The following is a 66305-nucleotide window of genomic DNA, read 5'->3' as shown; positions in this document are numbered from 1 at the left end:
TCAGCTGCTCTTAATTCATCAAACGTATCAATAAAAAAATTAAAATTAAGTTAAGGAAAATATTTTGATTCAAAAATAAATTCATATTCAAAAACACATCTAATTTGTCGTTCAGACCTATCGATCCTATAATATATAATTAGTAAAATCAGCAAATAATCATAAGATAATACATGTCATCATTTAAGACATATTTCAATTAAATTAAAATATCAATGATAAGGATATTGCACGTAAGCAAAACCGCGCGGACGATGGGTATAGTAATCCAGAGGTATATAGACATCGGTCACGTGTCCGTAATCGTTAAATAGGTTCCGTAAATCCTCGGATCTGTTTTGTGGACAAAATAATTTATTCAGTTTACTCTATATATCAACAATATATTATATCATAATTATTATCAAAATATAACAAACTTAATGATCTAGTGATATATTGTACAGTATCTCTAACTTGTATTAAATTTTTAATAAATTTTAAATAAATAAATTTTAGTTATTGATAATTAACGGTATATATGATATATACTTATATTACTTAATGAAAGTCCATTAATGACACTAATATTTAACAAAATATATTTTATGTGAAAAATATTAACTACTCTTAAATAAAATGAATTAACATAAAGACTATTATGTTATGAATGTCTTAAATATTGATTTAATAAAATAATGTTAATTATTATTTAGAAATTCAAATTATTTATCAAATTTTATCAATACTTTCATTTAATAAACATTATAAACATTCAATTAATTAAATAACATTCAAAATATTCATAACTTTATGATTAAATAAATCAATTCAAGTAATGTTTGGATCGATGTATTGAATGTCATTAATAGACCATAATTTGAATGCAATTATTATTATAAACCATATTTGACTAATAAATTGAATTGAAATGAAATTAAAATATTAATAATTAATTGATAATAATTATTGTATAAATCATTGGATCAATTGGTGATAATAAAAATAAATAATTAAATATTCAAAACCTGGTCACTTCGGCCACATTGCGGACAAACAGTGACCGGTTCGATGGTCCAAACGAACGCGGCATTTGCGGCCAATTTGTTGCATTCAATTGTTGTGTCTTCAATTGGGTCACTCTTGTGGTCAGTGGTCAGCAAAATGTGTTAACCCGTCGATCACTACCAACGATATGGCGATACAAATGTTGTTTTCAAAACTAATTGATTCACACTTTCAATGAATGAATCAAAAGATTAAATTACACACAAATGCTCTCAAAATTCAATCAATGTTTCCATACATTTGTACATCAATTACGTCCTATATTTCAATACAATTGACAAACAGTTTTAACAATTATTTATATCAATTGATTTGATTATAATTTAAACAAAAGGTTTGTTACAAACAATTTAAATAACATTGAAATTACAATATGTCTGAATTGGATCAGTTAGACAATGACAATCAAATGAGTAATAAAAGTCAAGATATTGTTGTAATTTCTGGTTTGACATATAGTGTAATGTATTTGAATGTATTGTCATTCAAGTGATCATTGATTGGCTGTTAATCTATTGGTCGACACATTAAGCGATTGTTTTTGTCGTAATAATGACGGACTCGGAGGACATGACTTTCAGAAGACAATCAATGGACACAACAAAAGAGTTGGAGTGGATTGAGTTACACGAAAAACTCATTGATATCAATCTTAAGACAAATGAAAACTTTATGACCAAAAGTATCCGCAAATTCAAAGAGAATCCATTTGTTCCGATCGGTATGTCTTAGGTATAGATAAGACAGATGTTTATTGATGACTGATTTGACCATTTGTTAGGTATCTGTGCGACCACTTTCTGCTTAGTATACGGTCTGATATGTCTGAGAAAGGGTGACTCAAAGACTCAACAGAAGATGATGAGGGGTAGGATTATGGCTCAGGGATTCACTGTCACTGCCATTATCTCCGGTCTTATGTATTCATTGGTCCAAAAGACCAAACAAAAAGATAATCAAAATTAAATAACACTAGACTTTGAAATTTTGTTGATTTATATATATATATATAGCTGTATATAACAAACTTATAGATTATATTATTATTATTTAATTAACACAGTTTTCATTAACGTTAATAAATAAATAAATTTTAATAATTGTATGAATTTTAAAAAATACTTTTACATTAATTAATTGAAGCATTTGTCATATTTATTATTATTATTATTATTACTGTAATACAATTTTTTCATCAAAATTGAGTTTAGCGGTAATAATATAACGTAATAAAGTTTAATCGATAATATTGAATAAATATATTATTTTTTTATTTTTAAAATTCATCATTTATTAGTAGTGTTTTGATTTTCAACTAAATAAATTATTTTGTCGGTTTAACGCTTATAACTGGGACTTAGTATGTCCACCGAAGTTGACCAGTGGACGCTATTTCCGAAATTTTATTATAACTATAAATAACTATTTGTTAGGTTAGAAACTATAAAAACTTATAAATAACTATTTCAGTTATTTTGAAAAATATAAGCATTAAATTGTAAAATATTGCTCAAATATATGTAAAAACAAAAAGTAATAGTTATATAAATTATATAAAATGCGTAAACTGTTATCAACTCATATTACTTTTTTAACAATAGAAATAATTAGTTTATTTATATAAATCATTTTTGTAAATATGCTGAAAACAAGTGAATTATATATCAGTTGAAATATTTATAAGAAAATAAATAACTATTTCAATAACTATTTGGCTTTTATGACAACTATATACAACTATTTAATACAGTTTAAATAACTATTTTAACAACTATTTGACGTTTTTTAGCAACTATTATAACAACTATTTAATAGAGTATAAAAAATTATTAATCAATACACTATTTATTAGTTAACAAGTTTGCATATAATTAGGTTTATTATACAAATTTTTAAAAAGATTTGCCATAAACTTGAATCCATATATTTTATGAAAAATTTATTCAATTGATTTAAGAAATTGTTTTTCATAAAACAAATATTTAAAATTTGGAAATAATTAAAACTTTAAGACTTTGACCGGTAGTCATAGCTTACGACAAATTGTTTAATAAATTATCTTCTGTTGTAATGTTGACTGATTTGTTTCATACAACTCTAGGATATGCTTTCTATTTTGGAATATCTTGGGAACGGTACTAATGAGAGGTCACTTTATGCACAGTTATTTTATTTATACTAATTATATTATTCATATTCAAATTGATTATCTCATAACATAAAAAAATACTATTACCGGTAATGAATCAATTGTTTTTTATCAGTTATATTGTATATTATCGAAAAACTAATCTTAAAGAATAATTATATTTAACCCAAAATTATATTTTATAGATAAAATTCGTAATATAAAATAAACGATCAATTTTAACGATTTACTAAAGAAATCAATATATTCTTAAATTTATGATATGAAATGAATTATTATTATTATGTTAATTAGAAATATTTTTTAGTGTATACTTTATTCTCAAGTAAAGTATATTACTATGAATTATCTGAAATTCTTATTATAATGTAATTGTTTTATATGAAAAGTTAGTAATAAATTTTAATTTGTTTATAGTGTGGGGAACGACTGTGTAGGGTAAGTGGCCTGGATTAGTGTCACAACAATGCAAACTAAATTGCAGTTAAAGTTTTAGTTAGCATAAGTAGTTTATTAATAATAGTTTTTTATTTATACAATAGTTTAATTATAATTTTTAGTTTTAGATGTTATGGATAATTAATAAAAAAGCTTACCGGTAGTCTTTATAGATATGTAAATAATAATAAATGTAACTTTATTTAAATACTGAGAAATGTATATCCATTACCTTTTAAGTTGGAATCGTGTATTATTGAATTTTCTATAAAATAATTCAGCCAAATAAATAAAATTGTTAAAGTATTTTTAATAAATACATTAAATTTTTTATATTGCAATTCAATGCTTTTTTAATTTAATCAAAATATGAATCACTGCATACAAAGGCTTTGAAAACTAAAAAATATATGTTTTAACTCAAAAATAAAAATTATTTAAAATATAGAATAATATAACAATAAAGATATTTAAATCTATTGATTGATGAATTGATTATAAAATATGCTAACAAAAAATTTAAAATCAATATAAATATTTATATATATATATAATAGAAAACAATATATGGAATGCAATGCAAAGCTTGTGTTTGATTGATGTGAATGTTTTGTTTGTTTGTTTGTTGGATACACTAATTAAACAATTCATTAATAAATTAACATTTCTTTCTATTAATGAATTTATAATAATATATATAATAAGACATAACAGGATTGCTATGAAATTTTGGATACAATTCAATGTATTATAAACTTAATTAAATACATTGTTTCTTAATTAAATCATGATTTATATTATATAATATTAAACAAATGGATAACCATTTTAAATTGTAACATGTTTGGTACAATTTTTTTAATAATAGTAATAATTGTAAATAATTATAATTATAATAATTGTGGTGTAAATACTAAGATAATATGAAAATGATTTTGTTGTGCGATATGTTAATCATTTACATAACATCATACAAATAATAATCAAATTTGTATTCATCTTTAATTATAAGTACAATCATATAATAGTAATAATCAATTATTATATTTCAACGTTCATTGAGAGTCAGAGTCTCTCTTTCTCTTTATTTAAAACAACTTTTGGTGTCTTTTTTAAATTCACCGGATATTTCAGAATATACTAATAAATAATAATAATAATACTTAACAAAAAAATTATATTAGGTTTCTGTATAAATATAATATAGATTGTTGTGATTAACAAGTCATATGCCTATTAAATTGCACTATCAATTGATAGATAATCCAAAAACAATTATCATTTTATAATAACAACAACTTTGTTATTACAAATAATTTAATTTTCAATTTAAATAACTTTTAAAAATAACTCAATGTATTGCACATATGGTTTAAACCATTTTCAAAAAATATTTGTCAATTACTTTTACATATAATTTATTTTCTTTTTAAAAAAGAAATTAAATAAAAATCAAAGTTTAGAGGAGTTTTTTTTGTAACTAAAACGGATTTACAATAAAAAATACTAACAAATTTAAACTAATTTTGTCTCACTATCAATGGCACTATTACTTTATACACTATTTTTTAGAAGCAATATATTATTAATATATAATTTTTTGATTATAAAATTAATAAAATTATACATTTTTATATGTATATAACTTGTGTTTTAGTAAATCATTGATACATACGACCTTATATTAAGTGACTAAAACTATATAATTTGATATTTAATAAAACATCTTTGCCTTTGGTTTATTGAAAAATTGGTATAAATTTTTTTAATAAGTTTCCTTTCTTTATATTCTTTATAAATTTAATATTAAAAAGATAGATATAGTTATGCTTTTTAGGTTTTCAATAGTGGAATGACTATTCAATCAATAAGGGAATCAAAATGATTGTATAAAAATAGTAAAAATGGTATATATTTTTATATATAATATTTTGTTTCTTTATAGTCAATAATAATAATAATAATAATAATATCTGTAGAATTTATAGAAATATTATTAAAACTTATTTTTTGTTTTTCTTGAATTATTATTATATAATTAACGATATGTTGTAAAACACAATTTTCTGGTGATGTGTTAATGAGATTTGTGCCCTTAATTATCGTAATTCAAAAATATATTCATTAATAGTCATACTGTACTAATATATAGTAATAATAATAATAATAATCGTTTTTAATGAATATAACTGTCAATCCTATAATAGAAGTGCAGTATATATAGTGGACCCTGTATTCCATTATTCCTGTATTTTTGTTTTTAAAAATCAATTTTATCCTAAATTTTCTGCCATTCATTTTGGACCGAAAAAAGCAAACTCTAATTATAACACTATTAATAGCATCACAGCTGAGAGACAAAGATATAGAGTATAACATAGCGTTAACATTATATTATAAATTTTTTCAATTAAAATTATTTAATCTATATTATCATCAATTATTATATCAATAGACTAGAGATCGCAATTTGTTTTGTTATATATATTTATATATATATTGTTTGTGTGGCCGTAACTGATGTGCTAAAGGCACCCATTTTTCCGAATATCGGAATTTATATCATATATTAATTATATGCGGTATTTGCGGCACTTATTCACAATTAAATTAATCAATAAAACAGTTATCTATTAAATTAATTATTATTTATATTCACTGTCTATATAAGCAAAGTACTCAGTCTTGCTTCTTCAGAGCTGACACTTCTTTTAACAGTTCCAGTGATGTGTTCACTACTTCATTGTCGTTATTATTATTACTATTATTATCGTCTTCTTCTTCTTCTTCGTCGTCGTTTTCTTCTTCTTCATCTTCTTCGTTGTTATTGTTGTCGTCGTTATTATCATTTAATTTTTGTTTGGCTAATGCCTTGTTCACAAGCGATGACTTTATAAGACTATTGATAAGACCTCCACTTAAATCGCTATTTGTTTCGCTGACAGTTTTGACCATTTCTTCATTAAGTCGTGCATTTTCCTGTAGTTTTCTGATCATATTTGATGCAAAAAAGTTTGCACTGTTTTGAGTGGATGTGTTCATCTCAACCGGAAGTAATGGAAAGGCCGATTGCCATAGGGGTCGGTTCACTGATAGATTGGTTGAGTTGTTTGTTGGAACACTTGTTGAGCCATTAATCAAGCGATTATTGATATTGCCATTAGTTTTGTTAATACCATCTTTCTTAATGTTAGCATTGGAGTCATTCAATCGCTTTTTAGGTCTAAGCAAATGTCTTTCCTTGACTTTATATTCAAGTGTTGAGTGCGGAACTCCAAACAAAGTTCCTATAAAAATATTAAAACATATATTAAGTTAGTCTATGAGAACAGATAATGATATAATCATTTACCCGCTCTGTGGACACTCATCTCTCCTCTTTGGACAGCCTTAACAGCCTTAGCCAAGTCATCTCTATTATAATTTCTATATCGACCTCTTTTCGGTCGATTTCTTTTCTCTGGTGTCGATGGGTTGCTGTGATCACTAATATTTCCGCTATTTTTGAGGTCTGAAGGCATAAATGTCTCAAATTTGTCGGACTTGTCATCACTGACTAAGGCGTCAGAACTCGAATCTTCAGAGTTGGCAAACGTTGAGAACTTTGCATTTGTGGTTGAATTATACAATCGTTGACTAATACTCTTAGCGATGATGTCCTTCATAGAGATACTCTTACTCTCGAACTCATCATTAATTCGTTCATCACTTTCCGTATGACTAGAAGAGGTATTCAATGCGTTCACGACTTCCGTATCACTACTGTTCCCATTGTTTGGCTGCTCTTCATTTGATTGTTTAACTTCAGTTCCAGTGACAGCAGCAGATGTGGTGCTCTTAGGTTTATAGGACGGAACCTTTAGTATCACATTATTATTACCGGTACCACTGATTTCTTCTTGTTGTTTATCTTGTAATTCACTTTTATCACCATTTAATAGGTTTAATGTTTGGCTCGAATTGGTTCTCGCCGTCTGTACGATCTGGTCTTCAGCTAACTTTTGGATCAATTCAGGTAATAATGGTATATTTGGATTGAATAATGAATTGATGTCATCGCTGTTAGTACCCGACTGACGATTAGCCAAAGCTAACTGATGTATATTTAACAAGAATTGTGTGAACAGTGGCGCCAATGCCTGTCCGCACTCGAGTGTAGACAACATTTGGATGGTCGCTAAGGCCTCACAATTGTACAAATCGGTCAATGAATTGAATCCAACGCCCGGTATATAATTATTTAATGCCTGTCCTATGCCTCCAGAGTTTATATCATTTGTTTTATTTTTATTAATTATATCGTTTGTGTTAGCTCTTTGTGTTATAGCATTCTTGAGGATCTGTTTCAGTGATTCACTGGCAGACATCGCACTGTTATCTATTTCATCCACTGAATGATTGAGCGTTGAATTCATATGATTAGCACTTTTATTACTATTATTATTATTACTCTTATTGTTATTAATAAGCAATGATTTCGATAGCTTTTTGTTTACAGAATTAGATGTATTGTTACTTTTGATGGTTGTTGTGGTGGTAGAGGTTGGACTCACTTTTCGTTTACCATTATTTGACTTTTCAAGAGCTAATTTATATACTTTATTTCGTAGAGTAGATCGAGGAATGCCATAAATAACAGCCGCTCTTCTGGTACCTAATTTACCACTTTGTATATCATTAAGCGCTGCTTCCAATTCCTCCTCGGAATAGGTTCTCTTCCAAGTCGTGTTTGTTGTCAAACGATTTCGTTTACTATTCAAATATATAAATACATAAAATTATAATTAATTAAAATTAAACAAATTGTATAAAATAAAACTGTCAACAATTTAATATATTATTTTTGTTACATTAATATCGTATATTGCATTTAGAGTACATCTTTATAAATAATTATTATCACTTACATGGCTTTGGTGTTGGTGTTGATGGTAGTTGTGGTAGTATTTGTTAATGGTTTCGGTACTTTAATAATTGAATTATTGATATCACGTTTATGAGTGGCTTTCTTGGAATTTAAGTCACCATTGGTTGATCCCTTATGTCTTGAATGAATGCTGAGATCTAATGGTTGGTCGATTGGATGCGATGAATGAGATGACTTACACAAGCACTTGGAGTTTGGTGTCGAAAGGCCGGCACATTGTGAGCATTTGTCTCCATGTTTGGTGTCATCAGATGTCTGATCATCTAATGACTGATCACAGGGCGGGACAACACTATCTGTCGATTCCTGCATTTTATGACAAAAATATTCACGAATTTAAATATTATAACAATTTTTTCGATTAAATTAGTTATTAAAAACGCATTTTCAATAAATTTTTGTAATATTATATTGAAGTAAGGAATCGTTATTTGATTTTTATTGTCGATTACAAACAGAAAACAAACTAATAATAGGAGTGTTTTTTAGTATAAGTTATCCAATATTATAAAGGAGTACTCAAACGATTGATTATTCAAATAAAAATTCTTTAATGAGATATTCATAAGCATTAGATAGCAAAACATATATTAAGTTTGTGACAAAATATACTAAATTATAAATAGTAAAGTTTATAGTTAAATGGTATAGTTATAAAATATGGCATATTATGGGAACGGTATGGTTTGGTAATGATATATATACTGTATATATAAATTACACTATATATCAAATGAATTGAATGATTGGATGCATAACTTTTAATGAGACTTTTAGTGAGAGGGTTAACGTTCAAAAGTAATCATTTTTCACTTACATATTGTGATTGTAATTTGGTTTCACATAAACAACACGTTTCATATGGACTCCAGTCTTGTGGATCTATTTGTTCCAAACCATTGAAAGGAGTCATTAATTTTCTCCATTTTTTGCTTCCCATTAATTCTTGAGCCACTCTTTCCATTCCTGGATATCATTCAAAAAAGTTATAAACAATTTAAGACAACTGTTTCTGTAATTTTGTCGCAATTTGATTGTAATAAATAGTTTAAAGAAATGCATTTATAATATTCATATTAATAATAAATGGCTTTTTAGTGATTCATTAAATGCAATGCTTTTGCAAATTATAAGAATAAAGTCTAAACTTATTTGCATATAATCTCAATAATAGTAATAATAATAAAACATATTTTTAAAAATAATTTTCATAACTAAAATTATTATTATTATTATTAAACTATTAAATTAAATATAATATTAAAAGTTTTAGTAGTCTTTAATATAATAATTGTACGCATTATGTAAATGAAAAGCTATTTTAAATGAAGCAAACAATCAATGAAATGCCTGTCAATGTCTGTATCACTGAATCTAGTGTTTCATTTCCTTCTTCATTACTTTAATAATAATAATAATATAACTTTAATTTTGATTTATTTTGAAACCAGTATTAAACTCAAAGTCATTCACAAATTGCTTTTATAAAAACAACATTCACTCTTAATTTAAGCTATAATTAAAAATTAGTGTCAATTTTGGGCAAATTGAAAGCATAACTGAAATATTTTGGGTTTGCATGTAAGGCATCATTCATTATATATGATATATATTTGGCAAACCCTATGCGTCCGTCCTGTCTCTTACGTCCTGACAAACGCATTAAAATGCAATTTATATTAAATTTTTTTATATAATAGCATTAAATATAAAATGATCACAAATTTGTAGTTTGCATGAAATTACTGCTATAATAAAAAATATTAGTTAAGAGTTGTAGTGAAATGAAGCCCACAATGACTGCAATGACTTCATGACTACAGTGACTGTAATCACGACCTAATTTGAAGGTTTCGTTAGTTAAGAGAGAGTTAAACAAAATTTTTATCCTTCTCTTGTCATATATAAGCATATTATTGTTGTTTTACTTATTTTTCTACTTATATCTCAATACCTGTTAGACTTTGTAACAAAAACGCCCAAACCTTTAGCCAAACTATTTCTCCTCTCATATCAATCACTTGTATATTATTTCGGAAAATTTCGAAACATTTTTATTTATTTTAATTATTAACATTAAAAAATTTTTGGGTAAAAATATTTTGACTATTCAATAAATCACTCATTGAATATATTAATTAAATTTTAAATTTTAAAAATTAGTTTAATAATAAAAATAACATAACATTAATAACATTATAATTTTTGAAAAAAATAAATAAAGTTTGTTAAATAAATTATTTCAATTTGAGTATTTATCGTTAAAAAATATACATATAAATAGTGTTTTTAATAAATGACAAGAAAATTATGAGTATAAAAGATAAGAAAATATTTTGAATGAAATGAAAAGTAATTGAAACGAGAAAAATATAATAAATTATCGATCGTTTAATGCAATAAACGGTCCAAACATAAGCAGTTTGAGGATAGAGGCGACCCTTTTTCATAATATTCACTAAAATGGCCTAATTTTGATATAACAGAGAGTGAAACCCATGAATGCATACAATATATGCAATGTATGCCAATATATGCCAATGCAATGCATTCTCTACACTATCTCTCTCTTAAGGTCTTCTACTTTGAGAAACACTCTGTTATTAATTGATATGAAAAATACTGATATTTTAGGCGTCCAAACATTGCATACAATGGCATACATTATAGACTTTTTTCCTAATAATAATTATTAGATCATCAAATGTTTTTAAAATTAAAATTAATTCAAAACAATAACGTTTAGAATTACATGTGAGAGAGAGAGAGAGAGACTCGCTATTAAAGAATATAAGTTTTATTTTTAATCATAAATATAAAAATATCGTCAAAAAAGTCTTTAATAAGTTTGAATTCTGGTTACAATATAATGAGAGATATGGCAAACATAAGGAAATTATACATTTTCTCAGATAGACATAGACTTAGTTATTATTAAACTCAAAATATATATCAAATTTTTATTTTAAGCAATCAATTCACACACACCTAGACATACATTAATCACTTAATATATAAGTCGGATAATTATGTTGGTTTACAGTCACTGTTATAATAGACATAGCTTTAATAGATAGTATATGACTTACCGCACAGTTGGGCAACATTTTTATGCCACTTGAGTAGTTCACGGCGAATGTGCCGATGGTCACCAACACACCGATTACACCGTTCCGCCATTTTTCATACCAATCCACACAATTACGTCATGACATACTACTATACCAACACATATATACATGAAAATACATTTATTAATATATATATTATATATACTGTATATATATATACATAATAGACACACACTCTCTCTCACACACTCTCACACTCACTCATTCTCACTCACTCTCAGTTATACTAAATATTGCATTCAATACTTGTTTTTCAGTTTAGAGTTATACTACAGAATAGGTATAATACTGTATATGCTATTCATTTAAGGTATATATCTCTCAGTCATTTCAATCGCAGCCAAAAATCCAATCATTCAGACCATTGCGTAATCACTTTGAGCCCAAATCCTTTCGTGTACTCTCTCTCTTTCTTTCTTCTCTCTCTCTCTCTCTCTCTCTCTCTCTCTCTCTCTCTCTCTCTTTCTGTGCATTTCATTAAATCAGTCACTCATTGACTCACTCACCGCTTCTCTAACTTTGATATATTTCATTACAACTAACTGTTAGTCAATCATATCCTGAGGTAATTTCAAATCAAAGTTTGTTTTGTTTTAAATTTCAACACCACTTCAGCGTATTTACAAAAATGAAAGTAATTTTAATTTTATATAAAACTAACGTTATTTTCTGAACTTTACTCCTTTTAAATATTTTTTAAAACCTGAATTTAAAAAAATCACTAATACTTTTAATATAAAAATTTCAATAATTTTGTATTAAAAGTAATGTATTTTTATTAGATTTTTAAAATGAAAACATTGTGGTTTCTAAAATATTTTATTTATATATTTTTCCAAAAAAAACTATTAATAAATTATAACTAAAAATATTAGTAATTTTAGATAAAATTGCTGACAAGTGCTAACATTACAAGAAACTATAGACCCATTTATAAATAATATTGTCATACATTCAGTCATTCATGGCTATACATATGTTGTCCCGAATTTTTCTATTATTACATTTACATTGTGTGTATAAATCATATTAATCAATGTAACAAAAATGTCGAATAATTCAATAAAAATAATAAAATTGTAAATTGCTTAAATACATTTTTTTAATAATAAATTATATTTTTTCATATTTTTTTATTTTTATGTTTAGTAAATTTAATATATTTCTTTAAAATGTATATTAATAATCTATTTTTAATATTAATAAAAATATTAAAAATCAAAAAATGTCAATAAACTGATTAAATACATGAAACTATAATTTCAATCATTTCAATAACAATTAGAAAAAATAAATTATCATTTAAATTAATTAATTATATTTGCAATTATAAAATAATTTAATATAATCCTAAAAAACTATTTATTAAATAGTTAATAACTTTATATACTGTATTATTCTTCAAATTCTTTAAATACAATCAAACAAGTGGTAGTTGTGTAACAAATTGTGTCAATCGATGGCATTACTGTTCGCTTAATTTTTTAACATTTCTATAGTATCTTAAATCAAATCAATAGAAACTATTTAAGTAAATATAATATAATAAAATATAATACAATAGAATACCATAATAATAATTATTATGTTATAAATTATTTATTAAATATATCACGTTTTTAAAGTTTTATATATTTTTATTCTATGAGATTCACGATTAGAAAATTAATCAATTAATCAATTTTATTATTATTATTTTTAAATTTAAAAAGCTTATATTATAATGTGCAATATTATGGTATATAATTTAATATATTATATCTATACATAACAATTATATAATATACATACTGTATTTTGTGTATGTGTATATATTTATGTATGTATGTATGTGTGTGTGTGTGTGTGTGTTAAATAAAAATGTTAAAAATAAATGCATCAATTATTTGGAGTTTTAGATTATATTAATTTTTATTTTATAATGTACTTATTTGATTGAAATAAGTTATAGTATTTTTGCATCAAAATTTTATTTAAGTAATTTATATAAAACGATATATTGATTTATTTTTAAAAGTCAAGTTGTTAAATTAATTTTAATATTTTAATTAGGTAGTCATTTATTTATCAAAACATCAATCATTTTTTATTAACATAAATTATTTTCGCAAATTTAATCTAAATTAAAACAAAATTATGTTATAAAATTTACCATATTTCTATAAATACCTATATACTGTATATATAATATGTATATAAATTAATATTATTAGTTACATTACAAAAAACAATACTAACAACAAATAATAGATATTTTGTTGAATGCATTACCGGTTATTTTATTTAATTTCCGTTTTATTTCAATAAATTGTCTCAATATTACTATAAATTTTATAATACATACTATATGTGAATTACAGTATATATATTGACAAACATTTATGAAATTATTTTTCTCTAAGCATTTATTTGTATAAAAATTAAATATATGATTCATTAGATAGATATATACTAACAATAAAGTTGACAACCCATTGATTATATTTTTTATAATAAGATTATTAATAAGACATAGTATAGTGTATTATTATTTAGCAAATCATTCAATTATTTGACATATTTTTATAATTGTTTTGTCTATTCGTAAAAATAAAAAAATTTCTTAACTCTATGCAATAAATAGTAATTTTGATAATAAAAATATTATCAATATTTCAAATGTATTGTTGAAATAGTTGAACGGAAATAAAATTCATTGGRTAGTATTGTATTTGAATTAAATTAAAATATAGTATAAATAATTTCTATTGAATGTAAAATGTATCGGTAATTGTTTTACAATTTTTTGTTTATTAGTTTTATTAGTATTATATGTAATTATTAATGTTAGATAAAGCATCAAGTTAAAGTTAATATTTTACATTTGAAAAAATTCCTGCGCAATGCAAAAAGCGACATATATTTAGCAAAAAACTGGTAGTTTTGTATTAATAGCAATAGTAAAGTACTGTATTTGACTACCAGTGCCTCAAACACTCAATGCATAGCACACTAACTAAGTTTTGAACACTTGTGGGATGTGTCGGCTCATTCACTGCCTTAATGTTATTATTATTATTATTTGTTGTGTTTATTAAATTTTTTTTTATTGACTTACAGTTATAATATTATTACAAATATAGTTTACAATAAATGATTACTCGATTGAATTGCAAATTAATTTTTTAAATAATAAATTGAGTGGAAATTATTTAAATGACTTTTTAATTGATTATAAATAAGACACGTATTATTGAAATCAAAAACTAGTGCACAACCAGTGCCTGACATCTCAATTGTTATGTCAGTCTTTCATTCAAATAATTCAATAGTTCGTGAATATGTTGACCCGGGATGTGATACCACTGATAGTATGTCTGAAACATGCAATCCTAGGTATAGTTCCCTGAATTTTAGTCCACTGAATGTCCACTATGTGGCCGATGTCTATGAGGCCCAGTCTGAGGAGCAAACCATGCAATTGAATGTCTCATTGAATGAATGCACAATTGAAAACATGAGTGACAGCTCATCCCATTCCCCATCTGACGGAACGATAACGACTGTCCACAACAACAATGACTTAAATAATAAAAAGAGTATCGTCTGTGGCGTTGTCTTAGTGGACGACCGCATATCGGCCACCAATGCTGTCAATTATGAACCGATTCGCAAAAATTCAGTCATTTTAGGATCAATTGTCTTAAATCATTATAACTATACGTGTGAAGACCTACGCAAACGCATTTATAACCAACTGTCCACTGTTTGGGACACAAAAATTAAGTTCAATTTTCTCTCTAAAGAGGGGTATGTTTTTTATTATATATCAATTTATTTATTTTTGTGTTAATATTATCTGTTTTTATTATAAATTATAAATTATCAATAAAACAATATTATATAAATAACTTGTTGTCATAAAATGCATTCATAAATTTAATATCAAAGTCTATACCGTTATTATAACAATAAAGTATTGTTTTTTATTAAAAGTTATCTTCATTATCGTAAAATTATTATTATTTACTCTCTATTGCATACATTATTTGTCTTAATAGTGAATAATTATTATTAATAATATTTTTTATATACACATATAGTAAATAACTTATTATATATTATGCTTATGTCAGGTGTGTGTGTGATTGACACTACTATTTACCGTTAGATAACTACAATATTTAATTATTACTTATAATTTAAAACAAACTAAAAATATTATGAGAAAATATCAAATTATATTAACAACTCTTTATATTATTATTGTATTGTTTTTTTTGTTGAATAAATTTATTTAATTGAATAATTATGTAAAAATATATAATATGATTATCATTATGTCATTGTTTAGTGAATTGTTTAATATTTATTTGTAAATTCATATTATTTTTAAAAGTTTTAAAATATTGATTTACATGTATTTGTAAATGACGACAAATTATTGGGTTTTACCAATTACTTAAAATTTTTGTTATAACATTAATTTTTATCTTTAATTTTAAAATCAATATTTAATTTTATAATACTAAATATTGATATATAATATCGAAAATGAAAACTTAATTTTTTAAAATATATTTATAAAATTTATGTTTTATGACAAATTATATTTTTTTAATTATACTAATATTATAACAAATTATTTATTTTTTTTATTTAAACTTAAATTTTGATAAAATCAGTCACAAAATAGGTTAAATTCTCTATTATAGTACAGTATTACTAACAGTAATGGTTTATGTAAATTTAATTATATAATAAGTATATACAGTATTATTAGTAAGTATTACATATACATTAAAGTATATTAAAAAGTATAACTATATCCATAGTATATAAAGATTGGCAAAACTATAAATTTCTAAAAAGTTTCTAATATGAACTTTTACCTAGTTAATATTGTCAACATTTTTTATGTTAATTTTGTAATCTATACATTAATTTACATATAATATTTTTAGTAATTATTATATATTTAATAATAATAATAATTAATATATGATTAGTATTAAAAATAATAAATTTTGTCATATTTATTGAATATCAAATACGTTTAATTATAAAATAAATATTTAATCACAGCAATTTATATTAATGTTATATTAATATATTGTTTTCCCATTTTTAGTGTAAAGTAGTTATTATTATATAGTATTATTATTTCTTAAGATTTTATAAGAATTTAATGCCGAGAAATTTTTTAGAAAATTCCTTAAGAAAATTTATTTGAAATATACAGTATATTTTGTTTATTTATACTAATATATCAATATATTGTTTTATTTGACACAAGGATCTATTAATGCACAGTTTATATCAGAATAATATAATAACATTTTTTAGAATTGGATTTACATTACTATAAAGTTTTATATATTTATATTATATAATCTAAAAATACATATATAGGCTAATTATCGACCCAAATATATTTATACAATATTTCTAAGAATTTATATATTGTATTTTATTTTTATAATATCTAAAGTACAGGTAATATAAATACTATAGTATATATAATTATTCTTCAATTGACGATTGAAATGCAATTGTTTATTAAAAATGTTTACATTAAAGTTTTTCATTTTACTTATCTTTATTAATAGTAAAAACAATAATATACAATATTACAAATTATGCAATAAACTATTTGTATACAAATAAATTACTATTATTACTTAACGAACGAAATAAATTTTAATTATTAATATTTTTGAAATATAAAATTTTAAATGAGATATATTTTTCAAAAATAATGAAAACTACATTTTGATATAATATAAAATAAAAAATTATACGATAAACAAAAAATAATATAACATAATAATTTTTGAGCCAGGTGCTTGGTAATTTTTACAAAATAAATTTTGATAACTCCCAAGCACATGTTATAAATTGTAATTAAATATTATATTTATATTTAAACTATATAAAATATGAATTCATTAGCTAAACTAAAGTATAATAAATTTATTCTTATAACTATTTATTTTACTATTATAAATTTATACTGTATTTATTTATATATAAATAATACATTTCTAATAATTTTTAGTTTAATTGTAGTATACTATAACATTTATTTTTATGATTATTGTTGCTCATTTAAAAACTAATCATAATTACTAAAAAACATAATATAAAACAAACTTTGATTTTTGTATAATTATTTTATAACAATTATCAAACATGAATTTTTTAGTAAAAATATCTTATTATATATATTGTAGATTTATGGATCATAGTTTTACAAGAAATATAGATTGTAATTCAAAATATGTATCTATTATTTACCATTGATATAAATTATAACATTTGGTTTTTTATATTACAACAAACAAAGTTATGATAACTAAACTAATAACCAAATTATTAATAATTACGAAAAAATGTTGAACGGTTGTGTTTTGTTGACTAAAACTAATAAACCATTGATTTTGTTAAATTTATATATTATTAATATAATGGTTACTCAGTCTATTTTTTTTATAATAACAAAATCTAATCTTAATAATATTCATAAAATATTGTTCAATAAAATTTTTGTCATTTGTATGTATTTGAGAAACTTTTTTTTAATAAATAAAAGCTATGTTATGAATGCTGCACTTAACTTACATTTGAATATGGGTTAATAAAACCATAACCACAACATGTGAACAAATACCTGCAAATTGACTCATCGCATGTAATTCAGTCTATTTTTACATTAAATGATAGCCTTAAGGATATAAAAACAACATTTTTCTAGATATTCAAGTTTTACTTTAGTTAGACATGTGATTAGAAACAGGAACTTAACCCTTAAATATGTTGACATTATGTTTGCTTTTGGGCTGATTTTGATGTAAAATGTCTTAAATATTATAAGATTTGTTATTTTTAATGATTGATTTTATTTTTGTTGAAACAATACAATACAAACAACACTTATAATTATTATTAGCTGTAGTGTAGTATAGAGACGACAAGTGGTTGACTGGAATTTATTATTATTAATATAAAATGTATTTTCACTCAATGTTTAAATATATTTATCAAATCAATTAATGTTAACAATAATTGTTTTTAATCACAAATATTAGTGAAGCTGTAATTCTTATAATTAATACAATTCAAGGACTTATAACATATAACTTATAAGTGTATCAATTTATTAATGTTTTTATGTTAAAATACTGCTAATTATATATTGTTTTTTTATTTAAAAAAAAGATATTTTATGTACAAATTTTTGTGTAACTAAACGTTAGAAAAAATTATTTGAATCACAAAATGTTTGTCATTATTAAATAATATTTAATACTTATATGATTAGATATATACTTGTAATAGAGTATTGGTTTTTTAAACATTAGTTTATTGTTTTAATTTTTCTTTATTGATATATTATAGGTTACAATGGTTTATATAGGGCATTGAATAAACTTATCACAAAATTATTTGCAAAAATTGTAGTTAAAAAGAAACTTATCAAACATAATAAAAATTTTATATTGCTTTTCTAGTAAAATGATAAGTACTATATTTATCTATTTACACTATTATAATTGTAAATTATCATTTATTATTATTTTCTAGAATAATATTAAATATAGTTTAGTTTAATTTAATTGGCATAATAAGAATTATTCATAATAATTAATATCATAAATATTTAACTAGTTCTGTATATTTGACTATTAAGTAAAAATTGATTTATGGATCGATAGTCTATTGATTTAAAACTATATTATAGTATTGTAATAATAATTTAATTTATAATTTGAGATAATATTTATCTAAATCTATTTAACACAAAAATATCCATAATTATTACATCTACAATAACATCTTTAGTAATATTTAATAGATGTACCATGGTGTATTTTAATATAACTTTATTATTTCTAAATCATCTTTTTTAATGATGAAGCGATAAAAATTTAATAACAATTTTACCTTCAATTTAATAGTTTTGCGAGTTATCAATGTTAGCGTTTTTAGAGACAATAATTATTATAATATATTATTCAATAGATAAAAAAAAATTATTATACATTATCTGCATTTTGTCTATAATATACCGTAAAAATGAATTTATTATTATAAAATCTTTTGAAATAAAATAAAGTGCGAATTGCATTATTATAGATCGTTTCAATAAATTGATTGAATTTTTTTTTATAAAAAATCACCGACAAAACATTTTAATTTCAAAAATTAAGGAAAATATGGTAAATATATTATATGGAAAACGAAAAATTAGTACAGAATATTATATTTATCGTTAATAATAATTTACAAGGTCATTTTATAATAAAATACATTTAATTATGTAAAATATTATAATGTTGAAAATTAGTTATTTTAATAATACATATAAATTTCTAATAACTATGATCTATATAAATTGATCTAATTATTTAAATGTAAGTTATTTAAATCACAAATTAGTTATAATTTTTAGTAAATTGTAATAATTAATGATTTATGCGATTTATTACATCATTGGTTTATTTTTATATAATTAATATAATCAATTAAACATTTTAAAATATTTTATTGAAAATAAAACTGCTATATTATATAGTTTTTATGAGTAAAATTGTCTAAACTTTAAACTAGTTTAGACTCTACAACAATTAACAAATATCTATTACCTTGGTATATAAATATATTTATATATATATATTTATTATTATATAACATATTATTTAATATGTAATTAAAATTAAAATTTAATTTTTGAATATAATTTTTAAACTATTAAAATAAATCATATTGTGTTTAATTAATTAAAGCTTTTAACATAATTTGCACAATAAAAATATTAAAGTACAGTAAAAAATACTTTTATTAATTTGCTAAAATTTCGAATTTTTAAATAAGTAATAACTTATTGTAACTTTTTTTTGGCCAAACCTAAAATTTATTAATTATAACGTGTAATGCAATCTTACATTGCGATTACATCGATATTATGTATAAGCCATATGTCAATAGCCGTCAAATAGACATGTTATTTATAATTTAAGATAATTTATATGATGTAATTTTTTCAGATAATTTATTAATAGAAGTACATAAATGTACTAGTTGCAATTCACTATCATAATAAATTTGATGAAATATTTTTCATTTATAATTTAGTTGTATATATATAAAGTGCTTAAATAAATTTATTAGATAATTATAAATATTTATATTACATAAAAAATGTGTAATACTTTTTAGTATATTTAGATGCAATTAAAACTTTCAAATATTATTTTTATCAAATATAATACATAAAAATCAAAATTTATATTTATAAAACTATTTGTTACATTTTAATAACATTATATTAATAATATCTTTTGCACATTTTGTATTTTTTTAGTTAAATTTAGCTATTTTTTATCAAATATTTCTGCTGAACGCTTCGACACATTAAAAATAAATTATTTTTGTCAAAAATTTAAATAAATTTTATTCATCAAACACCTTGAAAATGTGTTCATGAAAAAATAATTAATAAAAATAATATATTGTAAATTTATTATAAAAAATTAATATCTATTGTAGTAGAAAATCTGATCTTACAAAAATTATACAATGTTTGATAATTAAGTAATAAAATTATTGTTTATTAATTATATTATTTTAACCTTGATTTTATTATTTGTTTTACAACTTAGATTCTATACTAAGTTAATAAGATATTGATAATATACATAAATATTTCAATTATCGTCTAAGCAACATTAAATTATATTAACTTAAAAATTTATTTTTTAGACATTTATTTTGTTTTAAAAGTCATTATATTATACTTTAAAAATTATTAAAATATATTACATACAATTCTTTCTATTATTTATTTCAAGAGTCATTATTATATTATTTATTTTGAAAATTAGACAAATATTAACTAATTAGCTAATCATTTATTTTTATTTAATAATTGATTTAACAAATTTGATTTTATTATTTTTTTGTTTTGAATAAAATTACTATAATAACATTTTTTAAAAAATAATTTTTATATAATATATTAAAATGATTAATTTATTTGAAATTACAAAGCAGTGCATAAATAATTATTTTAAATATTTTTTCCACTAAAATATATTATATGAATTCAAGTTTAATTTGAGTCATAGAAATTATGTTAAATAAATTTTTTGTTAATTTGATTTGACTTTATTATAAGTTAAGATATTTTATTCAAATTTAATTTATTTATTTTGAGTTTGAGTCTTATGAATGTGTCTGAAATAAGCTTAATGTCCACTTTAAAATTAATTTAAAAATTTCTAACAGTATATATATAAAAATTATTTTTAGATTTTAATTTTGAGATTAGAATAAATTATTATTTAATTATTAATTATTTGTATTATATCTCAAAGGTGGCCAATATTAGCAAATCAAGAGAATAAAGTGTTTGCATTCAATATAATCACTCAAAACCATGTAATTGCAATTCGCAAAGTTTATGGTAATTATAAATTTACATACATATAGATATGTATAAAAATGATATATATATATCAATAAATTTAGCTGAGATTTGAACACAAATATATATAATAAAATGATTAATGAATTGCAGAAAAGCCACGTTTGGGTATTAGGAATGCAAACGGAGACTGTTTTGGATTCATTTTTGTTGAATATTCGTGGGATTTGCGAAAATTAAGACGTGAAATGAATGACCACTTTAAGAGACTCGGATTAAATAGCAATACAATTGAATACACTTATATAGAGAGGAATGGTTGGCCAGTGGCCCCAATCCAAGAAAGTGATCTCACAGTTTGGGATATCATTATTAATCAAAGCATTTGCATACAAAGCGGTCCATTAAGAATGTCTTCATCGTCTGAAACAATGAGACCGATTGAAAACAATCAACAATTGAATGCTTTGCCATCAGTTAAACCCTCAGTAAACGATGATTTGCTTAGTATTACACAAAAATCATTTGATAATAATATGACACAAATCGATTCAGCCATTGTTCCCGAAAGAAGGAACTGGAATAAGAAATCAACAAAAAAGAAGACTTTAAATATTAGGTATTTTTGTTAATATAATTTTTGCATATTTTTTAACCAAAAAAAATAATTAAATTATTTATAATTTTGTTATTTATAATAGTTTTAAACAAACAACAGTAAAACGAAACGAAAAGTTGTCTCGAGCTAAGTCAGTAAAGGGGGGCAAAGATATCGGTATTATTATGATTAGTTATGCCCGACAAGAGGCTGCACAACACGCACTCATTCTTAAAGATAAATTAATTAAATTGGATTATAATGTTTATTTGGTATTTGTTTTATTACTCTCAAAATTAAATAAATAATTGGTTTAAAAATGATATTTTGTTTGTTTGATAGGATGTGCACGAAATAAAGCACGGAAGTGATTGGCAGGACTCGCTTAATAATGCGGTCAGAAATTGCACTTTTTTTGTACCACTGGTCACACCTATGTATGGAAAAACTCAATGGACTAATAGAGAAGTTTGTATATTATTTTATAATTTTTATTTATTTATATTTTTAATAAATAATAATTACAATAATTTATCAATTTATCTACAATTGTAGGTTAAATTAGCCGATATTTTAGGCAAAACCATAATTCCTATTAATTTTCTTGGTAATTCATCAATTTAATATATTAATAGTTGATTGTGATAATAAATTATAATAATTATATAAATGTTTTAATAGATACCTGGCCACCGGATTGTTTAGCTATTCAATTTGCGACCACTCAGTAAGTTTCATTTTTTTAAATACTGGAAAATTTACTTATAAAATATGTCAATTAAAATAAATAGATACATACCATGGAAGCCAACAATTAGTGATCATGGTTAGTTTATACTGTTTTCAAAAGCAAATAATCATAAAATTAATTTTTTATTAATTACCGTAACATAGAGAGTCCAATATCTAAATCTAATCCCGATATTAAAGTATGGGACGAATTGTACATTAAAAAAGTGTCCGATTTTCTCGATGAAATGATGAATGATATGAAAAATAATAAACAAACAAATTTGTTGGAAAAAAGTTTAGTCAATCAAAGTGCGGAATCACTTCGTGCACTGACAATATCACCGAAAACTATCAATGAAATCGATGGACCAAAACATAACGATATTATTAATAAACCTTTAATTGTGATCAGTGCTCATCCGCAACAAAAGTCAATTGTTTGTAAAATTAAATCATTATTAAGTGATGACTATAACATTTGGTGCTCTATTGATCTCTACGAGACCATCAATGAAGACGATTTAGCCAACAATACGCCGCCGTATACTCCAAACCAATTGCCAACTATTGATGAAACAAAGGAAACTGAGTTCAATGAGGACTATAAGATTGTCGCCCGAAAAATAGTCGATCAGTTTAAAAGCAATAATAATAAACAGAGACCCAAATCAATGCCTAATCATTGCGATAGTATAGTGATTGAACCAAAGAGGCCATTGACCCGATTGGCCTCACAGACGAGTGAAACAAGTCATTTATCTTCACTATCACCCGACACTATTGACAGACTCAGACAATTCAAAGAGCAAACCAATTCCGCACGAGTTGTCATTATTATAGGTTCTGATGACTACTACAAGTCGACCGCATCCAAACAACAGGCCTACTATTGTGAGCACCGACACAAATATATATTAGTTCGCTGTGACAACGGTTCCCAATCAGTCGACTTTCATTTACTTAAAATTATTACCAAAGACCAGTCTCTGGTTAGATATCACACATAAATACTTAATACGAATTGTTTTAAAACATTTCAAATTCAAATTAGTTTGTAGATAATCCACGTTTCGATGAGTTACTTAAATCTAGAGTAAAGAGAACAGTAGATCCGTCCACCAAAGCACCAGACGATGAATTACATGAATCAAAACTAAAATATTTGGTAGAATTTATGAAAACAAATTTGCCAGTTCTTGAAACGTGTGTATATGTCGTGGGAAGGTATGCTTAAAAAATAATAATTATTGTTTTAATTTAATAATTATATTTATTAAATTAAAATTAAATTAAATTTTAGTACAAAAATTCAAAAGAGTCGATCGGAAGAAATTTGTAGAGCAATTGGTGTTGAATTAGCTAAAGTCAAGAATGTCAATGTAGTGACCAATGGTTTCTACGGCGTCGGCGATATAGTGGCCACTAGCTTTCATGAGGCCAGATCTAAAACTTGCAGTATATTACCGATTAATCCAAATTGTGATCGTAAATCCAATGATATCAACAATACCCCCAACTCTTTTGAGTCATCAGTCGTACACATTGTTCCGATGAAGGATTCGCAAGTAATTAACTTTTTTTTAATAAATACAAATCATTAGATTTATTGTATTAAGATTACCACTTCTTAAATAAATAATAGGACTTAACTGACAAATGTCGTCAAAACTGTGACGGATCCTTTGAAGCGGTTCCATACGGAAAGACTATATTTCTTGGAAAGTCAGTCAAAGAGAGGGAGAGTGCAGTGGCCCGGATGCTCGACACTTGTATGTTGTCATACAATTAAATAAAATTAAAATAATTTATTAATTTTGTTTATAATTTTTGTTAAATAGGTATTCTTATAGAAGGCGGACCAGGTATCCTATAAATATAGTACATCTAAATTATATTGATATTAATGTTATATTCAAACATTTCTTTTAATAGGTTCCGCGCGTGAAATTGAGGAATTCATATGGAATGACCATTTTGTGATACCAATCATCTCATCGGGTGGTGCGGCCAGTGGCCAATTCAATGTACCGCAAAAGATATTTGATTGTCCGCACGGTGTTTCCGAGAAAGACTGGACCATTTTGGCCGCTCCCGATGAATCGCCAGAAGTGGTGGCCAAAGCTGTCGTTAATATAGTAGTGGCACTCAAGAAAGCAATCGCTTCGCACGCTATGAGCAAACTACAGGTCCCTCTTAAAGTCAAATCAAAACTAATGAGAAACAGATCCGGAAAGAAAAAGTTGGCTGAAAGAAGAAAAGTCAGAATCAATGCAATCAATGCCGCAAATACTTTGTTAGAAACTCCTGAGTTGAATGAGGGCCAGCACTCACCAGAAAAGATATTACCAGTAATTCAAGCCATTATGGATAATAACCATATAGTAAATGATACAAAAACAAGTAAATGGAAACGTATGCAAAAATTAATGACATTTTCTAACAAAAAATGTTAAAACAATTCATTTTTATTTAACCATTTAATTATTATATTTTAATAAAATTCAATTTACATACTTTTTCATTTTACATAATTTAATAACTAAATAAGCAATAATTTTTAATAAATAAATAAATAATAATAATAATAATAATAATAATAATAATAATACAGATCGATATAAATAGTAATAGAGATTATAATCAAATTAAGTCATGACTAAGGACTAGGAAACAGAAATTATAAGAGTATTAATGATAAAATCACAATCAATTTCATATCATATTTTTATAATAAATATTATTTTTCACTTTCAAATCGATTTTTAAGTTATTTATCGGAATGTCTTTCAGTAGTAATAAATAAAATTTGTTCGTAAAATAAATAATAAAATGTAAATACTGTTAATAATTGGCTTTCAACTGATTTTAATACGTTTGCTGTATTCGTGTTGTTGTTGTTGTTTCCATTCGGCCTTAACTTCTATCCTCTTGAGCTGTCCGTCCCATTGTAGGTCTACAAGTCCGCCACGTTTTGCAATCTCGGACTTTACTCGTTGGGCAAACTCAACGGCGCTTTCATTTTCCTTTAAATTATAAATTATTAAAAATTAACTTTTCTTCTCTTAAAAGTTTACATTAAAGGTAAAACAACTTTTTTAAAGTTAATAAATTAAAAATAATTGCATAATATTTGGTGCACTACTACTGTACGTACATTTCTAATCATTGGAGGCAAATAGTAAACGTGACAAACAATGGCCCAACTGGACATCATCATCAATAAGTAATACATATAACCATTTTTACTACTGTTCCAAAATGGATCACCAAATCTTGGATCGTACTATAGGTGAATGTTAAAAAATATAAAGTACCGGTAATTAAACAAATACTAAATTAAATGATTCAGTGATAAGACCCTACTTTGATGGCCACCGGATATATTTTGCCGCCGACTTCGAACGATCCCTTCTTGAACATCATTACGGCTGAATTGTTAATACAAGTGCCCTCAGGAAAGATAAGTATTGGCAACTTATTTGGATCTTCGACGTGCTCTCTAAGTCTTCGAGTGACAAGTTCTCGATCTTTAATTTCAAACCTTTCGAACCATATATGAGAAGTGGCCCGGGCTAAGGCCCGCTGAAGTACACCTAAAAACCCACCCTGTCTTTGACCAACCAATGCATAACAATTATCACAGGCTAAGATCGCCACATCCTTTAAAAATATCATTAATTTAAATATTCATTATTATATAGAATTCAATTCATTTACAATAGGACTGGTATGGTTAGCAACTGTAATGCCTCCCTCTTTAGCCATATTATATCTGTCATGATATGTGACAATACCAGAGAAGGCTCGCGAAAGTATACGAAAACACATTAGACTAACATTCCAATAGATAGTCCTTTTAAGCCATCCGTCGGGAATACAACCGATGACTGCTGTGCACAACACCAACCAAAACACACCAATTATTGTAATTATAATTCTTGTCGGCAAAAGAATTAAGTATCGTATAAGACATCCGATTCCCCATAAAATGGTTAATCGCATCGATATATAGTGATAATTTCGATTGGTTCGGGTCAACAGATTCCAAGACAGAAGTTCTGTATTAATAATATTTCAATTATTTATCTATTAATAAATTGTTTATAAATTTTTCAAACTATAATTACCTTCAGCAGCAAACCTTTTGGTGACCTCATCGTCAACAATGGATTGAATGCCGAGTTTAATAAAATTGATGCCATCAGACAAATGAAACTCTTTCTTCTCGCCATTCATTTTGATCTCCATTTCATGCAAAGACTGATGTTTCGAGTCTTCCTCCGAGTCATTATTATTACCACCGTTTGAATCGACAATTTTAGCACCAATAGAGTTGACGACATTATATTTGGACGTTTCATAGTTGTCATCCAAGTCTTCACTTTTGCGTTTTTCTGCCGTTTCTATCTTTTTGCGACCAAACTATCGGTTATCAAATTAATGACAATTATAAAACAAATTCAATTTTAAGACAATTCATGATATGTTTTACCTCAAAGATTGTCAGCAAAATATAAATATAAAGTTTACGAAAACCAATGGACAGTCCGAGCGATGCGAAGACCAGTGACAACAATAAGACGAGAAAAAAGGAGGGAATGATTGCCCACAAGATTGTCAACAAATAATCACTAATCACTTCAACAATCATTTCAAATGAATTCTTAATATTAATACCAAACTATCGCCAAATAATACTATCAAACAATGACATCGCTGTCAATGCAAACAATTGTCACAAAAGTATTTACATTTAATGTCTTCAACAGACAAATCAGTCAATTATTTGGTCATTGAATGCAATGATTAGTCATTCAAACAGTCATTCAATGATTATTACATTCATTAGTGAATAACCCAAACATTGCCTCACTTTCACAGACAGACTGTTTGATTGAATGATTGAATCACTGAAGCAATAGATGTCTCTTCTGTTTGATAGCAAACAGACAAACAATACATCCCTTTCCTGTTTCAAGTCTTCATCCAAAACACGTTTACGTGAAGTTTGGTCAAAATGCCACCGAAACAGAAGAAAACGACTCAACCCGCGGCTGCCGCTGCAGCGCCAACACAGCCTAAGACCACCGCTGCCAAGACTACGGCCGCCAAAGCACCCGAAAAGGCTCCACAAAAGGCTGCGCCCAAAGCGGACAAGAAGGACGCGAAGCCGAAACCCAAACCAACTCAATCTAAGCCCAAGGCATCGGTGCCCGCAAAACAAACCTCTAAAAAACAACAATCGGGTCGTCAAGTAAATAAGGCAAAGAATGCGGCAAATAAAGTGACGAAAGGAAACTTCCAGAAGAAGAGCCGTAAAATCAGAACTACGGTTCACTTTCATCGACCACATGTGAAGCACTTGCCGAGGAACCCGAAATATCCCCGAAAGAGTGTTCCTCATAGACCACGACTCGACAAGTTCTCGATTATTAAGCATCCGTTGACCACCGAGTCGGCGATGAAGAAGATTGAGGACAATAATACACTTGTATTCATTGTCAACTTGAAAGCAAACAAACCGCAGATCAAGTTGGCGGTCAAGAAGTTATATGACATCGATGTCGCTAAAGTGAATACATTGATCCGACCCGACGGACAAAAGAAGGCTTACGTACGATTGGCGCCCGATTACGACGCTCTCGATGTGGCCAACAAAATAGGAATCATTTAAACTATTTTGTCGTTTATTTTGATTATATTATTGGATATAAATAAAAATTGAAATTAATATTTAAATACTAGTATTTTGTGATTTATTTTTTAAAACTAATTATACGATTTCATTACAATTATTGAATTTCAAATCTAATTTTATAACTAAAAACAAATTGACTTCAAGTCAAGACAAAAAAGTCAAATATGTGGCCATTAAGACCACAATATATAGAGACCAAATAGACACTCATTTCGGGTACATTTGATCAAAGTTTGCGGGAATCGGTGTCTTAGTCTCTTCAGCTAAATATAACATTTCATCTAAAAAACAAATTAAATGTCAATTGATTAAACAAATAACTGATGAGACAAAACAATAATATTGTCCGCAAACCTCTATTAGCCTTAAGTTTAATAATTCTCTGTTCTTCGTCCCAAATCTTCTTCTTTTCTCTCAATTGGATCCGATGTTCTCTTTCTCTCTTCGCCAGTGTTTCTGTTTATAAACAAAACTATCAGTTAATCAAACACAACCTTTAAATCATTGATGAAAACATACGGTTATGTCTCAATCCATAGGCCACTCCTGCTAATAGTAAACTCCATCTACAGAACTGATCCAATTGGTGATCAATAATATCAATAATAAATTAATAAAAATCAATTGGTTATAGCATTCAGACATTGACAATGTTTTTGGGATCAATTGATGACATACCCTAAGAAATGGTGACACATTGACCGGTGCCTTCAACTCGAGTTTCGGTAAATCCCATTTAGTGGTCATCTTTGAGGTCAATGTTTCGGTAAAAATCACTTAACCTTCAAATGGACTCAATTTCTTGTGAAGTGATATCCAATACAATCAATGAAAAGCCATTAAAGGGACCGTTCAGTCATTACGTTATAAAATTAAATACAAACTAATGTATGTTTTAATTGTTTTATTATTTAAAATTTTATTAGATTTATAATTTTAATAAATTATATTATATTAAAATATCTAATTTTTAAATAGATTTACTTAAAATTAAATTATTTAAATATAAAACTTTATAAAAACATAAACAATAATATTTGTGATATACAGGTATTGTATTGTAATTTAATGTTATATTTGTATTCAAATGTAAAATAAGTTTAATTCAAAAATAAAGTCAAATTCCAAACAAATGTATGAAATAAATGATAACTTTATTCAAGTCTTTAATTGATATCTTAATTATCATTGTTTTTAGCCATCAATTGTTGGGATTAATTGAAGTGACAATTAATTGGTAGAGATCTTTGAAGACATGCCGACAATTATATTATTAGACGTTTCGCTGTCGATGTGCCGAATGGTACCATTGAATGACAACAATAATGACAATCAGATGACACAATTGAAGAGTTTGGCCATTCATGGCTTGAATGCACTTCTTGATTATGAATCACAAAACGCAAGACTTGAGTTCACATCATTGATGGTGTTCTCGAGTTTGTGGCAAATATTATCAAAGTTTACCCGAGATTACGATCAATTGAAAGCCGCCCTCCACAGCATTGAACTCTTCGACAAGACTTCATTTGTGAACGCTTTAAGAGGCGTCAAGAATATGGTTCTCGAAGAATGGGGTTCTGAAATGGCCTGCAATGTCATACTTGTGACCGATGGTAACGCCGCTATTAACGCTCATTTAATGAATTCATCAAATGGTAATAAAATTGAGGAATCGACTGACGAGGACACCGATGATCCCGTATTTCCGCTTCCTTTTCCATTTCCAGCTAAACTTCATATCGTATGTCTGACTACAATCAATGATAACTCATTTCAGAAATCATTGCCATTCTTCGCCAAACTAATTGAACTCAATTCAAATGATAGTATTAAAGAACCATTTCTTGTAAATCATTTATATTCTGGCGGTCAGGTCTGGGTTCCCGAAGGAAATCAATTATCCTATAAATCAGTTCAAAATGTGTTTAACAAATTAGCAGAAAGTAATTATCGGTCATTTAAAGGTCGACTTTATTGTGGGATGTTGTCGTCACCCATTTCTTTATATCCATCACTTGACAGTTATATACAAATACGTGATTTCGAAACAATCAAAGCCGAACCATCCGAAGACATCTCTATTTGTGGTTTTATGGATATCGCAGAAGTGTCGAGTCCTCCCGTTCACTCCAGACATTTGGTGCTACCATTGCAAGAATCCAAAGAAGAGGTTAGAAAGACAGCGACAGCGATGGTATCAAATCCAAATAATCCATCTGATTGCGGACCCATTGACTTTGAGGACTTGTTGACTTCCATGTGTGCTGATGAAGGACGTCAGCCATCTTTTACTGTTTTACTTCATGGAAGTCTTAAAGTAGAGGGAATGGTTGCTATATGTCAAGTGGGAACTCCTAATTGGTACGGCATGTTATATTCCTGGGCCGACAACAAGAAGAAGTCTAATCTTATGTTATCGACATTTAAATGCGGGGCAGAATCTATTCCATGGCTTACAAATCTTAAGAGTTATGGTTTTCCTTCAATCAACATTCAAAAAACTCCTCAAGAAATCAATGTCATTAATGAAAAGAAGAGTTTTAGTCAGGGATGTGTTGTTTGGTTAAAGCAAGCATTTCTTCAGTCGGATATACAAAAGATTTTACGACACGCGAGGAAATTACCCGAAAAGACGGCACATTTTTATAAGGAGTTAAATCGTTTACGAAGAGCTGCCCTTTCATTTGGTTTTTACGCTCTCATTGAAGGGTTGGCCAGTATTCTTGAGCGCGAGTGTCGTATGTTACCGGGCACTGCACATCCCGAAGCTGCTTTACAATTGACTCACGCTGTTAGTTGCTTACGACAGCCCCGGGATGCCGACTGCTATAATCAATGCATTACACCACTAGAAACTAATTTTAATAAATAAATAGTGTTTTAGTTTAATTATATAAAATTTTTATAAATACATAATAAATTTATATAAATCATTTATAATATTTATAATATTTCCATTAAATTATTTAAAATAAATATTGCATAATAATTATTTTATTAACCTATGATTTACTTTTTGCTATATTTTTATGGTTAGTAGATTTTTAAGATTTAAGATTCAAATACAGTAACTAAAAAATTTCATTTATAAAATTTTCAATAATTTCAATTTATATATTATAAGTTTCCAAGTTATATAAATTAAAATAATTACTTTTTTTAAATAAAAAAATAAGATATTTATAAATTTTAATTAATACTATTTACTAACAAATATAGAAAACAATAGAAACTGTAATAAAATAAAGAAAATATGATAATTATGTACTACTATGTTATGGCCGGAATCGGTAATAACTTGAGATTCATTAACAATATATTTGGGAGCTTTTATAAGCTTAAGAATAGTCATACATTTTGCGGTTAAAGTGTGGGAACAGTTGTATGAATTTTCACTAATAATCAATTGATTGATTTGTTTAATTTGATTGACTGCATGGCCTTTGCATTGTTTTACTAAATTATAATCAATACAATCAATCAATTCATTTAATACACAACAAACAGACTCTCCGTATGACATATCGTTCAATAGTTTAACTTCTTTGATGAGACTGTTATTAATATGAGTGAAATTGAATGCAAATAAGTCTACACTACTACTACTACTTGTAATTTGGTCACCATTTTGGTCACCACTGCGGTCATCATCGGTGACATCATATCTTAAATCATTTATATTCCACTGTATGGCTACTATTGAAGTGCATTGCGAAACCATATTTTTTGCTTTGTTGAAGCAATTGTACAGATCTTTGTGTCCAATCATTTCAATCTAAATACATTATATAAATATATATATAAAAAAAATATTTATTTAAGAAATACATCAAATATTTAATAAAATTATTTGTTTAAAAATTGTAATCATAATTAAGTGATGAATTAATAAATTTCTAAATGTAATACTAATACATTAATTGTTTGTATTTTGCTTTCACATAACATTATAGGACAGATTCATATTCAACGAGTTATTACAATACAAACCGTTTGATTATCTAAATGCACATAAATATTATCCATTTTAGAGTCACCGATGCTATACATTAGTTGTGATGAAATATTATTTTGATTGCTATATAATAAAGATAATGTAATTTGATAACAAATTAAAAATAATATAAAAATTAAATCCATTATTCAAAAATTTTAGTAACTTAAAAAACTGATTGAATGTTTGTTTAATTGTTTATAAGTTATATTTTAAACATATATTAATATCTGTATAGTAAAAACATATCAAATTGCATTTTTAATACTGATTTTTGTAAAAAATATTTTATATTTTTCCAATTAATAGTTTTGTATTTCTAAATTAAAAAAATATTGTCTGAATAACATTTTTGATTAAAAAAAATAATACTTAAGAATGCGTTATAGAAAATACGTTATAAGAATATAATTTATTATCCAATTTAAAAATAATAATAATCTTATATTTAAAATGAAATCATAAAATTAATTTAAAACTATGTCTAAGTTAGCAATTAAAGTAAATAATTATTGAAAGTATAGGGGTATGGGTTATACGATATTCAAAATTTATGCAACATTTTTATCATTAGTCTTTTGTTTGCTACTAATATTTTATATGCAGTCAAATGTATATAATTTATTATTAGTATCAGTAGTATACACTCTAACTTATAATTGCTATTATATGATAAATATTTGTTGTTAATAATACATTATGATTATAATGTGTATATAAATTCTAACATTGAAATTATTGTTTAAGCAGTTATTAAGTAACAAAACGTCAAATAAAGTTAATAAAAACTAAGTTATATAGTATAGTGTAATACAAACTTCATCTCATTTTTTCTTTATTAATGTCAAGGCCTTGAAGGGAAAAATCCTATTTTGTATGCATTTTAGTATAACTATACTTAACTTATATACTAATTTTAACCCTGTATATTATGTGTAATAATGATGAATTTGGACGTCAAATAATCAAAATTGTTTTGTTTTTGAATTAATTGAAGCAATTTTTTAAAAATTAAACAAAGTTACAAATAGTAATACTTTTTTGATACAATGTTAATAATTAGAAACGTACAAATTGAATCATAATTTAAAGTATTATTTTAAAATAATATCTGTTTAATTTTATATGATATAAAATACTGAATATTTATATGTTTTTACTAACTTTACTAATCAAATGCTTAAAAATCTCAACTTTTAAATTAAATTACAATTTTTTAATTGAAACCGTTTTTTAATTCAAGTATTCAATAAATAATCTGTAAAAAAATGCATCATTTTTTTTAGAAAAACTCCTTGAATTTGATTTAAAATTTTATATAAACAACGCCTTTATTTCAATTAATAATTTTCAATTCAATTGATAACAATAGAGTTTTGCTTACTTTGGAAATACAATAAATTAAGGGAAAACCACTCAGAGATTGATAAGTCTGACATTACGGTTAAACATTAAGGCTATACATTACTGTAGTTTTTTAAAACTAATACAAACAGATTTGTTTTTAAAACCAAACATAAAAAAATGAATAATTGATATATTTTTTTGAAAAAATTTATAGACTTTGAAATATTTTCTATCATAAGCTTAACTTTTCAATCAAAAACAAAAATGTATCGATAAAGCATGAAAAAGGTGTGATGGGTTTCATATAAAGATTTACTGTACAAAAAAACTCATGCTTTTAATGCAAATCCAATTTACAAATGTATAGCCCCTGGCCTTTGATTCATTAAAGACACTTTGAGGGTTTGATTTTTGATTAGCACACAATTTTTTTTATATATCATATAATAAATATCTATATTTTTATATAAATCTTTTAGAAGCAATATATTGCAAATAAATATATTGGTTAAATGTATGGTTATATACGGTATATATAATAATATATACTTTTATTAGCACTAGAAGTACTGTACAACAGGTATGAGCCCACCAGAACCTCACCCAAAACATAATTATTTGAACACAAGGTTACACACTCTCTATCTCTCTCTTCTTTTATATTAACTTTAGACTAATATTTGGTCAGCTCTGAGATCTCAAGGATAACCGATTGATATTACAGGAGATACAGCCCTTCTCTAAGAAGTATATAAAGGGATGACAATCATCTGTATCTTCACTTGAAGTTTTGTTTTGCAAAGACTAACTCCAAACTCTCTAAACAAAAATGAAATTCTTGGTATGTATTCAACTGTTTTTTCTGAATGTTTAGTATATAACAGATAATTAATTTCTTGTTTTGTTTTATTGTCTCAATCAACAGATTGCTGTCGCCTTTGTGGCCCTTTTCGCCGTTGCCTTCGGTGGCATCGTTGCTCCCTATTATGGTGGTTATGGTGGCTATTATAGCGCCGGTTATGCTGCCCCAGTTGCCTATGGTGGTTATTATGGTGCTGGCTATGCTGCACCCGCTGTCTACAGCACCGGTTATGCCTCCCCCTACTACGGTGGTCTCGGATACTACGGTGGATACCTCAAGAAATAAATGATTATTAAGGCTACAACCCAACTGGACTATGATTTTTGATATTGAATTCGTGTATTTGATTATCATTTGTAAAAAAATAAATGTTTTAATGTAAAAAATTTTGTTCAAAATTTAATAAATTCTGTACTGTAACTTAAATACCACAGTTTTGAATTAAATTAAATTAGAATAAATTTTAACAATTTATTAAAAGCTTTAAATACCGATAAAAGTATTTTTTTATTTCACAATTTTATCTAGAATTAAATGGTTATATTTAAAATCAAGTAATAACTATTTTTATTAAATATAAATTGATAACTAAACTAAATTTACAATTGTAAAATCAAATATTTCAAAAAGTTAGTCAAATTATATTAGACATTATATTTTCTTAAACAGGCATTTCTTAATGATTTTGAAAAATTTGAAATCAGATATCAGTCACTTTAATTAAATAAGGTTTGATCACATATACTGCAGTTTTTATATTTTATTTTGGATAAAGTAATGCATTTTAAATCATTCGTTTACTAAAATTGAAAGAAAAATATGTTAACTATTAATTATATGAAATTTGAGTACTTATTTTTATTTTAAAAAACAAATGGGCTTTAATATCATACAAATACTAATCATATTTAATGAAAAACTTAGTTATATAATTGACTATGAAATACAAATAAAAGTTTAATACACAATTGTAAAGATGAAAATATTGTATTTATTTGAGTTTATTGTTTTAATTTCAGGAATTAAGGGTAAGATTTATATTGTAATTATCATAAAATTGTAATAATATATAAAAATTATAGTAAAATTTGTTTGAAAGATAATCCCAATATTTTGTTTATTTCTGGCCTATCATTAGCCTACCGTCCAATTCCTGTCAATTATGTTATGCCTGAAACTAAAACTATATATATAAATCATTTTAATATACCGTCGAGAGAGCCGCAGACCAATTCTGAAATGCAATCCATGACTAATGATATGCAAAATAGTAACAAACAAGAAGACAATAATAACAACAACGCCGAAGTCAAAGACGTTGTCATCAATGAAAGTGAAGAACAATACCAAACAACACAAACACCCAATGAGTTGCCAAAAGTATATCAAAGAGTATACAAATTACCGGCAATGACCAGAATGATTGCCGACACCATTGTTAACGAAGACGATAATCAAAGTAAACACTATATTCAGACTAAGAAATCTCCTCAATGGAGAAGTCCTACACCTTTCAATCACGACAACTGTCCTCACAATATGCATAAAAACAAGAAATTAAGATCAAATAAAAGAAGAGGTAATTATTTATAAATACTTAATAAAAATAATTGTAAGTAATTTGTAATAATAATAATTATATTAAATTATAATTTATAATAAAAATTAGTTCAAAAACATTTCAAACAAATGCCAACAACAATGACAACAACAATGACAACAACAAAAGCACCGGTCATTCAAACAGATGAACTTCGGTCTGAATCACCCCTATTATTGACATTACTATCTGATATTGAATCGCCTCCAGAATCGGAAACACCTAACAAACAACTGATAGATTTCCTCAATAAAGTTCAACCGATTGATATTATGTCAATCATTCGTAAAACACAATCAAAAGTTGCAACTTTTCCTCTCTTTCCTAATCAGAAACCAAATATTTGGAAAATGCCATTATTTATGTCTATTTTAGACAAATTGCTTATCAGAGAACCCGAAAGTCCATACTTTCAACAATCAAATCCATTTCCAAATATTTTGGATAAATCTGAACAAAATATGTATGAAAAACGCAATTTTCTGGACAATGAAAATATAATTGAAAAAACAGATAAGAAATACAATTTTAACTTTAATTTCAATGTAACCGTTAATAATAATTACCAGAATTCTGACACCATTTCAAGCAAACTATTGCCACAACTTTCTCGATCTTTGTTATCATTTTAATAATTTTGTAAACAATTTCAGTATATTTTGTATCAAATTAATAAAATGATATACAATTTGAAGTATGTAATAAAAGTTTAAAATTTATTTTTATTTATGATTATAATTATTTAATTATTTGCATAAATAATATTATTAAACAAGTATTAAATAATATATTATTAAATATCATAAATTTTATAATACAGTGTATATTAAACATAATAAACAAAAAAATCATATTAAATTCATAATAATCTCAAAATGAATTATTATATAATTAAGATAAATAATTACATATATATAAATATAGTCCAAAAATAGACAATACATATAAATAAATAAAAGTTTAAATATTATTATAACTAATTTTTTTACAATATTTGAGTCACATCTAGTGTAAAATTATCCAATTATTTAAATATTTTAGAATTCAATAATATTCATGAATTCCTTATAAAGGAGTTGTATATGAATTTGTGTTTATGTCTGACACTAATTAGGAATTTTTTGAAATTTTGACATTAAATTCAATTAGAAGTTAAATAAATTAAAATATAAATGTCTTTAAATCTTTTTTTAAACATAAAAATAATTGCGGATAATATTTAGAAAATTACAATTTATGGCATTTAATGTAGAATTTTATAATAATTATTACAAATATCTGAGTTATAGTCAATTTGATATTATAATTAACTTTGTAGTGTAATGGGGGGGGGGCATTTGGCCCGTTTGGGTCCCACTTATATACTCTTATATTATTCAATATTATCTAAAGATATTTAAAGTCAATTGTTTTTGTATCTGTAATACACATTCTCTATATATTTCTAATGGTTTAGTATTTATAACTCATTTATCATAATATATGCATAGTTTTTAAGATAATTTTTAATATGTTTTTAATAAGTAAGATATAGTATACTATTTTGTATTCAACTATATAAATATATACACTATATATATATATACATAATTATTAATATATGTTATAATTAGTGTCATTTAATTAAATATCATCAAAAAAAATTGAGAAATTAGTGGATAAACAATATTTTCCAAAATTGATTCAAATAAACTAAAAGCTTACATATATTGTGATTACAAAAATATTTATGATATTTAATCAAATATAAGACTAAAATAGTTTAATATTATTAATATTAAATTAATGACAAAATTGGGAAAAATTAATAGAAATATATTAATAAATTTGTGTAAACTATGAGTCAAATGATTTTGAATATCCTATAAATGAAACAATTATTCAATGCGTGACTATAAGTGGTATATAAGTTGTGTCTAAAACTGTAAATCGATTGTTATATTGAATGCATTGACTGATTGATTGATTGACAAATTGATTGACAGATTGGCGCCAATCGGCAAACACTTAAAGTTTATTAAAGTCTTTTCTCTTTCATTTAATTAACAATTATTGAAGACATCAGTAGTGAAGACATAACTATATAGTGGACACAATTAATGACCAATTGATGCCATACTCTGGTGATAAAGATGTCAAACACTAATAGCGGTGACAATTGTGACAAACTATCGGAGTTTGACACAAAACAATTGGTCGATATTCTCGATGAAATTATCGACAAATGTGAGGCCAATATCATTGACCAACAATCGATTGACAGCTATCGGCGTACTATTGACTCGGACGCTGATAACGACCAAAACGATGACATTATCAATGAGACAGTGAATGGCGATAAAATTGATGAGTCATCTGATGATGAAGACGAGTATGTGGAACCACTTAAACACATCGATACCATTGATGTCACTAAAGAACAAATTAATAGTTCAACAAAGTCTGTATTACGAAGACAACAGAGACAAAGAATGGATACAAAGATAACTAATGATTTATGGGGCGAATCGGTTGGTATTTATGATTGCAATGGAAAAGTCCGCCGAGTGGTCGCTGTCAGCGATTTGCATAATTATCTACTTCTCGAATCAACCGGACTTAAGACCGATTCAAAGATTTATTGTTCATTAATTAGCGATCGGTTCCCGCGTTTCTTCGACAGCACTCGTAATTGTAAGACATTACAGATATATTATAATACAAATTGATTAAAAAATGTTTGACTTATTATTAGATCTTCAGAGATGGCGAATGCGTTATAATATATTTGCTGAACAAGTTTTGGACGATAAAGATGACGATTCATTGGTACACATCGGCGAAATTCACCTATACTTTGATCTTAAGCCTCAATACCGGATCCCTTTTTATGTCAACAATTCATTTTATATGAACGAAATACCCACTGAAAAAGCTATCGATTTGAACAAAAAAGACAAAATATTAGCCGTTATTAACTCTATACTTAATAGTCGAGATATACTTCAACTAAAATTTCCAATCAAATCAGTTAAGTTTCACAAAACAAATGAAATTTTCATTAAATTTACTGAAAGACAACAGGAAATGATGGAAGAAGTCAAAGCTGTTAATCGCAGAGGATTTAAGAAATTCGATGTCATTCCCCAAAGAGATCGTCGACCGCGTGGAGGTCAACATACGAGCCAATCGAGACCATCAGTGAACAGCAATGGCAATGACTTTGACAAAAATAAAAGACAATTTAATGAAAACGACCGTCAGTTTAACAAAAATAAACATAATTTTGATGCAAATAACAGACAAAAATCCCAATATTCGAGTGATAGGAAAAGGGGTTCAGATTATGGTAATTACAGAAATGGCAGACACTTCTCGTCCTCAAATTCAACCAAACGATCGGATTTTGCAAATAATAGAAATGCCAATAAACCGATTGCAGAAAAAGGCGAATTTAAGAAGAGAACCAACAATTACAACAATGTCAACGATTTTGAAGTGACTTTTGAAGACACTCGAGAAAGTCAGTCGAGAAATGTAAATAAGAATTTTAATAACAAAACCAATAGAGGTTTTAACCAAAGAAGAATTAACTCGAATAGAGATCTGGATGTGGATTATAATTACAGAAATCCTCAAATGGAGCCATCGTTTGACAGTTCCAGTCGTAAAAATTCAAGTGATATATTCAAGACTTCAAGTAATARAGGCTATAGTGATATGTCTAATACTGCTAATCATTCAATAACTGGTTACACAAATTTCAACAATCGTCAAACTTATCGCATTTAATTCAAAAGTCATTAAAAAATTAATTAATTAATTTTTTTGTGACGGTTCTAGCAATTGATACAACATTTGGTTATTTCAATACGATTTTGTTTTTAAAATTATTAATATTTATTTGATTTGATTCTCTAAACGTAACTATAACTATATTACAAAACTATAAAATTCCGATTTTTATTTGTATCTATAATTATACTGTCAAAAAATAGGCAATACAAATGTAAAAATATCTATTTTATTATCTAAATTATTATCTAAGTTTAATTAATATCTATAAAATCTATATAATTAATATAATAAGTTAATAATAATAATTTTTATTATGCTATTGTTTTTTATTTTGCTTATTATAGTTATTAATACTGTATTTCTATTTGTCTTAAAGTTAAATACACTGTACAAGTATTTATAACTTGTTTTGAATAATTTGTTTTTTGCAAAAGTAAATAATAAATTTTAGATGAGATATATGATGTTACAAGTTGACCCTGACAACTTAAAATGTAATAATAGCCAAATTTCCCCATTGACTAACATGTAGGTGACATTTGTTTTAATAATAATTTTTTATTGAGATTCAAAAACAACAATCAATGAAAATATATTGTACTTAAAGTTTATTATTATAAAACTCAGTTAAATATTGTATTAACTTTTGATAGTTTTAAATAAGGTTTTCTAAGTAGTTATATAGTTCTCTGTGCTTATATTATTGATTTAATTTTTTAATAAATTAGTAAATTAATAATCCTGATAAGTTTATGCTGTTTTTAGTTATTAAAATTTTGATTTAATAAAATTAATTGAAAATCACAAATGAATAAATACACATTTTATACGTTGATATTATTTTCCATTAATGTAAGTAAGATATACTGTAAATTATCATTCAGTATATTATAAATAACATTGAAATTTATTAATGTATGTTTGTTTTTAATACAATTATTTAATTATAAAATCTAATTTCTTGTTAAATAAATATAGTATTTGTAGATTATTATAAAGTTAATAATCTTTACGAAATTACTATTTTTTAAAAATAGATAATGTTATGTCAATCGTTACCAAAAATGTTGTCAAATGAATTTTGTCATAAACAAGATGACTGTCCCATTAATTATTGCTGTGTTTTGGGTTAGTTTATCACAAATTTTATCAAATAACTAAGATTTTTAAAAATATAGAATATATAATAAAATTTGATATATAAAAATATTTAACACTGCATTTTAACTTTATTATTATAATTTAATGTTAATATAAAAATTTTAATTATAAATGTTGTGAATTAATTTTGAAACAAACAATAATAGGGTTTGAGAGGTATAGTATACCTCATTGTCAACCAATGGGTAAATTTGATGATTGGTGCCGACTATACAATGAACCGCAACAACGATCTCTGGCCTATCCTAATGGACAACATATAGACACTGAAGTATACATTCAATTCTGTGGTTGCAGTGATGGTCTGGTCTGTCAAAGGGCTAAATGTACTTTCAATTCAAGCTTACAATTTGATAACAATTTCATCGACTATTATTAATTCAAATCAATGTTTGATTAATTCAAGAAATTTAAATCATAATATAATTAATTGACTTTTACTATATTTATTTATAAACAATCTAATAATAAAACTATAATCAGTAAAAAGATATTTAAAAATATACATAATTATGATTAATCTAATTATTGAAATTTTTTAATTAACAAAAAAAACTATATTAACTTATATTATACATTTTATATATTTAATTATCTATAAATTAATAAAATGCTAACATTTTTGTGTTTTTTAAATATTTTTAACTAATAACCAGTAAATAATGATATATTACATTGTCTGAGCAAACTTCTAGAAAGTATAAATATTAATATTAAGCGGTAATTATTGTTGAGTCACACACTTTATTAGTTATCCCACAATAAGTCAACCATTTATTTAGTTAAATATAAAGTATATATAAAAAGTTTTTTTAAATGATTTGTCCGAATAATAATTTTAAAAATTTGCAAAAAAATAATCTACTAATAAAATTCAAATAACAAACCAAATTCATTGAAATATTGGTATAAAAATATTACAAACAAATAAATCACTTTTTAAATGTAATATCAGAATCATTCTGATAAATGAAATATACTGTAGATATGATGATATAGTAATGATTGTAATATAATGAAAATTTATTGAAATGTCATTGAAATAATATAAATAACTAAATAAATTCAAATGGATTATAGATAAAAACTAATGTATTTGGTTAATAATATTCAATTTTTGTTAATAACATTTAAGTATTGAATCAAAACAACCCTTTTTAAATTTTCAAACATATTAAATATAAAAATATACAGTAATATATGATTTTTCTTATTATGTAAGAGTTTATTTCAATTTTAGACATAATATAATAGTATTATACTACTAGTATACTGTAGATTTAAATAAAATTTATTAAATAATTTATTATAAATATTAAATGTTTTAATTAATTATGAAAGCATCAATTATAAAAATAACAAATGTTTGTACTCATAATAAGTAATTAAAAGCATATACCGGTAGTATTATATAAAATAAAAACATTTTAAAACATATTATATTATATTGAATAGTTTATTACATAAAATATATGATAAGTTTCGTTAAATAATGACAATATAATTAATTGCTGACAAAACAATTGACGTAATTTTAAATCAGATAAATTAAATATATTACGGTATATATTATATATTATGATTAAAGTTGACAAATATAGGAAAAATTTTTATTTTAATATTTATAAATCTTTATTAAAATAATAATCATATAAAATATAATTCTATCATATGATATAATACTGAATAAATATAATTACTGCTATTTTTAATCTAACTAAAATTAATAAAAACTATGGACCACTTAGGTGTAATTCACTTATTACGTTCGCACTTAGGGGGGGGGGATTGGGAGTGTCGGCCAAAACTAACTTTTGCGAAGATGCGATAATATGTGAATCACCCCTTAGTTGACATTTATTGAAAATTACTTATCATTTTATATTTATTTAATTTAGCATTAATATTTAATTACATATTAATTAATATTCTTATCTAAATAAATATAATAAAATTTAATGATAATTTTATTTTAAATAATAGTTATTTAATTATTTTGAATATGTATTTAACAGTAATCTAATTATATTTAAATTGAGATTTAAATACCAGTGTCAATTTTGTTTTGTTAACTTTCAATTTCCGACCGTTTATTTTTTGTTTTTAGTGTTTCTAATTAGTTCCTGATTTTTTTTGCTTTAATTATGATTTATTGTTAAATGCATACTAAAGTCAAGTGATAGCTTTGTCAATATATTCAATAAAATATTAATTTTTATTAGTTTGCTAACATATAATGTTTTAGTTTGTAAATAAAAAAAATATTTTTAGAAAAAATATTAAATATATGTTAATTTCATATAATAAACTTTATATTTTTACACTACTGTTGTATATTTCCTATTTAATATTTTCTTATAAAACTTATCAATATTTATATTAATCACATTCATAATAAATAAAACTTTAAATACACAAATACATTGTATAAAAATAGTATATTATAAATATATTATTAATTAAAAAATGGTGAAAACTATCAGCCAGCTTATCAAATAATTGATAAGTCTATTAACATTATATTACTAATTGGCATATTTATTACACCCTCAATATTAATATTTTAATTACAACTTAATTATTAACATATAATTTTAGAAATCTTTAAATAATTAATTATAAAACATTGTCTATAAATAAAATAATAAGATTTATGTATTTGTCTCCTAACTGGTCATCCCTGGGTATCGACAGTATGTCAGATAATGACTGCAATCATATGACAGTATAGTAGTGTGTATTGAAGTACACAATAATAGTGGGGTCGATGTGTGTGTAAACTCTGTAATCCACTGTACGATAGGCTATGGAGTTGTAGTCAAACAAACAGTGAGTTTTAGTTTAGACGAAGTGAGCACTCAATCAATGGTTATGTTATAATAATTCATAGTTTGTATCAATTATTATAATACAAATTAATTTATGATTTATTATTACAATTATTATTATTATTATACAGTATTATACACTATATGTTAGTTATCGATAACCCATTTGTTTAGTCAAATAAAAATGATTTTAAATATTATTTTTGTCAACAAATAAACAATAAAATGATAAATATTTTGATACGAAATATAATATTTGTATAAAAATAATACACAGTTTTGTCGATAAAATGAGTGATAATATAGTGAATAATAAGACACCGATAGATGTTTTGGTGACCACTGGCGGTGGCGACCATCTCATCGATTTGGATGTCAATGAAACCAAAGAAGATAAGACATATGTCTGTTCATCTGAGTCTTCATTATTGTCATCAATAGTCTCGATGTCAGACTCGATGAATGCAATGCATAATATGCTGAGTCTGAGTGAGTCATCACCAGTCAGTCCTACGACTAACAGCCCTACCAATGGTACGACACCTGCGAACCCCGTCATCAATGGCTGCGACTCTATACTACCAGATGTGACATACGTTCAAACAAATCTGACTTCACTGTCTGCCTCAGCAAACACTTCTTATTTATCTAATTCTCACGGAGAAAGTCAACCATTACTGAGAAGAATGGACTCAACTGACTATTCCGTAGTCAGCAATACTTTTCCCGAAGATCCAGAATTTCAATCGGTTGTCAAAGAGGTTGAACAGGCTATTGACAATGGGATACTTCCTAAACGTATTAAACAGGGATCCAGTGGCAGCTATTTTGTCCGCAATGGTGAAGATACGGTATGTTATCATTTGGTGATATTTTATTTTAAAAATGAATACTAAAATTGTTTTCATTTACGGTAATAGAAAACTGTTGGAGTGTTTAAACCCAAAGATGAAGAGCCGTACGGAATGTTGAACCCAAAGTGGACCAAATGGATGCACAAGTTATGCTGTCCCTGTTGTTTTGGTAGGTCATGTCTTGTACCTAATCAAGGATATCTATCAGAAGCCGGTGCCTCACTTGTTGACCAAAAATTACAATTAAATGTCGTCCCTAAGACTAAGGTTTGTTTTGATAATAACCGGTAATTGTTTATTAGAAATATATTATATTTGATAAATATTTTCAATGAACAGGTGGTAAGACTTTCATCCGAGACATTCAATTACTCGGCTATCGATCGGGCAAAGTCTGCGACCAAAAAGAATGTAAACGAAAGGTTTCCAAATGTTGGCAAACATTTTAATAGATTAGGTTTACCACCAAAGGTGTGTTAAATTTTTGTTTATCTAATAATATAAAAAGTAATTATCAATAATATATCGATTAATATATCTGTTTATATTACCAAAAGGTGGGTTCTTTACAAACATTTGTTGAGAGCTTCGAAGACGCAGCCGTTTGGTTAAGACGTTTTGAAGACAATCCATTGACTGAAGAAGTGCTCAAAGATTTTCAGTCGCAATTTGAGAGACTTGTAGTTCTCGATTATATTATAAGAAACACTGATAGGGGTAATGATAATTGGCTCATCAGATATGAAAAGCCTACAAAACCTGTTGAAACACAACCACTCACTTCTTGGAATCCTAAGAGATGTCCATTTATTAAAATAGCGGCCATTGATAATGGATTGGCCTTTCCTTTTAAACATCCTGACGAATGGAGAGCCTGTGAGTGATAGTAATATTTATGGTATCTTAAGATATTTGAAGTATAATTTTTAATTTTATTAGATCCATACTACTGGACATGGCTTCCGTATGCTAAGCAACCATTCTCGGATCAAACGCGAGATTTAATTTTACCACAACTTTCAGACATGAATTTTGTTCAGGAATTATGTGACGAACTCTACGAACTATTTAAATCTGATAAAGGATTTGACAGAAATCTTTTTGAAAAACAAATGTCAGTTATGAGGGGACAGGTATGTTGTTTTATAATTGATTATTTTGTGTTTACATATAATGAAAATATTTATATGAAATTAGATTTTAAATTTGACTCAAGCCTTAAAAGAAGGTAAGTCTCCGTTACAATTGGTTCAAATGCCGGCCGTAGTTGTCGAGCGTTGTCGTGGATCAACACAAAGAGGTCGAATTCGAGCTATGACTGAGACTTTCACTCAAAGTTTTCAACGAAAAACACCATTTTTTTCGTGGTGTTGAAGAGCATGTCTTCAGTGCCGGACATTATAATTGTCCACTAATTTTAATAATTGTTGTCTAATATAAAAATACTTTAATTCAAATAATGTTTGTATAAATTTTTTTTGTCGAATACTAGTTTTTGAGTCATAAACCTATTGTTATAAATCATAGTCACATTAATATAAAATTTTTATAACCGGCTGTGATATCCTAAATATATTCCGAAGTATTTAAAATTGTTAAATAAATTTTTTAAATTTATTCAAAAAAATCTGTTATTTTTTGGTCACATTTTATTGTTAAGATATTTTTATTAAGACATTTTATAATATACATATAATTGTTGTGTTAATAATAATAATAATAATAATATTGTTCACTTTGAATATATTGTATGCAAAAATGTTAAGATTTTTTCATAGAAAATATCTAAACAGCAAATAATTCATAAAGAATTTAATTATTATTAGCAAATAAATAAATATTTAGTGAAAACAATTGTATATAATATGAAATATATAATTTTGAAAATAATATTTTGAATATTTTATTCATTAGTCATTCTTAAATTTTATCGATATAAGTAGTTAAATATTAAATAGATAAATGAGCATGCTAATATTTTAGTATAGTATTTATCATACATCAGAGTAATATACTATACATTCATAGTGACAATAAACTCAAAATACTATAATTTATGTGTTTATATACTCTATATATATATATATATATTTATCCGGGAATTATAGTAGATATCTATCCAAAGTTAATATACTATAGATTCTTATGGTTTTATATAAACACATTTCCACAAAAAAAACATTTAAAAAAAACTACAAAATAATACAGATTACTATAGTATGGAATTTTTGTTAAACATTTAAGAAATATTCGATTAATTTGTTAAATATTTGCTAAAATAATAATAATATTTATTTAGTAAATTGCAATAAATTGAATTTCCAATGTTTTATTTATGATAGAACTAAATAATTTGTTTATAAAAGTTTTAAAAATGTTAAAAAAGATAACCTATAACTGTATTAAAGTTAAATTCAAACATTAATGTCATTGAGTTTTTCTAAACTTTTTAAGTGAAATAATTTCAATATGAAATAGGGTTATAACTTACAAGATATACGTAGACATTAATAATATAGTATTTAATTACCGCTGATATAACATAACTGTTTGATTTGAAAATTATTTTATTGTTAACTAAATTATAACTTAATAATATTTAAGTGTTAAATCAATTTTGAATAAAAATTAAAAAAAAATATATGTGATTAGGTTTGAATATAAATCAAACAATTTTAAAGCATATAATATTTTGGTTTTTTGAGCACTTATTTGATTACAATATATATAATAAATATTTAAATTGAATCATTAAACTAATTGACCATGCACATATTATATTTTACAAGTCTATATAATTACGTTTTGTTTAACGTATTTATTGTGTCGCTTATTGTTTGTGTATTGATGTTTGAACATTAGCCATACATAACACAAATTTGCTTAAAGTTGGTATCAATAAACTGTAAGATGTTTACAGTGCACAACACTATACCCGTATAAATACTTTACTAAAACAGTGCTATACTTTACTGTATAGCAATTGAAGTGAGTATTAAAAGAGCAAATGCATGTAATATATGATATGAATTGTATGAACACATATTAATCTAATACTGTATATAAACAAAGCAACCATTGATTGAATCATTGATTAATTAATTATTGTTTTCAAAGATATTTATATGAATTGAATGCAAACACTAATCACTAATTTATTGATTGATTTGTTTGACTTTAATTGATAACCAATTAATACATTGAATGAAGTGATTGATTGTGTTATGTCTTCACTTATCCAACGGGTTGTATAAAGTGGTGTCGATTCACATGAAAACAGCGTTTCATTTGAAGACTTCTTACTTTAATTATTAACTAAAAGACGAGTAACTAATGGTTTATATATTAATATCATTTAAGTATTAATTGATTAATAATTGATTTGCAGATATGTTGGCCACCAATGAAAGTGCGGACGTTTGGGTTGAGACCAAAACAGGTGACGGAAAAGTGTATTATTATAATGCAAAGACACGAGAGACCACTTGGACTAAGCCGGACAACGTTAAACTGATTTCTCAGGAACAGCTCACCACTAATGCCACTCAAGAAGGTTTGTTTTAATCAAGTCTTTATTATCTATTATACATTTATTTATCAAATTAGACAAAAAGGAGGACAACAGCGGTGACCAAAAGGTTGAGATCACTGGAGGTCCTGTAAGTGGACCTCCTGTTGGTCTCCAACAGCCCACACTTTTTCCACAAGCGCCGCGATTTATGGGACCGCCGTTTATGCATCCGATGTCTCACTCGGGTTTGTTGGCTATTAAAACAAGTATTTTGGTTATCAAACATAATTAAATTGTTTATGTAAACAGTGCCCCCATTTGGTCCATACGGTGTACCTCCAGGATTTCCAGCACCTCCATGGGCACCACAAGTACCTCCCGTTCCATTGGTTAATTCAGATCCAACTAAACAACAATTATTTTTTGACGCTTCGATTGATCCAGAAATACGAATGGCTGCGTCTGAATGGACTGAATATAAAACACCGGAAGGAAAATCATATTACTTTAGTTTGAAAACACAACAATCGGTTTGGGATAAGCCTAAGGCTCTCATGGATTTAGACGGTATTTTATATTTTAACAAATCTTTCAATTTATTTGTTTGTTTATATTTGTTTATTTTTATTACTTAGAAGCGATAGCTAAGTCACAGAAACAACAGATGGAAAATAAAAGTATGGCTAAGAATGATAAGGAGTTAAAGAATGGTGAGGTAAGCAATGAGATATTGATCGACGACAACGATAAGAATCAACAGATTTTAAGTGAAGAAATTAAAAAACCCGAGAAAAAGACAGAACCCGTTCGCGATAAGTCTAAACCAGTTTCGAGTACCGCTATTACAGGAACGCCGTGGTATGACATGAATTAATTGTTTAGTTAATTGATTGTGTTTTATATAATTAATTTGAATTACTAATAGGTGTGTTGTTTGGACGGGTGATAGCAAAGTATTTTTTTACAATCCGAGTACTCGAACATCTCTATGGGAGTGTCCGCCAGAACTTAAAAATCGAGCCGACGTTCAACAGTTGATGAAAGAGCCGCCAAAAGAGAAAAAAGAGGACTCGGATTCAGAATCGGGAGAAAAGAGACAAATAGAACCCAAAGAGGAAAAACCAAATAAAAAACAAAAGTAAATATATTTAAATTTACAATTAATTAAGTTTATCGAAATTAAATTTAATATAAAATTAATAACAAAAAATAGAAAAATAGAAGAAGAGAAAGAAAAAGAAAAAGAAAAAGAGGAAAAGGAAACTAAAAAAGATACGACTAATGAAGCGGAACTGATGGCAGCCAAACAACGCGAAACGATTCCACTCGAAGAACGAACGCAAATGTTTAAAGCTATGCTTATCGAGAAAGATGTAAATATATAAATATATTTGAAATGTTTGTCGAAATTATTAAAACCATTGAATTGTTGATTAGGTGTCGGCATTCTCGACGTGGGAAAAGGAGTTGCATAAGATTGTGTTTGACTCCCGATATTTGATTCTTACGGCACGGGAGAGACGACAGGTTTTTGATAAGTATGTAAAGGAGAGGGCAGAAGAGGAAAGACGTGAAAAGAGACAACGACTCAAACAACAAAAGGATAACTACAGACATCTTCTTGAAGAAGCAAACCTAACACCGAAGTCATCGTTTGGAGAATTTGCTCAAACATATGGCAAAGACGATCGCTTTAAGGGAATCGAAAGAATGCGTGAAAAGGAAACAGTTTTTAATGAATTTTTATCTGATTTAAGAAAAAAGGAAAGGGAGGAGAAAGCCGTCTCACGAGAAAAGGTATAGTTATTAGTTTTGAATCCAATTATTTATTATTAATTCTAATTAATCATTGATTTCATCAAATTTATATTAGAAGATATTTTTGCTCTTAATTATAACAATTTATTTTCAGATATATATATTAATCTAAATTTTTATTTTTCAGTGAAATAATATAAATATATATAAATATTGTGCAAAATGTTATTATTTTTGACTTTCAGATAATCGGAAACAATGAGATTGTGATGAGTACTGAATTCTTTGCTTTGAGGATTGCATTTGATTTAATGACTTTGCAATTCATTTTACGGTACATACTATTGGCTTAAATATAAACTATTTATTAACCATTTAATCAATTTAAAAGTCATTTTCTCAATGATTTTGAGAAAAAAACGTTTCCACGATTTTACCCATAATTTAGTATATATTACGTTTGCGCTGCGATTATTACATTATAATAATTATAATTTTTTTAATTTATAATATTTGTTTCACTAATAATTTATTTTTATTTAATTATTTACATTTGAATTTATAGGCCAAACAAGGATTTTTAGAATTACTTAAAGAACAGACATATTTAGATCGCAACTCTTCGTGGACGGAGACGAAAGACAAGATTCGTGACGATCAACGTTATAGAGCATTGGAGAGCAGTTCCACTAAAGAAGATTTGTTCAAACATTACATTTCACGATTGAGTTCATCGAGAAATAATGGTTCCGATGCAGAAAATTCAGACATTAAGGAACGGGAAAAACAGGAACGCATTAAAGTCAGTCTTATTGAAAGAGAACGGGAAGTAAATCGCGAACTGTCAGCACATCTACGGGAAAGAGATAAGGAAAGAGAGCAACACAAACATACCGAAGCCATTGAAAATTTTAGCGCTTTATTAACTGATTTGGTCAGGAATTGTGACATTTCGTGGAGAGAATCGAAAAAGATTATCAAAAGAGATCACAGATGGGAGTTAGTGGAGACATTGGACAGGGATGAGAGGGAAAAGTTGTTTAACGCTCATATCGATCATTTGTTTAAGAAAAAGAGAGAAAAATTTAGACAATTGTTAGCTGAAGTCAAAGACATAACACTTTCAAGTCGTTGGAAAGTAGTTCGCAAACAAATCAAAGACGATTCGCGATATATTAAGTTTTCGTCGAGTGATCACAAATGCGAGCGAGAGTTTGATGAATACATGAAAGACAGGCTATCTATGGCTAAGAATGAGTTCCGAGAGTTACTCAAAGAGACTAAAATTATCACTTATAAGTCAAAGAAGATGATGGAAGAATCGGATCAACACTTATTAGATATTGTAGCCATTCTTCAGAATGACAAAAGATATCTTGTATTGGATTCATTTGAAGACGAAAGAAGACATTTGCTTATGAATTATATCACAGAAATGGATCGTTTGGGTCCACCAAAACCTATAACTAGTTCTGATTCCACTCGAAGAACAAAATAAAAAGAAAAAACTATTTTTATTAATGTAATGACATTTTGATTATTATTATTATTAATTAGAATTTTCGTTTATTTACTGACTATTTGTTTAGAGAAAAAAGTATTGTTTTTATCATTTAGTTTTGTAATCAAACAGATATAGATATTATCTGTCAGTTTATGTCTAATTTAACTCATTATCACGATTTGCTTTAAAAATTTGTATATCATTTATATTTATTCAATATATACAATAATATGATAATAAAAGACATTTTATGAAATATTTTGAATCAGTATTTTATTGAATTTATATATAAAATTATAATTTCTCTAATATTTATTGTGTTAATCATATCATATAAATCCTATCCTTAGAGACGAAAGTATTTACTGATCACTATTTTATTAATATTATTATTATTACTTAATATGAGTTTTGAATACAAACTTTTTCATTGAGTATAATATTTCATTCACTAAACAACTCAATTGACAAATAAGTCAATGATATAAAATGGGATCAAAAAAATTGGAGATTTGTATCGATAGTATAGAGTCTGGAGTGGCAGCTCATGAAGGAGGCGCCCATAGAATTGAATTATGCAGTGCTCTGGAGGTAATTGTCTTAAAAATCTTGTTTTATATGATTTTATATTGTTTTATGTCAATTGAAAGGTCGGTGGTTTGACACCAACTGTTGGACTGTTGAAACAAATCCAACACTTGTGTCCATCGATGACCATCTATGCTATGATCAGACCTAGAAGTGGAGATTTCTGCTATGATTCAAATGAAATACAAATTATGCAAAAAGATATTCAAGTTCTTAAGTCTGAAGGAGTCAATGGTTTTGTATTTGGAGTTTTGAAAACAGATGGAACCGTTGACTACAAGAACTGTCAATTATTGATAGGTATATACAGAACATTAATATTGCAATATTTGGCATCACTTCCAACACTTCTAATATATTTTAATATAATGTGATTAATAATTTCAGAAACGGCATCACCACTGGACTGTACTTTTCATAGGGGTATATATCATATGAAATTAACAGATCTATTGACATACATCTATTGCTCAACACTAGCATATAAATTATGATTTTATAATTAACTTTCATTTAAAATAATAGCCTTTGATGTGGTCAATGATGCGAATAAAGCGCTCGAAGAAGTAATAAAACTTGGATTCACTCGTATTTTGACCAGTGGTCAGTCAAAGACCGCAATCGATGGATTGGACAACATATCAAATCTGGTGGTTAGGGCTCAAAACAGGATTATTATAATGGCCGGTGCGGGCGTTACGGAGGATAATATGCAATTGATTTTAAGTAAAACTAATATCAATGAAATACATTCATCGGCCAGTTGTGTCAAAAAGTCTCAAATGTCTTTCCGCAACACCAATGTCTCGATGGGAAGTAATGTTGAAAATGAATATAATATTAAAGTGACTTCAACTCAAAGAGTCAACAAAATGATTGATATATTAGTGAAAAATTATTGATATTTATAACGATTTATATTATTTTTTAAAATTAAATTAAAATTACTGGTAATTGAAATTAAATATTTTTTTACGATATTATAACACTATTTTGTTGATATATTCGGTAATTTAAATGCCGTAATATATACTCAAATAATTTTAAAAGTAAAAAAAAGTTGAAATGACATTTGAAGTTCACATTACTATCCATTTCGGCTACAAGTTTACCATAGTTTGATTGAATTCATCAAATGTTATCAATTTCATCATCAGTTTAATTGATCAACAAAATTATCATTGATTTAAAATAAACTAATTATAAGTTATTATATACAGTATTTACTGTTAAATGTAAATGCATTTACATTTAATTAACTTATCATTCAAATATTGAACTTCACATTTCATTTTTAATGTCAAAATTATAGATACTGTATATAATTAATAATAATATCTATAATTAAAATTATAACTTTGATATTTCGTTAATTAAAATTTTTCTTTGAGTATTGTATGTATATTTGCCAAAAATATGCATGGTTAAAAAGTGAATAATTACGATAATATACAGTAATTATTAGACTAAATTTATTAAAAAGTCCAAATCTATTTAGAAAAATAATTTTAAAATTTAAATTTAAAAAACAAATTCTTTACTAAATATATAATAAATTATATTTCATAATTTTTGAGTGAATTTTATTGAATTGAAGCTCATTATTGAAAACAATATATTACAGTAAATATAATTTGTTTTATAAAAGTAATTTTCAAAACATAATTACCGTAAATATTGAAAATAGACTAAAATAAAAATTATTGTTTAACTATTGCTGAGTCTCTATTTGAAAACTAACTTTAGACAGATCCCCGAGTCCGACCTCAATAGTGTCGCCTGGATTTACTGAACCAACACCTGAAGGAGTTCCAGTAAGTATGAGATCTCCCGATTCAAGTGTGAAGTATTTGCTAATATAACTAATTATTTGTGGGATTTTGAAGACCATATCAGAAGTGCTAGCATTTTGTCGCATAACTCCATTGACTTTACACCACAATTGCAATGCATTTGGGTCTGCAATGCTTTCCTTGGGAATAAAGTTGCCGACGGGACAGGAAGTGTCAAAACCTTTAGCCAAAGACCACGGAGTGCCCTCTTTTTTGGCTAAATCCTGCCAATCGCGGGCAGTCATGTCTAAAGTGACAGCATATCCGCCGACATAATCCATGGCTTCACTCTCACTAATATTGAATCCCTTTCTGCCAATTATGACTCCAAGTTCTACCTCATGATGTAATTGCTGACAACCAACCGGTACTCTAAAAATTTGATACAAATCCGCAAATTAATATCAAATTTACTAAAAACGATAACCTATAAGACAACCACAGTTTGAATGCTAATTATAACACAATTATATAATTATAACACAATTATATAATTATAACACAATTATATAATTATAACACAATTATATAATTATAACACAATTATATAATTATAACACAATTATATAATTATAACTTTAATTGTGTGATAACCTAATCGTTAGTTAAGAATCAATAAGTAATACAATATATTATCAGACATTTGATAACTGCTATACAATGTTAAGCCTAAGGTATGTCTCAATTATTGCATCACTTTTCGGTCAATTCATAAATGTTTGCATTAATTCATTCATACCTTAAATCAGATATCAATACAATTCAATACATACTTAATAGGATTGCCTTCAGTCACATAAGCAGTCGCTATAAATGACAAAACAAATCAAAATTAAAGTCACATTAATAGCCAAAAAATTGCAATCAATTGAATGCAAACCTGGTTTGAGAAAAATCATGGGTTTGTCGGGCACTTTGCCACCCATTTCGGCCGCGTGTTTGCCATAGTTTTTACCCAAACAGACAATCTTTCGGCCAAATTCAACAAATCTGGTCAATCGCATCACTTTGTAGGCCAACAATATAATCGCCGATTTAATCAATTTAATGGTAAACAAGTTGTGTAAACAACTTATCAGTCAATCCGTCAAATGTTTGAGTGTCGACACTAACTAAATGTTAACTTCAATTGCATTCAATAGACGTCTCTTTAAATAATTTATTTCAAATATTTAAATAAAACTTTTTATTAAATAAATTAATAATGATTTAAATATTTATATGATATTTATTTATCTAAAAAAATTAACAAATGACTTATATATGTATTTGTTTTATATATGTAAAAAAAATTAACAAAAAGTTTGAGACATTTAACGGATTATTTAGCAATCAATGTATTGATTTATCTCTCACTTGAAGTCTTGATAGAAATATATTCAAAATATTATTTACTTTATTTGAGTAAATATTTTATTTAGAATTTATTTAGAAAATTAATATATTATTTGTGTAAATATAATGGTATTTTGGGGACTTGTATTAGCCCGTGGATCCAGTAAATCAATACCACATAAAAATATACAATTATTGGATAACAAACCATTGATTGGATGGGTTTTAGAGCCTATGAAAAATAGTGCGGGTATTGATTTGATTTGATTTTTTTTATTAAATTAATATAACAACTAAAATATCATTTTTTTAATATCCAGTTTTTGATGACATATGGGTGTCAACTGATGACAAACAGATTGCATCGATTGCACAATCATATGGTGTCAAAGTTCATGACAGAAGTCAAGAGAGTGCTACCGATTCTTCATCATCTTTGGCAGCAATTCTTGAATTTATTAAAACACATAGAGGTTTGGTTTGTTTGTTTAAATATAAAAAATTTATTTTTTTAAACATTTTGAAATACAGGTGCCGATCAAATATGTTTAGTTCAGTGCACATCACCTTTTCTAAGGGAACAGTACTTAAAAAGTGCTTATCATTTAATGATTGACCAGAAATATGATTCCGTTTTTTCTGTATATCGAAGTCATTGTCTTCGTTGGTCTATTGGTTTAAATGCATTGAATTTTGATGAACATTGTCGTCCCCGAAGACAAGACTGGACTGGTTTGGCTAATAAATTGATTTATTGTAATATTATACTTAATTATTATTTCTAACTGATCCAAATGCAGGTGAATATGTAGAATCGGGTCATTTCTATTGCTTTACCACAGCATTGGTTCAAAATGATGGGATTCTTCAGGGAGGCAAATGTGGTGTCATTGAAATACCTAAAAAATTTTGTTTAGAAATTGACGATATGTTTGATTTACAATTAGCTAAATATTATCGCAATTTTTTTTAATTATTGAATTTTATATACAAATTTATTATAAGTACTTTATCAAAATTTATAGCGTAAAAATAATATACAATATGTAAAGAGTATAAATTAAGTACAAATATGGAATATTTTTATATACATAATAATAGTAATAATTACAAAATTACAAACAAAAAAATTATAAATATATTATAAATGTTGACACATTATAAAGAAAAGGCAATTTGTATAAAATGATGAAAAACTTGATTTAAATGTTGAGTCAATTGGTATTAAATTGTTTTGAATGGGAGATAGAGTTGGACTAATTCGGTTGTTTCGTTTGATTGTCGATGAATTGGATTTATTTCTATGGATCAGATAAAAAGCCACTGATTTAAGATAAATAACAGCATTTAAATTAGTCGCCTGAATGTCATGAGTGACAATCCAATCCCAGAAAACGTCGACATCTTTACTGAACTGAATGGCACCGGAAGTGGAAAAGTAATGAAGAATTCGTTTATTCTTTACGACACAATTGACAAAAGCTGTGGCAAACTCTTCGATTAAATTTTTAAACAAATCTTTTGATTGATAATTAAAATCTTTATTTAAAATGTCATTAATTGGATCCAACATTGTTTTAATTATTATTTCAATCCATTGACTATTTGAAGTACATATTTCTATCAAATAAAGTAACAGTTTATTAATAACTGAATTATTAATTTAGAATTTTAAAATAAAATAAAATTTTAAAATATATTAAATACATTACTTTTTCTGTATTGTTTAATTGGTAAAGACCTTGATATGAATTTTTGTGTTTCAATTTGCATATATTCCTTACTTTTTACTAAAGATTTACTTTTAATTGTATCTAAATTTTTAATATAACTTGAAAGCCATTTATAGTTGATGTTTGATAGCAATTCAATAATATTCTGTAATAAAAATATTTTTTTCAGAATAATTTATAAAAAATAATTCAATAAAAATGTCAAAATCATATATACATTAACGTCCAAAATTGAAAGTGCAATAAACTGAGATAAATAAGAGCCCATTTCCTGAGATAATTTATTTTCTACAAAATCAGTAAAAATATCGATCAAATTGATAACTATATTCTCAATAATAATGTCGTTAACATTTATAACAGTTTGATATTTAATTTTAATGCCGATTAACATCTCAATCGTTTCCAACAAAGCTAAGCCCACATTTGTTATCATCCTTTTGTCACAATTATTATTGCTATTTATAGATAGTTTGGATATTTGAATCGTTTTCAAGAAATCATCAAAATCTGAGTAAATATTTTTTTAAAATTCAATAATTTGTTATAAAAAATATTATAAAATTTTAATTAACATACGTGTACTATAATTATGAAATGCAAGTCTTAATAAAATGTTATATTGAGTCAACTCTAATGGTTTGATAGCTTCTTCGAGAAGATCTTTTTCTTGAATACATAAATCTAAAATATCATTCACACGAATTGCTTTAATATGATTGTAAATTATACTAATGGGTACCGATGTATAGCTAGTCTCACAAAAACACAATGAATTTTCAATAAAATGATCAAATTTAGTCCAAAATAAGCTCCAAAACAGTTGATCCCATTCTTGACATAAACTTTGTTGTCTTCCATAAGAACCGTCACTACTTTTTGACCATTTTTGTCGATTACCACTTCTTTTAGCCAACTCTTGTCCACCAGATTCTTGATTTCCAAAAATTATTTTTAATAAAATTCTTTGATTTGATTGAATTAATATATTAAAGACTATTTTTACTTCTTTGCTATATTTTAAGTCTCGATTATCAATTGCTTTATTATTATTAATAATATTATTATTGTTTACTAAAATTGCTGTCGACTGTGAAGATATACTAAAATAATCAGATGTAATATCTTCTGAGTTGTTTTTTCGCTGAATTAATTCATTAAAAAAATTATCATTTTTATTATTATTATTATTAGTCGTATAAGTTTCAATATATTTATTAGTTTCATTGTAGAGATAATATAAAAATTTATTGATTGTAATATTCACTTGATTTGAAGAGATTGTATCGATTATATTAATTGCATTGATTTGTTTGCTAACTAAAAGTTTATTAAAACTTTGTACACAAATGCAAATACAAGAAATGCATTCAAGAGGTAATGAATCGATGAGTGATGTCATGATTTGGACATTAATTTCAAGGATAACTCGTAATAAATGAATGGCTAAAAACCTGAGATTCTTGAGCTTTCTTACAGTGATTTTGACCATTAAGTCTAATGTCTTATCATTTGTCTCAACGTGTGTCACATTCATCAGTCGTTTAGCATTAGTTTGTAAAGAAATCCATGAATTACTTCTTAAATCAATTTCTTCGCACAAATTCTTTCTTATTTCGCAACTTTTCACGAAACTATCCAATATTTTAGTTTTTCTTTTATCTTCAATTTTATTAGATTTCAATGATTTTAATCTATAATTATTTTCAAAATACAAATCCCTGAGTTCTTGTAGTAAATCATTTGCTTTGTTTAACCGATTAATACAGTCATCTCTGACAGTGATTTTGCATTTGTCGATCAAATATTTGTGTAATTCATTAATTCTTGTATTCAATTGATTCACTTCTTGAGCGCTTAAATTCTGTAAAAATTCTTTATTGTAAAACATTTTGTGTATATATTCTAATAATTGCGATCCTTTTAGTATAGTCTTGTGGTCGCCAATCACTGGCTTATCATTGATGGCACTCATTGTAGTACTTCTGTTGACACCTGATTTCACTCTTCTTTTATATTTTAAATTATTCATTGGATTTAAATTATTATTATTATTATTATTATTATTTGTTAATAATTTATTAATTTTTAAAATACTTTTATCTTTATTCTTAATTGAATTAACTTCAAAACCATTTTTTATCAAATCAATACTTGATTTTTTCTGAGTCACACTCATTATTGGACAAAATATTGTAATTTATAAAATATTTTATTAAGTTTTAATTAATTTAATTACATCATCACATTTATGTTAATAACTTATAATTTATTAGCCATTTATCAAATTTTAACAATAAATTATTACTTTTAAAAAACAAGTATTTCATTTTTGAAGGAAATTCTGTATAGAATTGCAATACAAACTTAATAATCGTTATTTGATGTGTTTTGTGATTATTATGTAAACTAAAAGTTTGTTTTGGAGACTAATTGTTGCCAACGGAGACCTAACAGTATTTTCATAAGAATCGGTTCTTTTATTATTTGCACTTATTTTTCAACTAATGTTTATATCTTATTATAATAATATTAAAAAATAATAAAAATAATAAATGAATATTTAGTAATCTATTGAAAAAATTTACACAATAATCTATTATCGAGTTATTATTATGATTATTATTATGATTATTGGCATTTATATCCTATGAATAAATTACATTAAATAACCATAGCTTATAATCACAGTTCCAATACAAAAATACAATAGAATAAATAGATTCAATAATATTTAATTTTAAAAAATGATTATTTATTTAAATTTTTTAATTAATTGTAATTTCCATTTATATTAACCAATAACTTACAGTAAATTTATTATACAACGAAAACTGAAATTATATATCTTATTAGAATTTTTTATATAAAATAATTTTTTAATTAAACAATATTAAAATACATTTAAAAATGTGTATTTTAATAATAAAAATGATATCTAAACTATTTTAACATTACTTACTGACTTTCTGATCATTTAAATATGTAAACATAATATTTGATTATTATTATCACAATATACTCGTTAGTAACGAGTTGTTACAATATAAATATTTTTATAATAATTTTAATGCTTAAAAACTTAAATTTCAAGCATTTTAATTTAATAGCAGTAAAATGTAAAAATTGTCTAAAAATAATTAATTGGATTAATCACAAATGTTTTTTCTAAAGATATAATTAATTGAAATCTAACACATTTATGATCAAACAAATAATATAAAATAAGACTACTGTACAGTAAATTTATATATTATATACTGTATATTACAATAAATTATTATAAAATCAAAATTTTTTCTAATTATTTAATATTTTTATGAAGTCATTCTAGTAGTCAGTATTATAATTTGAATGACTGTTAATTGTAAAATATTTAGCATTTAAAGTATATAAGTATTTATTGAATTAATAAAATACCAGTTTATTTGTTAATTTATCTTTTGATTATTTGTTTGTTTTTTATTTGCTCCAAAAATATGAGTTTTAATATATTCAAGTAAGTAAATTAACAGTTATATACTGTATAACACTTTCATTTTGTCAAAACATAAAAAAATAATTTAAGTTAAACTATAAGATAATTTGTCAAGGATTTTCTCAATTAATATTATTTTAATTATTTTTAAATAAATCTTACATTAATGATTACAAATTATTTTCTGGTAGTAAAATTAAAATTATAATAATTTTTTTAACTATTAATTTTTGGTATAATATAAAGTCGGTAATTAATCATTTTTTTGTAACTTAAAAATGTTTATTAAAACAAAAGTAAAAAAGATAATTATTGTCAAATAAATATAAAACTAATACAATATTAATTGCTATCAATTGAATGCCATTTGTGAGAGTTTGCGCTCTAACTCTCACTTTTGGCTGACATGTGTTTCATAACATTTCATTGATTTATACATTGAATTCAATGCTAAATGTGTGAGAATTTTGTAATAAATTTTTTTTAGCCATCAAATAGTGAAATGAAATTCACAACAATTATTATAATTTATTTTAAATGTCTTAATATGTGATGAAACATATGATTGACTTAAAAAAGTGTTAAACAAATTATGAGATATCGACCAAAACATTGTGTTATCTAATCATTAAAGAGATCGACTAAATTGGTGTTTAATGGATCCCAAAGAAAGATCATCGGAAACGAGTCAACAGGAGATAGAGTACGAAACATTACCGACGAGTGATGTGAGGACACACATGTGTGCCGGCGCTGTGGCCGGTATTATGGAACACGTGGTTATGTATCCATTGGATTCAGTAAAAGTAAGATAATTTATCATAAGATATCATATGATTGATAATTAACCATTTGTTGATATGTCAGACCCGTATGCAAAGTTTACATCCGAACCCAAAGGCCTCATATCGGTCGGTACCCGAAGCCCTTTACAAAATGGTTAGACATGAAGGTCTGTTTCGTCCAATAAAGGGTGTGTCGGCAGTGATGGTCGGCGCCGGACCGGCTCATGCCTTATATTATTCATGTTATGAAAAGATGAAACGTGTGTTAAGCGGCACAGAGACGGGTGCGCACCACCCGTTAGCACAGGGTTTGGCAATATTTGTCACTTATTTGTCTATATTATTGACTTATTTGTATTTATATTGTATTTAGGAGCCGCCGGATGTTTGGCCACAATATTACACGACGCTGTTATGAATCCGGCAGAAGTTGTCAAACAACGGATGCAAGTGTTCAACAGTCCCTACAAGAAAGCCCTCCACTGTTTTGTCGACGTCTATCGCAAGGAAGGCTTACGTGCTTTCTATAGGAGTTATTTGACTTCATTGTCGATGAATATTCCGACACAAAGTCTACATTTTATGACATATGAATTCATACAGGAGTTGACTAATAGTGAGAGGACTTACAATCCAAAAGCACATATGATATCGGGTGCTATCGCTGGCGGGTTCGCTGCGGCCGCCACTACACCACTTGATGTCTGCAAAACTCTTCTCAACACTCAAGAGAAGCAAACATTGCAGAGATCTCAGCAAAACAGTGTGACTGGCCTTTGGAACGCCGCCTCTACGATATACCAGTGCTGTGGACCAAAAGGTTACTTTCAGGGATTGCAGGCTCGAGTACTCTATTCAATGCCTGCCACTGCTATCTCATGGTCTGTCTATGAATTTTTCAAATTTCTTATCACTTCACGCGATGGAAAGCTCCCGATCCCAACTTCTCACTCCATAACCACTTCATCTCATTTGCCTAACTTTGCTTCACATTTGAATACATCAGAAGCCAAATGGGATAATAATTTAAATAAAAAAAGTGATCTAATGGTGCCCTCAGTGACCACTGATATAACTTTAGATAAGTCACGGAATCTACTCAACACTTAAAAGTAGTTGAAAAATCATTTGATAGAAAATTTAATGTATAAAATATAGCAATTTTTATTAATAAGTTAATGAATTATGATTTTAGGTAATCAAATAGTTTTATATAAATTTATATATATATTTAAAAATGACTGACTTCTCACTTGTTTTAAAACAACTTATTTGTTGTTATTATTATTATTATTATTGCTAATGAAGTTTACAAATTTAGTGATATAATATCCTTTTCCTATGTTTTATAATTGTAACTTATTTGTATAAGTTATAAATGTTAAATATAACAAAATTTTTAATAATTGTTGCAAACAGAAATAAATCAAATAAAACAATTAATTTGTTTGAATAAAATTCAAGTTAATTTTATATTTATTAATAGATCTACAATTATGGTATTTGAAATTTTTAATAAATATATATTTATTTCTATAATAAAAACTAATTTATGATAAATTTATTGTTGAATAATTTTTCAAAGAATTCGAGACATGTGTTTCAAATGTTTAAAAATTAAAAATAGATTAAAAAAATAATTTTTTTATTTAATATCAAATTACGGTAAGATTAAAATTTTTAGATAAATATTGTATAAATATATAATACAGTATATTAGTGCAATTTTATAGATTTAATTTATAAATACATTTATTACATATCTTCTAAATACAGTAACATTAAAGACTGATTTATGTTATCAATAATTAATTAAATTACATTGTAGAAAAATTAGTATATATGCAGTAAAATGCTGTAATAAATAAAAATAATTTAAAAACTAATTTAAAAATTACCTAAAAATTAAAATTATTATTATTTTAAGCAAATTATAAGAATATTCTATAAATTGCAATTTAATGTTTAATTTATTGTTAACTTTTATTTGAATTTTAATTTATTTCTAGATATACTTTGGATCTTATTTTGCTAAATAATAATTTATTATTAATTAAAAAATTAAATCATACAATTTATATTTTATTTTATAGTCATCATTTAATAAAGTCTTCATATAAAAAATAGTTGACTAATACAGTAAATAGATAATTATATATATACTGTATATTACAACATACAGTATATATTTCAATGTATTATAAATTAATATTTCTAACATTTATTTTTACTAATAATTAGTTTAAACTAATTTTTAATTGTGATTTAAATAGTATAAAATCATTATTTTAATATATTCTTTATTTATATCTGTTATCTTGTATTATATCAAATGCTTAAAAAAAATATTAACATTCAATAGACGTATTGTTTGTACATTGAATTTGTAACAGTAATGCAATAATTATTTTTATAAAAATATCGGTTAATGTGTTAATACAGTGAAGTGTATTAATATTAATAGTATGTATTACCTGTGTATTTATATTTTATTTTAAGTCAACATATATTTTGCATAAGTTATGACACATTATTTGACACAAAACTGAGTTTAGTTATGAAAATAATAGAGAATATGATTATAAATAATAAAATTTTGTATAAAATATTGTGTTAACTGTTTGTCTATACATATGATATATGAAAGCAAAAGTACATACAATCAGTGATTGCGTTATACATTGAATGCAATGACGAATACATTACTACTGTAACCGCTATTTGAATGAATGTATCGTATGATTGAATCATTCATTTAAATGATGTATTGATTAATATTAACTGATTGTCAAACTTGTGAAGTCTATAACCATTGTTGTGATCATTGATTTGGTGCTTAAGAAGTAATCACCAATTAATTGACTACAGCACAGACATGAGTCGATTGTTGGTCTTATTGTCCGACAAATCGGTTAAATCGTCTCAATTGGGATGTCTTTTGATGACATCGACCACAAAAAGACATGTTTTTCATAACAAATATTTTTCAACAAATCATTTGTTTTACAAGAAATCGGACAACAATTTGTGTAAACAATGTTTTAATAGATATTTGCGGACTAATAGACAATTTGTTAAATTAAATAATAGCCATATATTTAATAGAAATAATAATAATATAATATTAGATGAATGGTTAAGATGTACGCCAAGTGTGACCACTAATAGTGTCCGATATTTTCAAACCAATCGAGTTCTCTATGAGAAGGACTCATCAAAAGTGGAACAAACAGTTAAAGCTCTTCGTGAAGAACAAAAGGAATTGAAGGACAAGACATCAGAGGCATTGATTGAAGGCACCGGTCAAGTGGTGACAGAAGTAGTGGCTGTTCCACCCAAAAGAAGTTTAGGCAAAAGAGTTTGGGATGAATTGGTTCACTATTATCATGGATTTAGATTATTATTCATCGACATTGGCGTTGGTAGACGACTCCTATGGAAGGTAATGAATGGTGAAGACCTGACTCGTCGAGAACATCGACAACTCGTGAGGACGACATCTGATATCTTTCGTTTGGTGCCGTTTTCTGTGTTCGTAATCGTGCCGTTTATGGAGCTATTGTTACCCGTATTTATCAAATTATTCCCGAATATGCTTCCGTCAACATTTCAATCGGCAGAAACTGAAGTTAGTCACTAATAAGTGAATCATTTATTTGATGAACTAATATAAGAATTTTTATTTATTTATTTATTATTATAGGAAACAAAAATGAAGAAAGAGTTGAAATTGAAGTTAGAAATGGCAAAGTTCTTGCAAAACACTTTGGATGAAATGACTCTTCAAGCAAAAGGAGAAACACATTCAGCAAAAGCTAAAGACTTCGCACTGTTCTTCAATAAGGTTGTCATCAAATAATCGCTTATAAATAAAATAATATTTAAAACTATTGTTAATTATTTGATTAATAGGTCCGAAATACTGGAGAACAGGCCAGTAATGAAGATATAATAAAATTTTCAAAACTTTTTGAAGATGAGATAACTTTAGATTCTTTATCGAGACTACAACTATCTGCTCTTTGCCGGCTCTTAGAGCTGCAACCCATCGGAACAAACAATTTCTTGAGATTTCAGTTGCGAATGAAATTGAGAAGCCTTAACGCGGACGACCAGATGATTAATAAAGAAGGTGTCGATAGTCTAACTGTTCCCGAGTTGATCCAAGCCTGTCGAGCCAGAGGTATGCGTGCTTTGGGTATACCTGAAGTGAGACTTCGGTCACAACTA

General features: G+C 25.9%; 20 protein-coding genes across 21 annotated transcripts in view; 14 read left to right on the top strand and 6 right to left on the bottom strand.

Moving 5' to 3' along the window:
- The window catches only part of LOC128964901 (serine/arginine-rich splicing factor 10-like), a 2162-nt gene extending 872 nt beyond the window's left edge, over positions 1-1290 (bottom strand). Inside the window, exons 1-3 of the mRNA XM_054311557.1 lie at positions 1008-1290; positions 229-333; positions 1-24 (exon numbers count right to left, since the gene is read on the bottom strand). The exon at positions 1-24 is cut by the window's left edge and continues 80 nt beyond it. Of these exons, the coding sequence (XP_054167532.1) occupies positions 1-24; positions 229-333; positions 1008-1072 (194 nt within the window). The 5' untranslated portion in view covers positions 1073-1290. The remainder of the gene's footprint in view (positions 25-228; positions 334-1007) is intronic.
- Positions 1291-1481: 191 nt separating this feature from the next.
- Positions 1482-2075, top strand: LOC128964902 (HIG1 domain family member 2A-like). The gene is made up of 2 exons (XM_054311558.1): positions 1482-1768; positions 1829-2075. The coding sequence occupies exons 1-2, from the start codon at positions 1600-1602 to the stop codon at positions 2011-2013; spliced, it is 354 nt and encodes a 117-aa protein (XP_054167533.1). The 5' UTR covers positions 1482-1599; the 3' UTR covers positions 2014-2075.
- A 3529-nt stretch (positions 2076-5604) lies between these two features.
- On the bottom strand, positions 5605-11959 carry LOC128964900 (mushroom body large-type Kenyon cell-specific protein 1-like). The gene is made up of 6 exons (XM_054311556.1): positions 11939-11959; positions 11651-11780; positions 9379-9527; positions 8542-8867; positions 6987-8386; positions 5605-6921 (listed from the first exon to the last, which is right to left on the bottom strand). Exons 2-6 carry the CDS (start codon positions 11739-11741, stop codon positions 6314-6316), a joined length of 2574 nt encoding a protein of 857 aa, XP_054167531.1. The 5' UTR covers positions 11742-11780; positions 11939-11959; the 3' UTR covers positions 5605-6313.
- A 2657-nt stretch (positions 11960-14616) lies between these two features.
- LOC128964866 (uncharacterized) lies at positions 14617-25963 on the top strand. The gene is made up of 14 exons (XM_054311518.1): positions 14617-15481; positions 22048-22136; positions 22251-22716; positions 22799-22967; positions 23038-23163; positions 23251-23302; positions 23377-23422; positions 23487-23521; positions 23590-24416; positions 24479-24651; positions 24728-24992; positions 25070-25196; positions 25266-25289; positions 25360-25963. The coding sequence occupies exons 1-14, from the start codon at positions 14973-14975 to the stop codon at positions 25878-25880; spliced, it is 3429 nt and encodes a 1142-aa protein (XP_054167493.1). The 5' UTR covers positions 14617-14972; the 3' UTR covers positions 25881-25963.
- Positions 25964-26206: 243 nt separating this feature from the next.
- On the bottom strand, positions 26207-28305 carry LOC128964449 (glycerol-3-phosphate acyltransferase 4-like). The gene is made up of 6 exons (XM_054311036.1): positions 27920-28305; positions 27555-27849; positions 27145-27485; positions 26791-27087; positions 26582-26710; positions 26207-26450 (listed from the first exon to the last, which is right to left on the bottom strand). Exons 1-6 carry the CDS (start codon positions 28076-28078, stop codon positions 26283-26285), a joined length of 1389 nt encoding a protein of 462 aa, XP_054167011.1. The 5' UTR covers positions 28079-28305; the 3' UTR covers positions 26207-26282.
- A 65-nt stretch (positions 28306-28370) lies between these two features.
- On the top strand, positions 28371-29165 carry LOC128964450 (60S ribosomal protein L23a-like). Its single transcript, XM_054311037.1, has one exon. It carries the CDS (start codon positions 28445-28447, stop codon positions 29099-29101), a length of 657 nt encoding a protein of 218 aa, XP_054167012.1. The 5' UTR covers positions 28371-28444; the 3' UTR covers positions 29102-29165.
- Positions 29166-29247: 82 nt separating this feature from the next.
- On the bottom strand, positions 29248-29997 carry LOC128964451 (ATP synthase subunit e, mitochondrial-like). Its single transcript, XM_054311038.1, has 4 exons — positions 29804-29997; positions 29645-29699; positions 29480-29581; positions 29248-29406 (listed from the first exon to the last, which is right to left on the bottom strand). Exons 1-4 carry the CDS (start codon positions 29870-29872, stop codon positions 29333-29335), a joined length of 300 nt encoding a protein of 99 aa, XP_054167013.1. The 5' UTR covers positions 29873-29997; the 3' UTR covers positions 29248-29332.
- Positions 29998-30210: 213 nt separating this feature from the next.
- LOC128964514 (integrator complex subunit 14-like) lies at positions 30211-32023 on the top strand. Its single transcript, XM_054311126.1, has 2 exons — positions 30211-30259; positions 30324-32023. Exon 2 carries the CDS (start codon positions 30381-30383, stop codon positions 31998-32000), a length of 1620 nt encoding a protein of 539 aa, XP_054167101.1. The 5' UTR covers positions 30211-30259; positions 30324-30380; the 3' UTR covers positions 32001-32023.
- A 149-nt stretch (positions 32024-32172) lies between these two features.
- Positions 32173-33297, bottom strand: LOC128964741 (uncharacterized). The gene is made up of 3 exons (XM_054311378.1): positions 33119-33297; positions 32400-32903; positions 32173-32199 (listed from the first exon to the last, which is right to left on the bottom strand). The coding sequence occupies exons 1-3, from the start codon at positions 33266-33268 to the stop codon at positions 32173-32175; spliced, it is 681 nt and encodes a 226-aa protein (XP_054167353.1). The 5' UTR covers positions 33269-33297.
- Positions 33298-35249: 1952 nt separating this feature from the next.
- On the top strand, positions 35250-35625 carry LOC128964786 (shematrin-like protein 1). Its single transcript, XM_054311423.1, has 2 exons — positions 35250-35310; positions 35395-35625. Exons 1-2 carry the CDS (start codon positions 35299-35301, stop codon positions 35614-35616), a joined length of 234 nt encoding a protein of 77 aa, XP_054167398.1. The 5' UTR covers positions 35250-35298; the 3' UTR covers positions 35617-35625.
- Positions 35626-36234: 609 nt separating this feature from the next.
- LOC128964600 (uncharacterized) lies at positions 36235-37618 on the top strand. Its single transcript, XM_054311229.1, has 3 exons — positions 36235-36359; positions 36470-36910; positions 37001-37618. Exons 1-3 carry the CDS (start codon positions 36308-36310, stop codon positions 37561-37563), a joined length of 1056 nt encoding a protein of 351 aa, XP_054167204.1. The 5' UTR covers positions 36235-36307; the 3' UTR covers positions 37564-37618.
- A 1139-nt stretch (positions 37619-38757) lies between these two features.
- LOC128964541 (probable cyclin-dependent serine/threonine-protein kinase DDB_G0292550) lies at positions 38758-40855 on the top strand. Its single transcript, XM_054311163.1, has 2 exons — positions 38758-39604; positions 39666-40855. The coding sequence occupies exons 1-2, from the start codon at positions 39064-39066 to the stop codon at positions 40700-40702; spliced, it is 1578 nt and encodes a 525-aa protein (XP_054167138.1). The 5' UTR covers positions 38758-39063; the 3' UTR covers positions 40703-40855.
- Positions 40856-41509: 654 nt separating this feature from the next.
- LOC128964740 (astakine-like) lies at positions 41510-42239 on the top strand (the record flags this gene model as incomplete). The annotated part of the gene is made up of 3 exons (XM_054311377.1): positions 41510-41560; positions 41746-41836; positions 42016-42239. Coding segments are annotated over exons 1-3 (360 nt in total), but the record flags the coding sequence as incomplete, so codon positions are not given.
- A 2627-nt stretch (positions 42240-44866) lies between these two features.
- LOC128964654 (phosphatidylinositol 4-kinase type 2-alpha-like) lies at positions 44867-47129 on the top strand. The gene is made up of 6 exons (XM_054311287.1): positions 44867-45548; positions 45618-45818; positions 45891-46022; positions 46109-46427; positions 46491-46684; positions 46749-47129. The coding sequence occupies exons 1-6, from the start codon at positions 44988-44990 to the stop codon at positions 46923-46925; spliced, it is 1584 nt and encodes a 527-aa protein (XP_054167262.1). The 5' UTR covers positions 44867-44987; the 3' UTR covers positions 46926-47129.
- Positions 47130-48585: 1456 nt separating this feature from the next.
- Positions 48586-52344, top strand: LOC128964892 (transcription elongation regulator 1-like). Of its 2 annotated transcripts, none has more exons than XM_054311547.1 (9): positions 48586-48877; positions 48940-49104; positions 49158-49307; positions 49372-49629; positions 49698-49920; positions 49988-50200; positions 50276-50435; positions 50500-50859; positions 51386-52344. In XM_054311547.1, exons 2-9 carry the CDS (start codon positions 48942-48944, stop codon positions 52316-52318), a joined length of 2460 nt encoding a protein of 819 aa, XP_054167522.1. In that variant the 5' UTR covers positions 48586-48877; positions 48940-48941; the 3' UTR covers positions 52319-52344. The 2 variants fall into 2 exon arrangements, with proteins under 2 accessions (XP_054167522.1, XP_054167523.1); XM_054311548.1 differs by having other exon boundaries at positions 48586-48887.
- Positions 52345-52759: 415 nt separating this feature from the next.
- On the top strand, positions 52760-53821 carry LOC128964893 (copper homeostasis protein cutC homolog). The gene is made up of 4 exons (XM_054311549.1): positions 52760-52915; positions 52975-53212; positions 53300-53335; positions 53438-53821. Exons 1-4 carry the CDS (start codon positions 52814-52816, stop codon positions 53812-53814), a joined length of 753 nt encoding a protein of 250 aa, XP_054167524.1. The 5' UTR covers positions 52760-52813; the 3' UTR covers positions 53815-53821.
- A 664-nt stretch (positions 53822-54485) lies between these two features.
- LOC128964894 (acylpyruvase FAHD1, mitochondrial-like) lies at positions 54486-55887 on the bottom strand. Its single transcript, XM_054311550.1, has 3 exons — positions 55625-55887; positions 55518-55551; positions 54486-55116 (listed from the first exon to the last, which is right to left on the bottom strand). Exons 1-3 carry the CDS (start codon positions 55746-55748, stop codon positions 54624-54626), a joined length of 651 nt encoding a protein of 216 aa, XP_054167525.1. The 5' UTR covers positions 55749-55887; the 3' UTR covers positions 54486-54623.
- Positions 55888-56205: 318 nt separating this feature from the next.
- Positions 56206-57052, top strand: LOC128964739 (N-acylneuraminate cytidylyltransferase A-like). Its single transcript, XM_054311375.1, has 4 exons — positions 56206-56329; positions 56400-56552; positions 56611-56811; positions 56880-57052. Exons 1-4 carry the CDS (start codon positions 56206-56208, stop codon positions 57050-57052), a joined length of 651 nt encoding a protein of 216 aa, XP_054167350.1.
- A 4236-nt stretch (positions 57053-61288) lies between these two features.
- LOC128964469 (mitoferrin-1-like) lies at positions 61289-63241 on the top strand. Its single transcript, XM_054311059.1, has 4 exons — positions 61289-61311; positions 61925-62096; positions 62158-62383; positions 62449-63241. Exons 1-4 carry the CDS (start codon positions 61292-61294, stop codon positions 63183-63185), a joined length of 1155 nt encoding a protein of 384 aa, XP_054167034.1. The 5' UTR covers positions 61289-61291; the 3' UTR covers positions 63186-63241.
- Positions 63242-64724: 1483 nt separating this feature from the next.
- The window catches only part of LOC128964839 (mitochondrial proton/calcium exchanger protein-like), a 2797-nt gene continuing 1216 nt past the window's right edge, over positions 64725-66305 (top strand). The window contains exons 1-3 of the mRNA XM_054311483.1: positions 64725-65703; positions 65779-65919; positions 65988-66305. The exon at positions 65988-66305 is cut by the window's right edge and continues 834 nt beyond it. Coding sequence (XP_054167458.1) covers positions 64951-65703; positions 65779-65919; positions 65988-66305 — 1212 coding nt within the window. The 5' untranslated portion in view covers positions 64725-64950. The remainder of the gene's footprint in view (positions 65704-65778; positions 65920-65987) is intronic.

Source organism: Oppia nitens, unplaced genomic scaffold (genome assembly GCF_028296485.1).
Source record: "Oppia nitens isolate AA-2021 unplaced genomic scaffold, nextdenovo-longstitch-racon4-pilon3 scaffold9_pilon_pilon_pilon, whole genome shotgun sequence".
NCBI lineage: Eukaryota > Metazoa > Arthropoda > Arachnida > Sarcoptiformes > Oppiidae > Oppia > Oppia nitens.
This window is presented reverse-complemented; position numbering and strand designations above follow the sequence as displayed.

What these genes read in the sequence shown, in the direction of transcription:
- LOC128964902 (XM_054311558.1), top strand. Translation starts at nt 1,600, where the DNA reads ATGACGGACTCGGAGGACATGACTTTCAGAAGACAATCAATGGACACA. An exon ending in GAATCCATTTGTTCCGATCG is followed by an intron (nt 1,769 to 1,828) that starts GTATGTCTTAGG and finishes ACCATTTGTTAG; the next exon opens with GTATCTGTGCGACCACTTTC.
- LOC128964900 (XM_054311556.1), bottom strand. Translation starts at nt 11,741, where the DNA reads ATGGCGGAACGGTGTAATCGGTGTGTTGGTGACCATCGGCACATTCGC. An exon ending in AACACCAACACCAAAGCCAT is followed by an intron (nt 8,387 to 8,541) that starts GTAAGTGATAAT and finishes ATATTTGAATAG; the next exon opens with TAAACGAAATCGTTTGACAA. An exon ending in GATGAGTGTCCACAGAGCGG is followed by an intron (nt 6,922 to 6,986) that starts GTAAATGATTAT and finishes ATATTTTTATAG; the next exon opens with GAACTTTGTTTGGAGTTCCG.
- LOC128964866 (XM_054311518.1), top strand. Translation starts at nt 14,973, where the DNA reads ATGTCAGTCTTTCATTCAAATAATTCAATAGTTCGTGAATATGTTGAC. An exon ending in AATTTTCTCTCTAAAGAGGG is followed by an intron (nt 15,482 to 22,047) that starts GTATGTTTTTTA and finishes TATATCTCAAAG; the next exon opens with GTGGCCAATATTAGCAAATC. An exon ending in GCCAACAATTAGTGATCATG is followed by an intron (nt 23,522 to 23,589) that starts GTTAGTTTATAC and finishes ACCGTAACATAG; the next exon opens with AGAGTCCAATATCTAAATCT.
- LOC128964449 (XM_054311036.1), bottom strand. Translation starts at nt 28,078, where the DNA reads ATGATTGTTGAAGTGATTAGTGATTATTTGTTGACAATCTTGTGGGCA. An exon ending in TTTTGCTGACAATCTTTGAG is followed by an intron (nt 27,850 to 27,919) that starts GTAAAACATATC and finishes GATAACCGATAG; the next exon opens with TTTGGTCGCAAAAAGATAGA. An exon ending in CAAAAGGTTTGCTGCTGAAG is followed by an intron (nt 27,486 to 27,554) that starts GTAATTATAGTT and finishes TTATTAATACAG; the next exon opens with AACTTCTGTCTTGGAATCTG.
- LOC128964450 (XM_054311037.1), top strand. Translation starts at nt 28,445, where the DNA reads ATGCCACCGAAACAGAAGAAAACGACTCAACCCGCGGCTGCCGCTGCA.
- LOC128964451 (XM_054311038.1), bottom strand. Translation starts at nt 29,872, where the DNA reads ATGACCACTAAATGGGATTTACCGAAACTCGAGTTGAAGGCACCGGTC. An exon ending in ATGTGTCACCATTTCTTAGG is followed by an intron (nt 29,700 to 29,803) that starts GTATGTCATCAA and finishes CAATTGGATCAG; the next exon opens with TTCTGTAGATGGAGTTTACT. An exon ending in TAAACTTAAGGCTAATAGAG is followed by an intron (nt 29,407 to 29,479) that starts GTTTGCGGACAA and finishes TTTGTTTTTTAG; the next exon opens with ATGAAATGTTATATTTAGCT.
- LOC128964514 (XM_054311126.1), top strand. Translation starts at nt 30,381, where the DNA reads ATGCCGACAATTATATTATTAGACGTTTCGCTGTCGATGTGCCGAATG.
- LOC128964741 (XM_054311378.1), bottom strand. Translation starts at nt 33,268, where the DNA reads ATGGATTTAATTTTTATATTATTTTTAATTTGTTATCAAATTACATTA. An exon ending in TGCATTTAGATAATCAAACG is followed by an intron (nt 32,904 to 33,118) that starts GTTTGTATTGTA and finishes TAATGTATTTAG; the next exon opens with ATTGAAATGATTGGACACAA. An exon ending in CCGATTCCGGCCATAACATA is followed by an intron (nt 32,200 to 32,399) that starts GTAGTACATAAT and finishes GAAATTTTTTAG; the next exon opens with TTACTGTATTTGAATCTTAA.
- LOC128964600 (XM_054311229.1), top strand. Translation starts at nt 36,308, where the DNA reads ATGAAAATATTGTATTTATTTGAGTTTATTGTTTTAATTTCAGGAATT. An exon ending in TTTAATTTCAGGAATTAAGG is followed by an intron (nt 36,360 to 36,469) that starts GTAAGATTTATA and finishes GCCTATCATTAG; the next exon opens with CCTACCGTCCAATTCCTGTC. An exon ending in AAGATCAAATAAAAGAAGAG is followed by an intron (nt 36,911 to 37,000) that starts GTAATTATTTAT and finishes AATAAAAATTAG; the next exon opens with TTCAAAAACATTTCAAACAA.
- LOC128964654 (XM_054311287.1), top strand. Translation starts at nt 44,988, where the DNA reads ATGAGTGATAATATAGTGAATAATAAGACACCGATAGATGTTTTGGTG. An exon ending in ATGTCGTCCCTAAGACTAAG is followed by an intron (nt 45,819 to 45,890) that starts GTTTGTTTTGAT and finishes TTCAATGAACAG; the next exon opens with GTGGTAAGACTTTCATCCGA. An exon ending in TCCTGACGAATGGAGAGCCT is followed by an intron (nt 46,428 to 46,490) that starts GTGAGTGATAGT and finishes TAATTTTATTAG; the next exon opens with ATCCATACTACTGGACATGG.
- LOC128964892 (XM_054311547.1), top strand. Translation starts at nt 48,942, where the DNA reads ATGTTGGCCACCAATGAAAGTGCGGACGTTTGGGTTGAGACCAAAACA. An exon ending in CTATGCTTATCGAGAAAGAT is followed by an intron (nt 50,436 to 50,499) that starts GTAAATATATAA and finishes ATTGTTGATTAG; the next exon opens with GTGTCGGCATTCTCGACGTG. An exon ending in AAGCCGTCTCACGAGAAAAG is followed by an intron (nt 50,860 to 51,385) that starts GTATAGTTATTA and finishes TTGAATTTATAG; the next exon opens with GCCAAACAAGGATTTTTAGA.
- LOC128964893 (XM_054311549.1), top strand. Translation starts at nt 52,814, where the DNA reads ATGGGATCAAAAAAATTGGAGATTTGTATCGATAGTATAGAGTCTGGA. An exon ending in GAACTGTCAATTATTGATAG is followed by an intron (nt 53,213 to 53,299) that starts GTATATACAGAA and finishes TAATAATTTCAG; the next exon opens with AAACGGCATCACCACTGGAC. An exon ending in GGACTGTACTTTTCATAGGG is followed by an intron (nt 53,336 to 53,437) that starts GTATATATCATA and finishes TTAAAATAATAG; the next exon opens with CCTTTGATGTGGTCAATGAT.
- LOC128964894 (XM_054311550.1), bottom strand. Translation starts at nt 55,748, where the DNA reads ATGCGATTGACCAGATTTGTTGAATTTGGCCGAAAGATTGTCTGTTTG. An exon ending in CATGATTTTTCTCAAACCAG is followed by an intron (nt 55,552 to 55,624) that starts GTTTGCATTCAA and finishes TGTCATTTATAG; the next exon opens with CGACTGCTTATGTGACTGAA. An exon ending in ACTGAAGGCAATCCTATTAA is followed by an intron (nt 55,117 to 55,517) that starts GTATGTATTGAA and finishes TCAAATTTTTAG; the next exon opens with AGTACCGGTTGGTTGTCAGC.
- LOC128964739 (XM_054311375.1), top strand. Translation starts at nt 56,206, where the DNA reads ATGGTATTTTGGGGACTTGTATTAGCCCGTGGATCCAGTAAATCAATA. An exon ending in GCCTATGAAAAATAGTGCGG is followed by an intron (nt 56,330 to 56,399) that starts GTATTGATTTGA and finishes TTTAATATCCAG; the next exon opens with TTTTTGATGACATATGGGTG. An exon ending in ATTTATTAAAACACATAGAG is followed by an intron (nt 56,553 to 56,610) that starts GTTTGGTTTGTT and finishes TTTGAAATACAG; the next exon opens with GTGCCGATCAAATATGTTTA.
- LOC128964469 (XM_054311059.1), top strand. Translation starts at nt 61,292, where the DNA reads ATGAGTTTTAATATATTCAA. An exon ending in ATGAGTTTTAATATATTCAA is followed by an intron (nt 61,312 to 61,924) that starts GTAAGTAAATTA and finishes TAATCATTAAAG; the next exon opens with AGATCGACTAAATTGGTGTT. An exon ending in ATCCATTGGATTCAGTAAAA is followed by an intron (nt 62,097 to 62,157) that starts GTAAGATAATTT and finishes TTGATATGTCAG; the next exon opens with ACCCGTATGCAAAGTTTACA.